The 72,089-nt window shown below is 49.8% G+C and overlaps 1 pseudogene across 1 annotated transcript; it reads left to right on the top strand.

Annotated features, from left to right (window-relative positions):
• The first annotated feature begins 42,904 nt into the window (after positions 1-42,904).
• LOC123069545 (receptor-like protein kinase FERONIA) lies at positions 42,905-60,718 on the top strand (annotated as a pseudogene). Its single transcript, XR_006432623.1, has 9 exons — positions 42,905-43,254; positions 44,136-44,603; positions 44,998-45,372; positions 46,662-46,874; positions 55,426-55,797; positions 55,951-56,194; positions 56,280-56,427; positions 57,032-57,397; positions 58,016-60,718. The product of XR_006432623.1 is annotated as a receptor-like protein kinase FERONIA (transcript).
• Positions 60,719-72,089: the final 11,371 nt, after the last annotated feature.

Below are 72,089 nucleotides of genomic sequence, written 5' to 3'. Positions count from 1 at the left end.
AAAAGTCATCAGTAAATTAGATCGCCGGGGAGATCCGGCCCGACTACTCAGCAGTCGGCCCGAATCTCGGGGACTACAGCCCGAGGGCGCGCCAGCGCGCCCCCGCGGAGGAAAAAGAAATTAGATCGCCGGAGAGATCCGGCCCGACTGCTCAGCAGTCGGCCCGAATCACGGGGACTACAGCCCGCGGGTGCGCCAGCGCGCCCCCGCGAAGAAGGAAGAAAGAGCTCACCCCGGCTTTCCGTCAGGTCGGCGGTCCGCTTGTTCAGCTCCTCGACATTGCGGTTGAAGGCAGTGGCGCGGAGCTTATGATATTCCTGCAAAAAGCCGGCAAAGGCAAAAGTTAGTACTCGGAGCTCACCAGAGGGAGTTCCGAACCGCCTGCTCAGCAGCCGGCCCGGAACTCGGGGACTACACCCAGTGGGTGCGCTGGCGCGCCCCCACAGAGAAAGACAGAAATTAAAAAAGAGAAAGGAAACATACCCGGACGGATGTCCGCATGGCCAGATGCGCTCTGGTGCAGAGTTGGAGGGTGTCGCTCTCCGCGTGCAGCTTTGACTGGACGTCCAGGAGGGCCTGATTCAGCGGGCCGGTGCCGCCTCCGCGTAACCAGCCGGTGGGCGCGGCACTGGAGGCCTCAACGTCCAGATTCGCCGAGCTGGCGGCGCCAGTCTCCCGAGCTCGCGGCGCCGAGCTCGTCCTCTCAAGCTGACAGCGTGCTGGCACGGCGACTTGAAGAAGCAGCCGCGCCTCGGCATCGTCCGTGGCCGGAGGATCCTGCAGGTCCACCGGCTGCTTGCCATGCGGCCACCTAGACGGTGGCGGAGGCGGCGGAGGCGGCGTGTGGGTGTCCGAGCCTGAAGCCTCGCCGCCCTCCTCCACGAGAGGGTTCTCAGTGCCGACCTCTCCGGTCTGCCCCGTGAACTCCAGAGCTGGCGGTGCCGACGACAACGGAGGGACGAGCATTGCCGATCGGCGATGCGCGACCTCCTCAGCGCGCCGTTTCGTCGCAACGGCAGCCTCGGCCTCCTCTAGCTTCTTCTGGGCGTTGGCGGCCGCCTTCTCAGCCTCCGCCTTCTCCAGGCGGTCGGCCTCCTCTTCGTCGCGCTTCTCCCGCGCATTTCGTTCCGTCGCCTCCCGAAGGTCGGCGGCGGGATCGACCCGCCGAGTGTTGGCGGATGTCTCTACCGACCCCATGACAGAGGGGACGGCGGCTCTCTCAAGGGAGAGGGGAGCTCTGGAGAAGAGCGGAGGGAAAATCAAAGAAGACTCGGATAAGATCCAACAAAGAAAATGAAAGAGTGAAAAAGTCTTACGCGGAAACTAGCGGCGGCCTTCTCACTTCCCTTCGGAAGCGGTTGGCCTTCGCGGCCGCCTCCTCCCACTTGGTTGCGGCAGCCGCCCCCTTGAACTTCTTCTGCTTGCCGCCGGGCGCGCTCGGCCCGGCGTGACGCCTCTTTGCACCGACTTGGCCAGAGGGGCCGGCCCTCGGCTGGCAGCGTGGGACGACTTCCACGTCGGCGTCGTCCTCGGGCCAGTCGGCGAAGGTGGCCGATGGCCTGAGGCCGCCGTCCGCCCCCTCTCCGCCGCCTTCGGCGTCGGCCTCCAGCGCCGCCGCCCCCAAGTCGGGGTCGTCGACATCGCTGTCCTCGCGATCTGGGACGTAGTCGCGGGGCTCTCTCATGGCGCCGGCTGCGGGCGCCGTGAGGGGATTCTGCCTAGAAGGAACCAATGATGATTAGAGGACGGAGTCGGCTGCAAAGAAGATCAAGCTACAGAAAGATGCGACTTACCACTGGAGGGGGGTTGTCGCGCGAGTACGGCTCCTTGCCGAACTGCCAGTCCTCTGTGAACTCGCAGTGCGCGATGTGGTTCACCAAGTTCGCCACCTCCCTGCGGGGCATTTCCTTGGTGCACAGCCGGCTCGGATCATGGCGGCCGCTCATCTGACAGATGAGGTGAGGCCGGCCCTGGAGTGGGAGGACTCGGCACGCCACGAAGGCGGCCAGAAGGTCGGATCCAACGAGGCCTTCCGACTGCAGCAGAACTCGGAGTCGCGCCACGGAGGCGGCTCCGGATGGAGACAGCGACTTGGACCGATGGGACCAACTGGCAAGCCTGCCAGTCAGAGGCTCGGGGTCGAAGGGCGGCATGTTGACCCAGTCGCCGTCGGTGGAGAGGTTCTTCACGTAGAAGTAAGATCGCTGCCACATCTTCACCGACTTCACCAGCGAGATGGGAGGGAAAGGGTTGTCGGCCGTCGAGCGCCGCACCGTGATGTAGGTGCCGCACTGAGCCGGCGTGCCGGCGGCCTGAGTGCCAAGCTTCGAAGAGAAAAATTCTCCCCACAACTCGAGGGTGGGGAGAACGCCGAGGTAGCCTTCGCACAGAGTGGCGAAGGCGGAGAGCAGCACCACCGCGTTTGGGGTGAGGTGGTGCGGCTGAAGATTATGGAACTCCAGGAACGAGCGGAAGAACCCGCTCGCCGGCAGCCCCAGCCCGCGCATTAGGTGCGAGCGGAAGACGACCCGCTCGCCCTCCTCCGGCGCGGGCCGGATCTCTCCCGCCGGCGCGGGACGGGCGTGCACCAGGTCCGCGCTCGGGAGACGGCAGGTCCTGCGGAGAAACTTGATGTGATCCGCCTCCACGTCCGAGCCGTCCCACACGCCGGAGCGCGGGGCGGGGGCGCGGCGGAGGAAGAGCTCATCATCGACGAAAGAAGATGCTTTGGCTTGCGACGGAGGAAGAAGAGAAGGCAGGAGAGCGGGGGAGAGGGTGTGCGTGCAGTGCAGCCCCGCTCCTCCCCGCCTATTTATAGCCCTACAGGCTGAGGAGCCGAGGGGGCGGGCGTGGGATTAACTGCGCCCGAAGCCCCACGCCGCCCACGATTTACCCCACGAAGTTACTGCGCGCAGTAACAACGTGGGGATGCCAACCGTCCACAGCCGCAGCGGATCCGCTCGGAAGCCGAGGCGCGGTAGTGGCGGGCCCCACCTAGCGGCCCGTCCCGTCGCGCGCGTGGGTGGGCAGACTATCCTCCCCACGTGGCGCCGCGCGATAGGACCGTCTCGATGGCGGCAGGGAAGCGTATCCGATACGCCGCCTGTTTTCCCGCCGCGACTCACGAATAATGGCCCCTCGCTGAACAAGTCCGACTTCGGCGAGTCGGCCGAAGAGGACAGCGGCCGAGTCTCAGAGTCGGCGCTGGGAAGATTGAAACTGTTGAAGCCCCATGAGGCAGCGTCCGCGGGGCTTCACCAGCTTCGGGGACTACTGTCGGAGTAATGGGCCACGGGTAGGCTGACCCGGGACCCAGGATCTTTCAAGACATCGGGGCAGGCCACGCCCCTCTGGCCGAGTCCCAACAGGCGACCTCCAGAGAGGCCGAGTCCCAGCTGGCGACTTTCCAAGAGGCCGAGTCCCAGACGACGACTTTAAAGCAAGCCGACTCCTGGCTCGCGACCTCCAGGAGTGCCGACTATGGGAGTCGGCCCACGACATTTCACGAAGACCAATGCAGGGCACGGCCCCGACGTGGCCGTCCGTTCCTGCCTACGAGGGGTTGGCGTGGCTACAGTGAGCCATATCGCTGGGAGATCTCCGGCGAGGCGCGGCACTGTTGCCATGCCTCCCCTGACCTCAGCCATAGTGCGTGATGCACTGTGCCCACGACGCCGGCCTGTACGGCCCAGAGATCGCAGGGCCACTTGTCAGTGGATGAATCAAAGACGGCCAGAGCGCCAGAAGACGGCCCTGTGGGAGTCGGCCTCCACGGAGTCGGCCGTCTCCCCGCCAGGGCCCCACAAGCCATAAACCAGATTGGATGGGGAGTGGCGACAGTGATCGCCTGACAGACGGCGGCACTGTTGCCACGACCCCATGACCAAGCCTGCGTCATCAGGAGCGCCGCACAGTGTTCGGCCTGTCCGCGGGACCCACCAGTCGGCGGGCCCCAGAAGCCGGCGGGAAGGACGGTGGCATGAGAGACAGACGGCTGGGGGCCACTCCCAGTCAGATTACTATTGTACCCCCGGGGGGTAGGCCTATATAAACCCCCCAGGGTACCCATGCAAAGGGTTCGGCTTTTGATAGAGTTAGACACATAGACCAGGAAGGAGAGAGCCAGCTTAGCTCCCTCCTGCCTCCCGATACAGCTCTAGGAGCACCCTTGTAGCCATTTCGCCATAGTGACCATGCGGAGACCCCGCAGAGCAGCAGTAGGGGTGTTATCTCCCCGGAGAGCCCCGAAGCTGGGTAAGATTCACCGGCGTGCATGTCTGCGCCTCATCCCGTTTCCAGGCACCGGCGACGTTCTACTCGCCCCCACCATGATAAGCCATCCTTTGGCATATGTCGCACCCAACCCCCGACACCCTAGTTCATCTCTTGTATCCGATCTTTGTCCCAAAACCTCAGATTGGTACCCGTGGGATGCTAGTAGTGTTGATTACTCCTTGTAGTTGATGCTAGTTGGTTTATTCGGTGGAAGATCATATGTTCAGATCCTATATGCATATTAATACCCCTCTGATTATGAACATGAATATGATTTGTGAGTAGTTACATTTGTTCCTGAGGACATGGGAGAAGTCTTGCTATAAGTAGTCATGTGAATTTGGTATTCGTTCGATATTTTGATGAGATGTATGTTGTCTTTCCTCTAGTGGTGTTACGTGAACGTCGACTACATGACACTTCACCATTGTTTGGGCCTAGAGGAAGGCATTGGGAAGTAATAAGTAGATGATGGATTGTTAGAGTGACAGAAGCTTAAACCTTAGTTTATGAGTTGCTTCGTAAGGGGCTGATTTGGATCCATATGTTTCATGCTATGGTTAGGTTTACCTTAATACTTCTTTTGTAATTGTGAATGCTTGCAATAGGGGTTAATCATAAGTGGGATGCTTGTTCAAGAAAGGGCAGTACCCAAGCACTGGTCCACCCACATACCAAATTATCAAAGTAACGAATGCGAATCATATGAGCGTGATGAAAACTAGCTTGACGATAATTCCCATGTGTCCTCGGGAGCGTTTTCCTTCATATAAGAGTTTGTCTAGGCTTGCCCTTTGCTACAAAAAGGATTGGGCCACCTTGCTGCACCTTATTTACTTTTGTTACTTGTTACCCGTTACAAATTACCTTATCACAAAACTATCTGTTACCGATAATTTCAATGCTTGCAGAGAAATACCTTACTGAAAACCGCTTGTCATTTCCTTCTGCTCCTCGTTGGGTTCGATACTCTTACTTATCGAAAGGACTACAATAGATCCCCCATACTTGTGGGTCATCAGTTCACTGCTTGGGATGGATGGAGTCCACGGTTGGCATCTGATCTGGCTCGCGGTGGAAGGGCCCGGCTGTCTTCAGGGAGGCAGAGTGGCGTCGTCCTCAGGCCCGGAGGTGAAGGATCTTGGGGAGCACGACCGACATGGTGGTTGCCTCCAGCTAATGGAAAATATTAGGATCAAATCCAGTTCTTTGCATCTGGTGTCTACTGTGGCTCACCAACGCCAATGTGCAAGGGGTTCCTTCAACTCTATGTGAGCCGCTCCTTTGTGTTATTTCCGACCTCCAGCGGTGGTGGTTGAATTCGACACGACGGAGCGGCATCGGCGGAGAAGACCAAGGATGGGGTTGCAAATTTTCTTTGTTTGGGGTCTTCTGTGTTGTATGGCTGGGCCAGCTCTACGGCTTGTATCCTTCATGTATTTTCGTATTTGTATGTTTGGTATCTATGTTGTATGTACTATTTTCCGACTCGTATAAAGACAAATAACGTATGCCTGCAGGTGTACAGTTCCAAAAAAAGTATTGTCATCTTTCTTCTTAATTTCCATAGATGTGTGTTTAGTAGGAGGTTTCTCAAATATAACTTGAAACACATTATCCATAGAAATTTTAGCACTATCAAGTTGCTCATTTGAAAATCCCCTTTGATTACTAACTACGATCCAAGAATATTGTTGATTAACATCATTGAAAACTTGTTGGATCATATCTAAAACTAGAACTACCTTTTTAAGATTATCATCAAAGATTTGATTATTGCCAAGCTAATGTCTTAAAACATAATCACTATTGTAAAGAATCTCATCTATCACCGGTTTTTCACGGTTCATACCATAAAAAACAAAGATCTCCATAGCTTCCCGCACTATGTGATCAAATCCATTCATTAAGAGAAGGGTGGCTATCTTTTTAGCTGTAGGATCTTTTATAACAGGTAATTCATAAAACAGTCTTCGCAAGGTAGGATGAGTATGGATAAATCTATTCTCAAGGTTAGTGCTGAGGTAGCTTCTGCATAAGTTTTAGTTCTTTTAAGTATAGGAGCATCATCACAAGTCAAAGTTACAACACAATTAAAGAATTCTTGGATGGCTTCTTTCCCTGTAACATTCCCTTGTCCCAAGAAAAAAGTTTTTGCATCCGGATTTTTTGGGGAACGTTGCATGGAAAACAAATGATTTCTACGCACATGCAAGATCTATCCATGTAGATGCATAGCTATGAGAGGGGGAGAGCATATACATACCCTTGTAGATCGCTAAGCGGAAGTATTTATCAATGCGGTTGATGTAGTTGTACACTTTCACGACCCGTCCCGATCAAGTACCAAACGTACGGCACCTCTGTGTTCAACACACGTTCAGCTCAGTGATGTCCTCGCCTTCTCGATCCAGCAAGAGAGGCACAGTAGTAGATGAGTTCCGGCAGCACGGCAGCATGGTGACGGTGGTGGTGAAGAACAATCTCCATAGGGCTTCACCAAGCACAACGGAAAACTATTACGGAGGATAAACTAGAGGGGGCGGGGTTGCCGGCACATGGCTTGGTGAATCTTGATGTGTTCTGGGTGCTAGCCCTGCCCCTCTATTTATATGTTGAGCCCTAGGGTCGTTTCTTGGAGAAAGAGCCACCTCAAAGTCAGTTTGGCACGCAAGGCAAGAGTCCTCTCAGACTCCAGGACCAGATGCCAGGGTCCTTGGCGTCTGGCCCCAGACGCCAGAGTCCCTAGCGTTTGGCCCCTAGCCTCCGCAAAACTTCCTTTTGCACCTTCCTTAAACCTCGTGGGCTTTACCCCTTGGCCCAAATAAAGTGATCTCGCACCAGAACATTTCAAGAAACATCCAAAACCCCTTCCGAAAACCAAACACTATTATCCCATTCCAAAGCTCCTCGTCATGTCCATGATCCCATTCAGGACTCCGAACAACATTCGGTCACCAACATACATAACATATATAATACTATATCGTCAATGAATGTTAAGTGTGTGGGCCCTACGGGTTCAAGAATGATGTAGACATGACCGAGACGCTTCTCCGATCAATAACCAATAGCGAGACCTGGATGCCCATATTGGTTCCTACATATTCTACGAAGATCTTTATCGGTCAAACATTTATGACAGCATACGTAGTTCCCTTTGTCCATCGGTATGTTACTTGCCCGAGATTCGATTGTTGGTATCTCCATACCTAGTTCAATATTGTTACCGACAAGTCTCTTTACTCGTTTCTTAATACATCATCTTGTAACTAACTCCTTAGTCACTTTGCTTGCAAGATTCTTGTGAAGTTGTATTATCGAGAGGGCCCAAACACACCTCTCCATCATACGGAGTGACAAATCCCAATCTCGATTCACACCAACTCAACAGACACGTTCAGAGATACATGTAGAGCATCTTTATGATCACCCAGTTACGTTGTGACATTTGATAGCACACAAGGTATTCCTCTTGCATCCATCAGTTGCATGATCTCGTGGTCGAAGGAATATGTATTTGACATTAAGAAAGCAGTAGCAATAAACTGAATGATCATATGCTAAGCTAAAAGATGGGTCGTGTCCATCAAATCATTCTCCTAATGATGTGATCCCGTTATCAAGCGACAACACATGTCTATGGTTAGGAAACCTTAACCATCTTTTGATCAACGAGCTAGTCTAGTAGAGGCTTACTAGGGACACGGTATTTGTTTATGCATCCACACATGTATTTAAGTTTGTGGTCAATACAATTATAGCATGAATAATAAACCTTTATCATGATTAAGGAAATATAATAATAACCACTTTATTATTGCCTCTAGGGAATATTTCCAAGAAGATTACTAGAACGTCCAATTTTAGGAGTTCTGCCATCATCTGTTTCTGCCATACCAAAATCACTCATGATGACAGATTCGAAGGGCTTAGCAAGCAAACGAAAGTCAAACACGAGAAAGGTAAACGGAAAAGAAGGCAAATAAAAAGGCAAATATTTTTATGCTTTTCGCAAAAAGCATTTTAGAAGTGGAGGAGATGAAAATGAGAGGCAAATGGCAAATAAAGTAAATTGCAAGGAGATGAGATTTGTGATTGTGTACCTGATAGATCTGGATTTGATCCTCCCGGCAATGGCACCAAAAATTCTTTCTCATTGCTTGTATATGTGTTGGTTTTTCCCCAAAGAGGAGAGGATGATGTAGCATAACAACAGTAAGTATGCCCTAGAGGCAATAATAAAATGTTTATTATTATATTTCCTTGTTCATGATAATTTTCTATTATTCATGCTATAATTGTATTAACCGGAAACCGTAATGCATGTGTGAATACATAGACCACAATATGTCCCTAGTGAGCCTCTAGTTGACTAGCTCGTTGATCAATAGATGGTTGTGGTTTCCTGACCATGGACATTGGATGTCATTGATAACAGGATCACATCATTAGGAGAATGATGTGATGGACAAAACCCAATCCTAAGGATAGCAGAAGATCGTGTAGTTCGTTTGCTAGAGATTTTCTAATGTCAAGTATCATTTCCTTAGACCATGAGATTGTGCAACTCCCGGATACCGTAGGAATGCTTTGGGTGTATCAAACATCACAACGTAACTGGGTGACTGTAAAGGTGCACTACAGGTATCTCCGAAAGTGTCTGTTGGGTTGGCACGAATCGAGACTGGGATTTGTCACTCCGTATGACGAAGAGGTATCTTTGGGCCCACTCAGTAATGCATCATCATAATGAGCTCAATGTGACTAAAGAGTTAGCCACGGGATCATGTGTTATGGAACAAGTAAAGAGACTTGCCGGTAATGAGATTGAACGAGGTACGGGGATACCGACGATTGAATCTCGAGCAAGTAACGTACCTATGGACAAAGGGAATTGTATACGGCATTGATTGAATCCCCGACATCGTGGTTCATCCGATGAGATTGTCATGGAACATGTGGGAGCCAATATGGGTATCCATATCCCGCTATTGGTTATTCGCCGGAGAGGTATCTCGGTCATGTTTGCATGGTTCTCGAACCCGTAGGGTCTACACACTTAAGGTTCGGTGATGCTAGAGTTGTAATGGGAATAGTATGTGGTTATCGAAGGTTGCTCGGAGTCCCGGATGAGATCCCGGACGCGATGAGGAACTCCGGAATGGTCCGGAGGTGAAGATCGATATATTGGACAAAGGGTATTGGAGTCCGACAGTTTTTCGGGGGTACCGGGCTATGGCCAGCATGACCGAAAGGTGTTTTGGGGGCCCCGGCAAGTGTTGCAGGGCCTCATGGGCCAAGGGGAGGGGGAAACCAGCCCACTAAGGGGTTTTGGGCCCCCACACCCTTTACCAAAGTTGCTTGGGGAGGTGGGGCGCCTCCACCAGGCTTGGGAGGCAAGCCTCCACCTGCTTGGCTTGGGGGAAAGTCTCCCTAGGGTTTCCCTAGGGAGATCCAATCTGCCTTAGCCGCCGCCCCCTAGGGGAAACCCTAGGGCGCCTCCTCCTCCCCCTTCCCCCTATATATAGTGAGGGAGAGAGAGGGCAGCTGCACCCTGACATACCATGGCGTTGCCCTTCCTCCCTTTCCTACGCCTCCTCCTCCTCCGTAGTGCTTAGCGAAGCTCTGCCCGAAAACCACGAGCTCCACCACCACGCCATCATGTTGTTGGAGTTCTCCCTCAACTTCTCCTCTCCCCTTGATGGATCAAGAAGGAGGAGATGTCCCCGGGTTGTACGTGTGTTGAACGCGGAGGCACCATCCGTTCGGCGCTTGGATCGGATCTTTCGCGATTTGAATCGCCGCGAGTATGACTCAATCAACCACGTTCTTGTAATGCTTCCGCTTTGAGATCTTCAAGGGTATGAAGATGCACTCCCTCTCGCTCGTTGCTAGCATCTCCTAGATTGATCTTGGTGACACGTAGGAAAATTTTGAATTCTTACTACATTCCTCAATAGTGGTATTAGAGCTAGGTCTATGCGTAGATTCTATGCACGAGTAGAACACAAGTAGTTGTGGGCGATGATTTGGTCAATTTTCTTATTGTTACTAGTCTTATCTTGATTTGGAGACATTGTGGGATGAAGCGGCCCAGACCGACCTTACACGTATGCCTACGTGAGACAGGTTCCACCGACTAACATGCACTTGTTGCATAAGGTGGCTAGCGGGCGTCTGTCTCTCCCACTTTACTCGGATCGGATTCGTTGAAGAGGGTCCTTAGGAAGGGTAAATAGCAATTGGCATATCACCGTTGTGGCTTTTGCATAGGTAAGAGATGTTCTTGCTAGAAATCCTTAGTAGCCACGTAAAACATGCAACAACAATTAGAGGACGTCTAACTTATTTTTGCAGGGTATGCTATGTGATGTGATATGGCCAAAAGGATGTGATGAATTATATATGTGATGTATGAGATTGATCATGTTCTTGTAATAGGAATCACGACTTGCATGTCAATGAGTATGACAATCGACAGGAGCCATAGGAGTTGTCTTAATTTATTGTATGACCTACGAATCAATATAAGCGCCATGTAATTACTTTACTTTATTGCTAAGCGTTAGCCATAGTAGTAGAAGTAATAGCTGGCGATGCAACTTCATGAAGACACGATGATGGAGATCAAGATGATGGAGATCATGGTGTCATGCCGGTGACGATGGTGATCATGCCGCGCCTTGAAGATGGATATCAAGAGCGCAAGATGATATTGGCCATATCATGTCACTTTATGATTTGCATGTGATGTTTGTCATGTTTACATCTTATTTGCTTAGACCGGCGGTAGCATAAATAAAATGATCCCTCACTAAAATTTCAAGAAATGTGTTCCCCCTAACTGTGAACTATTGCGAAGGTTTGTTGTTTCGAAGCACCACATGATGATCGGGTGTGATAGATTCTAAAGTTCGCATACAACGGGTGTAAGCCAGATTTACACATGCGAAACACTTAGGTTGACTTGACGAGCCTAGCATGTATAGACATGGCCTCGGAACACGAGAGACCAAAAGGTCGAACATGAGTTGTATGGTAGATGCAATCAACATGGAGATGTTGACCATTGATGACTAGTCCGTCTCACGTGATGATCGGACACAACCTAGTCGATTCGGATCATGTATCACTTAGATGACTAGAGGGATGTCTATCTGAGTGGGAGTTCATTAAATAATTTGATTAGTTAAACTCATTATCATGAACATAGTCTAAATTGTCTTTGCAAATTATGTTGTAGATCAATAGCTCGCGCCTCAGCTCCCTGTTTTCATACGTTCCTAGAGAAAGTCTAAGTTGAAAGATATTGTGAGCAATTGTGCGGACTAAGGCCGTAGTCTGAGGATTGTCCTCACTGCTACACAGAAGGCTTCTGTCCTTGATGCACCGCTCCATGAGCCAACCCCTCTAGCATCGTCTATGGTGTGAATATCTGGCAGACACGTTTTAATGACTACTTGATAGTTTAGTGCGCCAGACTTTACGGCTTAGAATCGGGGCTCCAAAGGCGTTTTTTGAATGCCATGGAACATATGAGATATTCCAAGAGCTGAAATTGGTATTTCAGGCTCATGCCCAAGTTGAAAGGTTTGAGACCTCTGACAAGATCTTTGCCTACAAGATGAAGGAGAATAGCTCAGCCAGTGAGCATGTGCTCAGAATGTCTGGGTACTTCAATCGCTTCAATCAAGTGGGAGTTAATTTTCCAGATAAGAGAGTGATTGACAGAGTTCTCCAATCACTATCACCAAGCTACTAGAGCTTCGTGATGAACTATAACATGCAAGGGAAGATAATCCCGGAGCTGTTCGTCGTGCTTAAGACCGTGAAGGTAGAAATTAAGAAGGAGCATCAAGTGTTGATGGTTAATATGACCACTGGTTTCAAGAAGGGCAAGGGCAAGAAGGGAAACTTCATGAATGACAAACCAGTTGCTGCTCCAATGAGGAAACCCAAGAACCCAAACCCGAGACGAAGTGCTTCTATTAGGGGAACGGTCACTGGTAACGGAACTGCCTCAAATACTTGGTAGATAAGAAGGCTGGCAACTTCAACAAAAGTATATTTGATATATGTGTTATTGATGTGTACCTTACTAGTACTCCTAGTAGCACCTGGGTATTAGATACCGGTTCAGTTGCTAATATTGGTAACTCAAAACAAAAGCTACAGAATAAACAGAGACTAGCTAAGGGCGAGGTAACGATGTGTGAGGGAGTCCTGGACTAGGGGGTGTCCGGACAGCCGGACTATCATCGTCAGCCGGACTCCAAGACTATGAAGATACAAGATTGAAGACTTCGTCCCGTGTCCGGATGGGACTTTCCTTGGCGTGGAAGGCAAGCTTGGCGATACGGATATGTAGATCTCCTACCATTGTAACCGACTCTGTGTAACCCTAGCCCTCTCCGTTGTCTATATAAACCGGAGGGTTTTAGTCCATAGGACAACAACCATTACAACAATCATACCATAGGCTAGCTTCTAGGGTTTAGCCTCCTTGATCTCGTGGTAGATCCACTCTTGTACTACCCATATCATCAATATCAATCAAGCAGGAGTAGGGTTTTACCTCCATCGAGAGGGCCCGAACCTGGGTAAAAACATCGTGTCCCTTGTCTCCTGTTACCATCCGCCTAGACGCACAGTTTGGGACCCCCTACCCGAGATCCGCCGGTTTTGACACCGACATCGGTGCTTTCATTGAGAGTTCCTCTATGCCGTCACCGATAGGAAGGATGCCTCTTCCCGTCTTCAAAGACGGTATCTTCACCAAAGGAGCCTTGGCCACTGGCCAAACTATCCGGCTAGGTGGTTTTCTCATGACCGCCTGTTCGGTCACCGCTTCGACGATGACCTCTCGGGTCATCCAAAGCAATCTTCACGCCAACTCAGAATTCGCCGAGCAGCTGGATCCAACAGAGCTCTTGTCTGTAAACGAACTCTTGGATCGCATCGCCGCCCTGGGAGTCGCTACAGACTACAATCAGATTGGGCTTAAAACCGATCTGAGAGAGATTAACTCTCCCCAGGTTACCCACCATGTTGCGGTGGTAGAGGAACAACGCGGTGACTCTCCTCCTATATTGAAAACTAGTCATGTCTGGGCTTCCGAACCCTCCATGCCGGATTCCCGCGGGGGGGCGGACTTCGATCAAGCACTGAGCCTAAAGTCAGGCATCGGACCGGACTCGTTGGACAACGTCCAACGATCCAAGCTTCCAAATTCGGAAACTTCTCGGCCCTTGAGCCTCGAGATGGGTAGGATTCCGGACTTAATTCCACCCACCCACCCAGACATATGCGATCTATCCCAAATCCGGCAAGAGCCCGCTGAAACAGTACATCATTACTGGGCCAGATTCCTCCTGGTTATGGACAGGATAAAGGACAGCCGTGAGGAAAACGCAATTTCAATTTTCTGCAATAATTGCACGGACAAGGGAATTTTGAACGCCATCAGTCGTCGCGAAATTACATGCTTCGCCGATCTGGCGTCCATAGTATGAAAGTACTGTGCGATGAAGAGTTTCCAGAAAACCGAAACTAAATTTTGGGACAATCCGGCCCCGAATACAACCCTAGTCTGAAGTAAAAGGGTGCATCACACTCAGGCAATAGGCACAAAAGCCAAAAAGCCAAAACCCCATAAAGGGCACGGAACTGTGCTGGAAGGATGGCTCAACGGACCCTGTAAAATTCACAATACAGAAGGCGCCACTCCAACACATAGCCTTCGAGCATGTTGGATATTGCGGCAGGTGGCCAAAAGTGGCGAAGAGCTTCTAGCCCCGGAGAGCCACTCCAATAACACCAGTACGGTGTCAACAGTCTTCGAGACTTTCGCATCGAATAATATGCGGAAACGAACAATCCGCAGCCTCGCCGAAGTCTACCAAGTAGCAACAACAAATCCATGGAGCAACACGGCCATCACCTTCAACGCCAGCGACGAACCTAAGTTCAGAACAGCCCGAGCACCAGCCGCACTGGTCCTCAGTCCAATAGTGGATGGCTTTCATCTTACAAAGGTACTCATGGATGGCGGCAGCGGATTAAACCTCATCTACGAGGAAACTCTTCAAAAAATGGAAATAGAGTGGAGCCGCATTGAGCGAAGCAGCACAACCTTTAGAGGAATAATCCCTAGTCGGGAAGCGCGCTGCACAGGAAAAATCACACTTGATGTGGTGTTCGGCTCGCCGGACAATTATAGGTCCGAAGAGGTAACATTCCAAGTGGCCCCGTTCAGCAGCGGATATCACGCTATATTAGGACGAGAGGCATTCACAATTTTTCAAGCAATACCCCACTACGGGTACATGAAGCTTAAGATGCCTGGGCCCGGCGGAATAATCACTCTCATTAGTGATCCGGACACAGCACTCCGCGCCGAAAACAAGACAGCCGCATTAGCCCTAGAGGCACTATCTGAAGCCCTAGCGGCGGAGGAACTTACTGCGCTGCACTCTACGGTGAATAGGGACGATGTGATACTCGATAAGAGACCCAAGTCCACCTCTTTTAAACCAGCGGATGAAATAGTCAAATTCCAGGTCCATCCAACGGACCCAACAAAGACGGCCTCCATCGGGGCACAGTTGAACCCTGATGTAGATGCCGCACTGCGAGAATTCCTTCGGAAAAATTGGGACATCTTTGCCTGGCACCCTTCAGATACGCCAGGAATCCCACGCAGATTGGTAGAACACAGCCTAAACATCCTAAAAGGATTCGAGCCAGTCAAACAGGCTCTTCGGCGATTTTCCGAACCCAAAAGACAGGCAATGGGAGAAGAGCTAGCCAAATTACTGGAAGCCGGATTCATCAGAGACATCAAACATCCGGACTGGCTAGCAAACCTGGTAATGGTACCAAAGAAGGACAAATCCTGACACCTATGTGTCGATTTTAAAGACCTCAACAAGGCCTGCCCAAATGATCCCTTCCCCCTTCCCCGCATCGACCAAATAATCGATGCTACTGCAGGGCACGACTCATTGTGCTTCCTCGACGCATACTCCGACTACCATCAAATCAAGATGGCGGAGGCGGACCAAGCCGCAACGGCATTCATTACTCCATATGGGCCATTCTGCTTCAACACGATGCCCTTCGGACTCAAAAACGCCGGCGCAACATATCAGCGCATGATTCAGACATGTCTGGCTACCTAGATCGGCAAAACAGTAGAGGCATACGTAGACGACGTAGTCGTCAAAACCAGACACGTCGAAACTCTACTAGACGATTTAAGGCTCACATTCGACAGCCTCCGAGCATATGATATCAAGCTGAATCCGGGAAAATGCATTTTCGGCGTGCCAGCAGGAAAGCTCATGGGCTTCATTGCATCCGGTAGAGGAATTGAAGCAAACCCAGCCAAGATCCGAGCTCTGTCACAGCTGGATATTCCAAAAGACCTCAAACAAATACAAAAATTGACTGGATGCGTGGCGGCTCTAAGCCGCTTTATCTCCCGTCTGGGAGAAAAGGCATTGCCCCTCTATCGCCTCCTCAGGCGCACCAAACACTTCGAGTGGACGGATGCTGTCACCGCCGGACTCGAAGAAATAAAAGCCATATTGGCAACAAATCCGGTCCTGGCCGCGCCTAACCTAGGCGAACCAATGTTGTTATACATCGCGGCAACACATCAAGTTGTAAGCGCGGTGCTCGTTGTCGAACGAGAAACAGAAGGGCATAAATTCCGTCTTCAAAAACCAGTGTACTACGTATCCACTATCTTAACCCCCTGCAAGTCCCGTTACCCGCACTATCAGAAGATAGCATACGCAGTGTTCATGGCATCCCGGAAGCTCCGACACTACTTTCAAGAGTGTTCGATAACAGTGGCCTCCGAAGTGCCCCTCAACGACATCATAAACAATCGCGACGCAACGGGCAAGATTGCAAAATGGGCCATTGAGCTCTTAACATTCGATATAACTTACAAACCTTGGCGAGCCATAAAGTCACAAGTCTTGGCTGACTTTGTCGCCGAATGGACTGAAGTCGAACTCCCTAAAGAGTGCGGCGCATACTCCAATTGGACTATGCATTTCGACGGCTCCAAAATGTTGGCCGGCTTGGGGGCTGGCGTCGTATTGACGTCCCCAACCAGGGATACAGTCCAATACTTACTTCAGATAATGTACACGGACTCCAACAATGCAGCCGAATATGAGGCCCTCCTACATGGCCTCCGGATGGCAATCTCCATGGGCATTCAATGCCTAGAGGTGCGCGGGGACTCAAACCTCGCAATATCCCAAGTAAATGGAGACTTTGACGCCAAAGATCCGAAGATGGCGGCCTATCGTAACGCTGTCCTAAAAATGTCAGCCCGGTTCGAAGGACTTGAATTCCACCACGTAGCCCGGGATAATAACCAAGCAGCCGACGTATTGGCACGCATCGGTGCGAAACGCGACGCGGTCCCTCCAAACATCTTCCTGGAACGGCTCTTTAAGCCATCCGTACTATGGGAAGAGGAGTCCGGAAATAACAACCCGGAAGCAGCCGCACCACCCAACACAGAACAACCTGACATAATCGGCAACCCAGCCGATGAAATAACGCCTTCAGCCCACGAAATAATGGCAGTAATTGCCCCGTGGACAGAACCATTCCTAGCCTACCTAATTAGGCAGGAGCTTCCCGAAGACCAAAATGAGGCCCGCTGCATAGTTCGGCGATCTAAAGCCTACAAGGTACACGAGGGAGAACTGTATAAGAAAAGCACAACCGGAGTCCTTCAAAGGTGTATCTCCGAAGAGGAAGGGCGAAACCTTCTGGCTGAAATTCATGCCGGACTAGGCGGACACCACGCCGCAGCTCGGGCCCTTGTAGGCAAGGCCTTCCGTACAGGATTTTATTGGCCGACGGCCCGGGCAGATGCTCAGGACTTAGTCCAAAGATGCGTCGGTTGTCAGCTCTTTGCTAATCAGAGCCATATGCCACCCACCGCCCTCAAAACTATACCCATTACCTGGCCGTTCGCGGTCTGGGGGCTTGACATGGTCAAACCCCTTAAAGGGCGAACCCACAAGCAAAGGTACCTATTGGTCATGGTGGACAAATTCACCAAATGGATAGAGGCCAAGCCAGTTAAAACGGCAGAGTCCGGACCAGTGATAAGACTTTATATCCGGGGTAGTACACCGTTATGGTGTCCCCCATAGCATCATTACTGATAACAGCAGGAACTTCACGGTCGATGAGGTTAAATCATAGTGCAAAAATATGGGCATTAAGCTCGATTACGCTTCAGTCTATCATCCTCAAACCAACGGTCAAGTGGAACGAGCAAATGGTCTAATAATGAGCGGCATCAAACCCAGACTAGTGCGGTCCCTTACGAAATCTGACACGCACTGGGTAGAGGAGCTCGACTCCGTACTCTGGGGCTACGGACAACACCCAACTGTACTATCGGATTCACACCATTCTTTATGGTATACGGCGCAGAGGCAGTTTTGCCCTGCGACATCATTCATGACTCACCTCGAGTGCGCATGTACGAAGAAAGAGAAGCCGAGCTGGATCGGCAGGACAGCTTGGACGCATTGGAGGAAGAACGCGACGTCGCCAAGGCTCGTTCCGCATTCTATCAGCAGCAGGCTCGAAGATATCAAAGCAGAGAAGTACGGGCTAAGACTTACAATGTTGGCAAACTAGTTCTACGCCTGCCGGACAAGAAAAAGGACAAGCTCAAGCCCAAATGGGAAGGTCCCTTCATTATCGATCAAGTCCTGACCGGCGGAGCGTACCGTCTGCAAAATGCGTCGGACAACCGACTCGAGCCGAACCCATGGAACGCAGCCCGCCTCCGAAGATTCTATGCCTAGCGCCGGACTAAGAGTTCGTCTCCTTCCCCCGTCCAAATTTTTTACATTTCAGCTGTCTTTTGTTTCTCTTTTTTCTCTCACCCTTTTCATAAAAGCCCTTAAAGGCCTACTTGCGCATCGTTCGCACACACTCGATGTGCTATGCACACTCATTATACCTGGGGGCTTCTTTACCAGAAGCTTACTTATAAGGGCTTCATGCCCAGAACATGTGTCAAACTTCCACATGTACCTTTTATTCACCATTATATGCATCGATATGACTTAAGTTTTGGCCAAGCTGGGTTGCCTGGCTCCTGTGCTTACCCCTACGTTCCTGATTGTTCGGCTAGGAGGTAAAGGGAGCACCTCTACGATTGTTACTGTTGGGTCAACCGGATGTGTACCTCAGACTGGGTGAAGCCGAAAGCTAGCGTTCTTAAGGGAATATTCGGTCGGTGACTTGAAAGATGATTTTTTACCTATTTATTTATCTGCCCCCAGATGTTTTACTGCTCTTTTCGCAGTCCGGACATGCACTTTAGGGCATGCATCCCAGTGAAAGGAACCCTTAACGGAACTATTCTCCCTGGAAGATGTTTCTTACTAACCATGTAATATAACATAACTAGTTGGGCACTTGTCTGATAAAGCACTAATGACCCCTACGCCTGGTCTCCATGCATGCCCCGGTTGTTTCTTAACCGAGAAGGTATTCGGACACACTCCGGACTCTAGGGTCCCGAGGTTGAAGCGAAAAGGTCGGCAAAGACAAACGATCTACAATCCGGCTAGAAGGCATTTTACATGTCATTTTAAATACATTGTCAAATCGACTGACTGTATTCCTCCTCAATCCCGTCTAACAGACTGTCTAATTTACAGTCCCGTTGGGAATATTTAGCAGCCAACTCTACTTGGCCGTACACTAAACTCACAGGGATCTCCTTCCCGTCGGGCCCCACAGGTCCGACCTCGGCCATGTGGTTGGGATCCGCCTTCTTGTACCGCGTCTTCACCATGGCCCAGGCCTCCCTGGCACCTTGGCGGCAGGCCGAAACCTTCCATAAACGGAAGTGCTGCCGCGCTCCCTGAAGCTTCTCCGCAAGCTCTCCAAGGCCCTCGGGTAGGGAGAGGGATGGCCGTAAAGCCTGGACGACGCCGCTCATCGCCCGCCGAACTCGTTCGAGCAGTTGCACCAGATCGGGAAGTTGATCACCCGTTGATACGGGCATATCCTCTGCAGGGCGACCTGTGAGCACACCTACAGACATATTTCTATCAATTGACTTCCTCGCCGAACTCTTCTTTTCAAAGGAGTTCGCTCAAGCACTTACTATAGATGCCGCGACGAAGCCGCTGATTCTCCTTTACGGAGCCAGATAGCTTGGCCCGAACACCTTTCAGCTCCTCTCCAAGCTGGGCGTGGGCATCCTGGAGCTTGTTCCTCTCCTGCTGCACCTTCGTTAGCACCCTCTCGCCGGCCTTCAGCTGGCGCAGTAGTTGTTGCTTGTCCGGATCCAGTCCGGCAACATCTGCAATATCATTGTCAGACTCACAAGCACGCCGCACACCGCTTATCTTTTTAAAATAATGTGTTACCAGGAGGGGTCTCTATGTTTCCTCCTGCGGCAGTAAGTGCGGCCTCAAGTTGGGCCTTGCACTCTTCTAGCTCCTGGGACAATTGGGTATTCTTCCCCATAAGATCCTGCATATAAAATGATCCTTAAATCAGTTACTCTAACTAGTTTAAGTCTCGGGGGCTACTGGCATATACAACTATTAAAATCTCTTACCCGTATGTCCTTTACATACTGCTCTGCGGCTCTGGTCAAACTATCTTGAGCAGCACGGAGGTGCGTGTCCCCCGCGTTAAAGGCATTCAACGCCTCGGGGAGAAGCACGCGTCACGAAAAACTGTCCAACAACGCCTATGGCTCATGGCGCTCTCCACCTCAGACCTGGTGGCGGACAGTCTGTCGGCATCCTCCGTTGGAGGAGTATCCAGCTCGCGCCTTGCGCTCGCCTCCCCCTCCAGACCAGGCGTTGGAGCCTGGCTGGCAGAAGCTGGGTTGGCAACTCCTACGCCCACAGTCCGGCGGGCGCTCTTTCTCCTGCAAAGGTCATGAGCATTCAAACACTTCCTAGGAACTTTGTCCTAAAATACAACCGCGAGCTATACCGTTGCGGTGACGTTTCGCTCCGCGCCGCACTCCTCTTCCGCCTGCTGGGCCGGACTGACCCTTGTTAGCCGGCCGCCGCGGGTTCGGCTTCCTGCCTTGAAGGTACCTCCTGCGAGACACCGTTGTATACGGTGGTCAGAAACACGCAAGGACGGAAATAATGGTGTCGGGACTTCGGTCACAATCACCTGGGGAGCCGGAGATAGGCCGGGGTAGTCAGCCGTAATGGCGACTAGAGCATTATCCATGCTGAGCTGGTGAAACACCCCGTCAATTAGCTCCACCTTTATATCCGGATCCTCTTCAGAGGACGGATCAAGGGATCTTTCCGGATCCTCGGGCTGTGGAGCCGGGCTATGTATGCTCTCCACAGTTCGGCGCAGGTCCTGCGTAAAAACTGTAAAGTAAGGTACTTAACTTTGAAAGCGTGGGCCGGATAAATGAACGTCCGCTTACCCAGCTTCGGGGGTTGTTCATGGAGAACCCATTCAATGGACTCGTCTGGAGGAAGTCCTCCTTCTCCCCTTTGTACAGGCCGGACAGGATCTTCACCAGGTCTTCGGCCGATCCCGGCCCTTGGCGGCCGTGATGAGAGGCATCATTCTCCCCGTTGAAATCCCACATGGGGTGGCCCCTGTATTGCAGCGGCTGCACCCCCCGCATAATGCACGTGGCCATGACTCCAATCATGGTCAGTCCGGAATGGGCCAGTAACCTTATCCGGCCCATCAAATAATGAACGCTCTTGTCTTCCTCCAACTGGGGGCTCCGCGGACGCCAACTCGAGCGTTTCTTCAGAGGAGCATTGCTGAACTCCGGGAGGCCGATCCGAATAGGGTCCGGCAGCGAAGCATCTTCTATGTAAAACCATTCGGAAGGCCAGTCTTCGGACGCCTTCTTAGGGGTTCCGGATGGATATCCGGTCCCGGCGATGCGCCATATTTCGGCACCGCCCACTTGATATATGGACCCCTCATGAGAGCAGGGTACGAGGCAAAATAACCTCTTCCACAGCGCAAAATGGGGCTCGATGCCCAGAAATAGCTCGCAAAGAGCTACGAAGCCCGCTATATGCAAAATTGAGGCGGGCGTGAGGTGATGGAGCTGAAGCCCATAGAACTCCAGAAGCCTGCGGAGGAACGGATGTACAGGAAATCCGAGCCCCCTTATCAAATAGGGGACGAAGCATACCCGCTCCCCTTTGTTGGGACTTGGGGTAGCCTCCGCTTGCTTCCCACCTTTGTAGGTGGCCAGCCCGGCTCGAACCGGAACCATAAAGGCCGGGGGAAGGTATCCCTCCGCTTGGAGAGTCACTAGCTCGTTGTGAGGGACAGAACATCTCTTCCAATCTCCTGGCAGAGGGCTGGGAGCGCGAGAGGAGGAGCCGCGTCGACGGTCCATGGTGGAATGGATTTTTGGTCAGAGGCTGTAACACCCCGGATGTAACTTTCCATATTTGTAACTCCAACTCTTGCCATTTTCGGCATTGTGATATGATATTCCCTCCGTGGTTGGGTTTTTCTTCTTTTTTCTTTCTGTCCATGTCATGCATTTCATATCATGTCATCATGTGCATCGCATTTGCATACGTGTTCGTCTCATGCATCCGAGCATTTTCCCCATTGTCCGTTTTGCATTCCGACACTCCCACATGCACGGGCGCACCCCTCTTGTTCTTTTTCGTGTGTGGGTGTTGAACGTTCTCGGAATGGACCGAGCCTTGCCAAGTGGCCCTGGTATAGCACCGGTAGACCACCTGTCAAGTTTCGGGTCATCTGGAGCTCGTTTGGTACTCCAACGGTTAACCGGGTAACCTCAAAGGCCTCTTTTGAGTTGCAGCCCAACACCCCTCCAAAGTGGCCCAAAACCCAGAAAACTCCCCTCCATGCTCTCGGTCGTTCGATCACGATCGTGTGGGTGAAAATTGCACCCCATTTGGAGTCTCCTAGCTCCCTCTACCTACAAATATGCATCTCCCCCTCCAAATCCGCGCAAACCCTAGCGAAATTCCCCCTCCGCGCCGCCGGACACATCCGGATCGGACCGGACGCGTCCGCCCGCCGCCGCCCGGCCACTCGCGAGCTGCCACGTGGGCTTCGCCGCGCCCCCGCGCCGCCGGCCCGCCGGGCCCAGGCGGGGCCCGCCCAGCCCGCGCGCGCCGCCGCCGCGCGCCCGCGCCTCCCGCGCCTCCGCCGCCGTCGCCGGACTCCGCCGCCGTCGCGGGTTTCCTCCGGCCGCGTCGCCAGCCCGCCGCCGGCCATCTCCCCCGCCGCCGCTGTCGTCCTCCGCCGCCATCGCCGCCCGCCTCGTGCGCCATGCGCCCGCGCCCCGCGAGCCCCGGCCGGAGCCGCGCGCTCCGCCGCCCGGCTGCCCGCTCCGGCGCCGTCGCCGGCCGGACCTCCTCGTCCCCTCCTACTCCGGCCGCCTACTCCGCCCTCGGCTCCCGCTCCAGCCGACGAACCTCGAACAGCGCGCCAGATTCGATCGGGAAGACAGCGGTTGACTTTCGTCCCCCCCCCCCCGAAATCGTGTAAGTCCTTAATCTGTGATTATTTGTTGCATCTTCATCGCATCACATCTTCGCACCCATAGCTCCGTTTCGTGCGTGTAATATGTCAAATTGTTCGTCTCGAAGAGTACATCATTTCATTCCATTGCATCATTTACATTTGAGCTCATCTTGATGCCCGAAATGCTGTTGGAAGAAGGCTATGTGATGTTAGTTTCTGTTTCTTAACAGAACATGCACTTTTGTCATTTTTGCCATGATTAATGTGTGCACCTTATGAACTCGAACCCTACATATGTTTTGATCTATGCCATGCTATCTTTCCAGGGGTGTATGCCATGTATTTTTGTGATCTATGTGGTGACTAGCACAAGCATGCAAACTAGGGATGTTAATGTTGCTGATTTCAGGAACTTAGTGTTTTCACTAAGTCATGTCCTGCTGTTATTTTTATGACATGTGTTCATGTTGTTACAGAGAGATCTATGCCCTTTTTGAGCATGATCAGTAAGGGTGTTTTGAACATATGGATGTGCTCTATCCATCCATGCCTTTGTTGGCATTTATGGAGTAGTCTAGCATGTCATTTTCATGCTCTACTTTTGCTTCAAAATGTTTCCTGGCAGATTGTTTACATGATATTCAATTTTCACAAGGTTGTTGTAGTTGATCCGTGTATGCTATGATGTTGTTCTTGCCATGTATAGCTTCTATGCCATGTCTTCTTGATGGGTGTATGCTTAGTTTATCATGAGATGCTCTGTAGTGAGTGCATCGAGCTCACGAACATGCCTACTTGATATCTGTTTTTGCCATGTCCAGTTTTTCTGCTAAGTCTGAGATCTGTAATGAAACTTGCAATGTTTACATGGGTGCAATCATTTCTTATGGTCCTTTTTGGCTTATGGTCAGTAAGGGACTTTTGATCTATGCTTTGAGTAGATTCATGCCATGCCTTGTTTTGCTAATATAAATTCCTGTAGCTTGTTGTTTGCTTGCTCTAAACATGCCTTCCTGATGTTAATTTCTGGCAGACTAGTATTTTCACTAAGTCTGTGAACCTGATTTTTTTTGCACTTTCACCATGCTTGATTGAGCCTGTTATGATGTGATTTAGCCGTAGCTCAGTGTTCCTCTTTTGTTAAGCATCTCCTGTAGATCACTGCCATATGCTTTGTTTGTATGTTGGGGTGCTGTAGCATAGTTTCTTGTTGCATGCTAAGTAGCATCATGCTGTTAAACGCAGATTCGCGTCATTATTGTTTTGCTTGCCATTTGCAAACCGTGCATCCGTTTCCGGTGATCTTCATATCGATTTCAACCGAAATCATCTCATCTTTCCAGCGGTATACTTGGTTTGCCAAGTTGATGCCTTGTTCATCATTTTCCTTCCGGAGCACACATATGCATTGCATATCACATCTCGCATAGCATGTCATGTATTGCATCATATTGCTTGTGCATTGCTCCTTGTTTGATTGTGGTTCCGTTGCTTGTGTTCTTGCTTTGGGTAGAGCCGGGAGACGAGTACATGAATGAGGAACCTATTGAGAACGCCTACGAGGATCAAGCCTTCGACAACTCTGAGAACCTTGCAGGCAAGATGACCATACCTTCGAAATCACTTCTATCTTTGCTTGCTAGATGCTCGCTCTTTTGCTATGCCTATGCTGCGATACCTACCACTTGCTATATCATGCCACCCATATTGCCATGTCAAACCTCTAACCATCCATGTCCTAGCAAACCGTTGATTGGCTATGTTACCGCTTTGCTCAGCCCCTCTTATAGCGTTGCTAGTTGCAGGTGAAGATGAAGTTTGTTCCTTGTTGGAACACGGATATTTTGGGATATCACAATATCTATTGTTTTAATTAATGCATCTATATACTTGGTAAAGGGTGGAAGACTCGGCCTTATGCCTGGTGTTTTGTTCCACTCTTGCCGCCCTAGTTTCCGTCATACCGGTGTTATGTTCCTTGATTTTGCGTTCCTTACGCGGTTGGGTGATTTATGGGACCCCCTTGACAGTTCGCTTTGAATAAAACTCCTCCAGCAAGGCCCAACCTTGGTTTTACCATTTGACTACCTACCACCTACCCTTTTTCCCTTGGGTTTTCGCGAGCCCGAGGGTCATCTTTATTTTAGCCCCCCCCCCCCCGGGCCAGTGCTCCTTCGAGTGTTGGTCCGAACTGAGCTGCCTGCGGGGCCACCTCGGGGAAACTCGAAGTCTGGTTTTACTCGTAGCTAGTCTCATCCGGTGTTGCCCTGAGAACGAGATATGTGCAGCTCCTATCAGGATTTGTCAGCACATCGGGCGGCTTTGCTGGTCTTGTTTTACCATTGTCGAAATGTCATGCGAACCGGGATTCCGAGACTGATCGGGTCTTCCCGGGAGAAGGTTTATCCTTCGTTGACCGTGAGAGCTTGTGATGGGCTAAGTTGGGACACCCCTGCAGGGTATTATCTTTCGAAAGCCGTGCCCGCGGTTATGAGGCAGATGGGAATTTGTTAATGTCCGGTTGTAGAAAACCCGAAGTGACCTTAATTAAAATACATCAATCGCGTGTGTAACCGTGATGGTCCCTTCTCGGCGGAGTCCGGGAAGTGAACACGGTGTTGGAGTTATGTTTGACGCGGGTTGCTCTAGGATCACTTCTTGATCGCTACTAGCTTCACGAGCGTGCCTTGCTTCTCTTCTCGCTCTCTTTTGCGATTGTAGCCACCATATATGCTAGTCGATTGCTGCAGCTCCACCTCATTACACCACCCTTCCCTTAAGCTTAAATAGTCTTGATCTCGCGGGTGTGAGATTGCTGAGTCCCCGTGACTCACAGATTCTACCAAAATAGATGCAGGTACCGATGATACCAGCGCAGATGGCGCAACTGAGCTGAAGTGGGAATTTGATGAGGCCCTTGGTCGTTACTATGTTTCATTTCCAGACGATCAGTAGTGGAGCCCAGTTGGGGCGATCGGGGATCTGTGTTGCAATTGGGGTAGTCTTCTTTTATTTTGGTTCCGTAGCCGGACCTTGGGTGTAAACTGAATGATGGATGTTTATTTATGTATTGTGTGAAGTGGCGATTGTAAGCCAACTATGTATCTCTTTCCCTTATGTACTACATGGGTTGTGTGAAGATTACCTCACTTGCGACATTGCTTTCAATGCGGTTATGCCTCTAAGTCATGCTTCGACACGTGGGAGATATAGCCGCATCGAGGGCGTTACAGAGGCGCTCCGATGAGTAATCGCGGAAGGAAGATGGTGTGATTTGGATCTGGATTCTTGCCTCTCTTATAGGCAGATTATTTGCGCGGCTAGGGGGTAAAACATAAAAGATACCTTGGCTTTTCGCATTTGTGCGACGCGTGGAGGAAGGCCATTATTGGGCGTGGAAGCCAAGGAGCGCAACATTTACAAAAGAGCCGGACACTGTTCGGCAGGTACGTGGAACTTAAAGGAGAACCCGCCTTGCAACGCCGAAGACTACATACGTGCTGGACTTATCGTCATTGAAGCCTGGTTCGGGGGCTACTGAGGGAGTCCTGGACTAGGGGGTGTCCGGACAGCCGGACTCCAAGACTATGAAGATACAAGATTGAAGACTTCGACCCGTGTCCTGATGGGACTTTCCTTGGCGTGGAAGGCAAGCTTGGCGATACGGATATGTAGATCTCCTACCATTGTAACCGACTCTGTGTAACCCTAGCCCTCTCCGGTGTCTATATAAACCGGAGGGTTTTAGTCCGTAGGACAACAACCATTACAACAATCATACCATAGGCTAGCTTCTAGGGTTTAGCCTCCTTGATCTCATGGTAGATCCACTCTTGTACTACCCATATCATCAATGTCAATCAAGCAGGAGTAGGGTTTTACCTCCATCGAGAGGGCCCGAACCTGGGTAAAAACATTGTGTCCCTCGTCTCCTATTACCATCCGCCTAGACGCACAGTTCGGGACCCCCTACCCGAGATCCGCCGGTTTTGACACCGACAATGTGTGTTGGAAGTGTTTCCAAGGTTGATGCATCACCATCACACGCTCCCTCTACCTTTGGGATTAGTGTTGAACCTAGATAAATGTTGTTTGCATTGGTGTCTGCGTTGAGCATGAACATGATTAGATCAAGTTTATTGCAATACAATTATTCATTTAAGTCAGAAAATACTGGTTATTCTATTTACATGAATAACACCTTATATGGTCATGCACCCAATGTGAATGGTTTATTGAATCTCGGTCGTAGTGATACACATGTTCATAACATTGATGCCAAAAGATGTAGAGTTGATGATGATAGTACCACTTTCTTATGGTACTGCCGCTTAGGTCATATTGGTGTAAAGCGCATGAAGAACCTCCATGCCGATGGACTTTTGGAGTCACTTGATTTTGAATCACTTGACACATGCGAACCATGCCTCATTGGCAAGATGACTAAAACCCCGTTTTTGGAACAATGGAACGGGCAAGTGACTTCTTGGGAATCATACACGCTGATGTGTGCGGTCCGATGAGTGTTAATGCGTGCAGTGGATATAGTTATTTTCTCACCTTCACCAATGAATTGAGTAGATACAAACATGTTTACTTAATGAAGCATAAGTCTGAAGCCTTTGAAAAGTTCAAGCAATTTCAGAGTGAAGTTGAGAATCATCATAACAAGAAGATCAAGTTCCTATGATATGATCAAGGCGAGAGTATTTGAGTTATGAGTTTGGCAATCACTTAATACAAGGTGGAATCGTTTCACAATTGACGCCACCTAGAACACCATAGTGTAATGGTGTGTCCAAACATCGTAATCGCACTCTATTGTATATGGTGCGATCTATGATGTCTCTTACCGACCTACCGCTATCGTTTTGGGGTTATGCATTAGAGACAACTACATTCACTTCAAATAGGGCACCATCTAAGTCTGTGGAGACGCCGCCGTATGAACTATAGTTTGGCAAGAAACCTAAGTTGTTGTTTCTTAAGGTTTGGGGCTGCATGCTTATGTCGATAGACTTCAGCCAAAAAAGCTCGAACCCAAAGCGGACAATTGTGTCTTCATAGAATACCCAAAGAAGACGATTGGGTATACCTTCTAGCTCAGATTTGAGGGCAAAGTGTTTGTCGCTAAGAACAGGTCCTTTCTCGAGAAAGAGTTTCTCTCGAAAGAATTGAGTGGGAGGAAGATAGAACTTGGTGCGGTTGCTGAACCTTTACTTCAACCAGAGAGTAGCGCATCACAGAAAGATGTTTTTGTGGCACCTACGTCAGTTGAAGAGAAAGCTAATGATGATGATCATGAAGCTTCAAATCAAGTTACTATCGAACCTAGTAGGTTGACAAGGGTGCGTACAACTTCTGAGTGATAACCCTGTCTTAAAAGTCATGTTGTTGGACAATGGTGAACCTACGAGCTATGGAGAAGCGATGGTGGGCCCGGATTCCAACAAATGTCTAGGAGCCATGAAATCCAAGATAGGATCCATGTATGAGAACAAAGTATGGACTTTGGTTGACTTTCCTGATGATCGGCAAGCCATTGCGAATAAATGGATCTTTAAGAAGTAGACAGACGTTGATGGTAATGTCACCATTTATGAAGCTCGGCTTGTCTCAAAGAAGTTTCCGACAAGTTCAAGGAGTTGACTATGATGAGACTCTCTCAATCATAGCGAAGCTAAAGTCTGTTAGAGTTATGTTAGCAGTTGCTCCATTTTCATTTACAAAATCTGGCAGATGGATGTCAAAACAAAGTTTCCTTGATGGCTTCCGTGAGGAAAGGCTGTATGTGATACAACCAGAAGGTTTTGTCAATCCTAAGGATGCTAAAAGGTATGATAGCTCCAACGATCCTTCTATGGACTGTAGCAAGCATCTCGGAGTTGGAACATATGCTTTGGTGAGGTGATCAAAGCTTTTGGGTTTATACAAAGTTTGCAAGAAACTTGTATTTACAAGAAAGTGAGTGAGAGCACTACAACATTTCTGATAAGTATATGTGGATGACATATTGTTGATCTGAAATGATGTAGAATTTCTGGAAAGCATAAAGGGTTGTTTGAATGGAGTATTTCAAAGGAAGACCTGAGTAAAACTGCTTACATATTGTGTATCAAGATCTATAGAGATAGATCAAGACGCCTGATAAGACTTTCACAGAGCACATACCTTGACATGATTTTGAAGGAGTTCAAAATGGATCAGTCAAAGAAGGAGTTCTTGCTTGAGTTGTAAGGTGTGAAGTTAAGACTTAAAGCTCGACCACAACAAAAGAAAGAGAAAGGATGAAGGTCGTACCCTATGCCTTATCCATAGGCTCTATATGATATGCCATGCTGTGTACCGCACCTGATATGCGCCTTGCCACGTGTCTGGAAAGGGGGTACAAGAGTGATCCAAGAGTGGATCATTAGACATCGGTCAAAATTGTCCTTAGAGTAATAAGGAAATGTTTCTCGGTTATGGAGGTGATAAAGAGTTCGGCATAAAGGGTTACATTAATGCAAGCTTTAGCACCTATCCGGATGACTCTGAGTAGAAAACCGGATACATATAGTGGAGCAACCATTTGGGATAGCTCCAAGTGGAGCGTGGAAGTAGCATCTACAATATGACCTAGAGATTTGCGAAGTACATACGGATCTGAATATTGCAGACCCGTTGACTAAACCTCTTGCACGAGCAAAACATGACCAGCACCAGAACACTATGGGTGTTTGATTCATCACAATGTAACTAGATTATTGACTCTAGTGCAAGTGGGAGACTGTTGGAAATATGCCCTAAAGGCAATAATAAAATGTTTATTATTATATTTCCTTGTTCATGATAATTGTCTATTATTCATGCTATAATTGTATTAACCGGAAACTGTAATACATGTGTGGATACATGGACCACAATATGTCCCTAGTGAGCCTCTAGTTGACTAGCTCATTGATCAATAGATGGTTGTGGTTTCCTGACCATGGACATTGATGTCATTGATAACGGGATCACATAATTAAGAGAATGATGTGATGGACAAGACCCAATCCTAAGCATAGCAAGAGATCGTGTAGTTCGTTTGCTAGAGCTTTTCTAATGTCGAGTATCATTTCCTTAGACCATGAGATTGTGCAACTCCCAGATACTGTAGGAATGCTTTGGGTGTATCAAACGTCACAACGTAACCGGGTGATTATAAAGGTGCACTACAGGTATCTCCGAAAGTGTTTGTTGGGTTGGTACGAATCGAGACTGGGATTTGTCACTCAGTATGACCGAGAGGTATCTCTTGTTGGGGAACGTAGTAATTTTAAAAAAATTCCTACGCACACGCAAGATCATGGTGATGATATAGCAACGAGAGGGGAGAGTGTTCGTCCACGTACCCTCGTAGACCATAAGCGGAAGCGTTAGCACAACGCGGTTGATGTAGTCGTACGTCTTCACGATCTGACCGATCCAAGCACCGAACGTACGGAGCCTCCGAGTTCAGCACACGTTCAGCTCGATGACGATCTCCGGCCTCCGATCCAGCCAAGCTCCGGAGATGAGTTCCGTCAGCACGACGGCGTGGTGACGATGATGATGTTCTACCGACGCAGGGCTTCGCCTAAACTCCGCGACGATATGACCGAGGTGGAATATGGTGGAAGGGGGCACCGCACACGGCTAAGGAACGATCCGTAGATCAACTTGTGTCCATGGGGTGCCCCCTACCCCCGTATATAAAGGAGTGGAGGAGGGGAGGGCCAGCCCTCTTCTATGGCGCGCCCTAGGGGAGTCCTACTCCCACCGGGAGTAGGATTCCCCCTTTCCTAGTCCAACTAGGAGTCCTTCCATGTATTAGGAGTAGGAGACAAGGAAGGGGAAGAGAGAAGGGAAGGAAGGAGGGGGTGTGGCCCCTCCCCCTAGTCCAATTCGGACTAGGCCATGGGGGGGGGGGCGCGGCCTGCCCTAGGCAGCCCCTCTCTCTTTCCCGCAGGGCCCAATAAGGCCCAATACTTCTCCCCGGCGAATTCCCGTAACTCTCCGGTACTCCAAAAAATACCCGAATCACTCGGAAACATTCCAAACTCCGAATATAGTCGTCCAATATATCGATCTTTACGTCTCGACCATTTCGAGACTCCTCGTCATGTCCCCGATCTCATCCGGGACTCCGAACTGCTTCGGTACATTAAAACTCATAAACTCATAATATAACTGTCATCGAAACCTTAAGCGTGCGGACCCTACGGGTTCGAGAACTATGTAGACATGACCTAGAACTATTCTCGGTCAATAACCAATAGCGGGACCTGGATGCCCATATTGGCTCCTACATATTCTATGAAGATCTTTATCGGTCAAACCGCATAACAACATATGTTGTTCCCTTTGTCATCGGTATGTTACTTGCCCGAGATTCGATCGTCGGTATCCAATACCTAGTTCAATCTCGTCACCGGCAAGTCTCTTTACTCGTTCTGTAATGCATCATCCCGTAACCAACTCATTGGTCACATTGCTTGCAAGGCTTATAATGATGTGCATTACCGAGAGGGCCCAGAGATACCTCTCCGACAATCGGAGTGACAAAACCTAATCTCGAAATACGCCAACTCAACATGTACCTTCGGAGACACCTGTAGTACTCCTTTATAATCACCCAGTTACGTTGTGACGTTTGGTAGTACCCAAAGTGTTCCTCCGGTAAACGGGAGTTGCATAATCTCATAGTTACAGGAACATGTATAAGTCATGAAGAAAGCAATAGCAACATACTAAACGATCAAGTGCTAAGCTAACGGAATGGGTCAAGTCAATCACATCATTCTCCTAATGATGTGATCCCGTTAATCAAATGACAACTCTTTTGTCCATGGCTAGGAAACATAACCATCTCTGATAAACGAGCTAGTCAAGTAGAGGCATACTAGTGACACTATGTTTGTCTATGTATTCACACATGTATTATGTTTCCGGTTAATACAATTCTAGCATGAATAATAAACATTTATCATGAAATAAGGAAATAAATAATAACTTTATTATTGCCTCTAGGGCATATTTCCTTCAGTCTCCCACTTGCACTAGAGTCAATAATCTAGTTCACATCGCCATGTGATTTAACACCAATATTCATATCTGTATATGATTAACACCCATAGTTCACATCATCATGTGACCAACACCCAAAGGGTTTACTAGAGTCAATAATCTAGTTCACATCGCTATGTGATTAACACCCAAAGAGTACTAAGGTGTGATCATGTTTTGCTCGTGAGAGAAGCTTAGTCAACGGGTCTGTCACATTCAGAGCCGTATGTATTTTGCAAATATTCTATGTCTACAATGCCCTGCATGGAGCTACTCTAGCTAATCGCTCCCACTTTCAATATGTATCCAGATTGAGACTTAGAGTCATCTGGATCGGTGTGAAAACTTGCACCGAGGTAACTTTTACGACGGGCTCTTTTATCACCTCCATAATCGAGAAATATTTCCTTAGTCCTCACTAAGGATATTCTTGACCAATGTCCAGTGATCTACTCCTAGATCACTATTGTACTCCCTTGTCAAATACAGAGCAAGGTATACAATAGGTCTGGTACATAGCATAACATACTTTATAGAACCTATGACTGAGGCATAGGGAATGACTTTTCATTCTCTTTCTATTTTCTGCTGTGGTCGGGATTTGAGTCTTACTCAATTTCATACCTTTGCAACACCGGCAAGAACTCTTTCTTTGACTGTTCCATTTTGAACTACTTCAAAATCTTGTCAAGGTATGTACTCATTGAAAATCTTATCAAGCATCTTGATCTATCTCAATAGATCTTGATGCTCAATATGTAAGCAGCTTCACCGAGGTCTTGCTTTGAAAAACTCTTTTCAAAACACTCCTTTAAGCTTTGCAGAATAATTCTACATTATTTCCGATCAACAATATGTCATTCACATATACTTATCAGAAATGTTGTAGTGCTCCCACTCACTTTCTTGTAAATACAGGCTTCTCCAAAAGTCTGTATAAAATCATATGCTTTGATCAACTCATCAAAGCGTATATTCCAACACCGAGATGCTTGCACCAGTCCATAGATGGATCGCTGGAGCTTGCACACTTTGTTAACATCTTTAGGATTGACAAAACCTTCTGGTTGCATCATATACAACTCTTCTTTAATAAATTCATTAAGGAATGCAGTTTTGACATCCATTTGCCAGATTTCATAAAATGTGGCAATTGCTAACATGATTCAGACAGACTTAAGCATCGATACGAGTGAGAAAATCTCATCGTATTCAACCCCTTGAACTTGTTGAAAACCTTTTGCAACAAGTCGAGCTTAGTGGATAGTAACACTACTATCAGTGTCCGTCTTCCTCTTGAAGATCCATTTATTTAACTTGGCTTGCTGATCATCGAGAAAGTCAATCAAAATCCATACTTTGTTCTCATACATGGATCATATCTCAGATTTTATGGCCTCAAGCCATTTCGCGGAATCTGGGCTCATCATCGCTTCCTCATAGTTCGTAGGTTCATCATGGTCTAGTAACATGACTTCCAGAACAGTATTACCGTACCACTCTGGTGCGGACCGTACTCTGGAAGACCTACGAGGTTCTATAGTAACTTGATCTGAAGTTTCATGATCATCATCATTAGCTTCCTCACTAATTGGTGTAGGAATCACTGGAACTGATTTCAGTGATGAACTATTTTCCAATTCGGGAGAAGGTACAAATTACCTTATCAAGCTCTACTTTCCTCCCACTCACTTCTTTCGAGAGAAACTCCTTCTCTAGAAAGGATCCATTTTAGCAACGAATATCTTGCCTTCGGATCTGTGATAGAAGGTGTACCCAACAGTTTCATTTGGGTATTCTATGAAGACGCACTTCTCCAATTTGGGTTTGAGCTTATCAGGATGAAACTTTTTCACATAAGCATCGCAGCCCCAAACTTTAAGAAACGACAACTTGGGTTTCTTGCTAAACCACAGTTCATATGGTGTCGTCTCAACGGATTTAGATGGTGCCCTTTTAACGTGAATGCAGCTGTCTCTAATGCATAACCCCAAAACGACAATGGTAAATCAATAAGAGACATCATAGATCGCACCATATCCAATAAAGTGCGGTTACGATGTTCGGACACACCATAACGTTGTGGTGTTCCAGGTGGCGTGAGCTGTGAAACTATTCCACATTGTTTTAATTGAAGACCAAAGTCGTAACTCAAATATTCGTCTCCGCGATCAGATCGCAGAAACTTTATTTTCTTGTTACGATGATTTTTCCACTTCATTCTGAAATTCTTTGAACCTTTCAACTATTTCAGGCTTATGTTTCATCAAGTAGATATACCCATATCTGCTCAAATCATCTTGTGAAGGTCAAAAAATAACGATACTTGCCACGAGCATCAACACTCATTGGATTGCATACATCGGTATGTATTATTTTCAATAAGTCAGTAGCTTGTTCCATTGTTCCGGAGAACGGAGTTTTAGTCATCTTGCCCAAAAGGCACGGTTCGCAAGCATCAAATGATTCATAACCAAGTGATTCCGAAAATCCATCTTTATGGAGTTTCTTCATGCGCTTTACACCGATATGACCCAAACGGCAGTGCCACAAATAAGTTGCACTATCATTATTAACTTTGCATCTTTTGGCATCAATATTATGAATATGTGTATCACTACGATCGAGATCCAACAAACTATTTTCATTGGGTGTATGACCATTGAAGGTTTTATTCATGTAAACAGAACAACAATTATTCTCTGACTTTAAATGAATAACCGTATTGCAATAAACATGATCAAATCATATTCATGCTCAACGCAAACGCCAAATAACATTTATTTAGGTTTAACACTAATCCCGAAAGTATAGGGAGTGTGCGATGATGATCATATCAATCTTGGAACTACTTCCAACACTCATCGTCACTTCCCCTTCAACTAGTCTCTGTTTATTCTGTAACTCCTGTTTCGAGTTACTAATCTTAGCAACCGAACAAGTATCAAATACTCAGGGGCTACTATAAACACTAGTAAGGCACACATCAATAACCTGTATATCAAATATACCCTTGTTCACTTTGCCATCCTTCTTATCCACCAAATATTCAGGGCATTTCCGCTTCCAGTGACCATTTCCTTTGCAGTGTAAGCACTCAGTTTCAGGCTTTGGTCCAGCTTTGGGCTTCTTCGCGGGAGTGACAACTTGCTTGTCTTTCCACTTGAAGTTCCCTTTCTTTCCCTTTGCCCTTCTCTTGAAACTAGTGGTCTTGTCAATCATCAACACTTGATGCTCTTTCTTGATTTCTACCTTCGTCGATTTCAACATCACGAAGAGCTCAGGAATCGTTTTCGTCATCCCTTGCATACTATAGTTCATCACGAAGTTCTAGTAACTTAGTGATGGTGACTAGAGAATTCTGTCAATCACTATCTTATCTGGAAGATTAACTCCCACTTGATTCAAGAGATTGAAGTACCCAGACAATCTGAGCACATGCTCACTAGTTGAGCGATTCTCCTCCATCTTTTAGCTATAGAACTTGTTGGAGACTTCATATCTCTCAACTCGGGTATTTGCTTGAAATATTAACTTCAATTCCTGGAACATCTCATATGGTCCATGACGTTCAAAACGTCTTTGAAGTCCCGATTCTAAGCCGTTAAGCATGGTGCACTAAACTATCAAGTAGTCATCATATTGAGCTAGCCAAACGTTCATAACGTCTGCATCTGCTCCTGCAATAGGTTTGTCACCCAGCGGTGCATCAAGGACATAATTCTTCTGTGCAGCAATGAGGATAAACCTCAGATCACGGATCCAATCCGCATCATTGCTACTAACATTTTTCAACACAATTTTCTCTAGGAACATATCAAAATAAACATATGAAAGCAACAACGCGAGCTATTGATCTACAACATAATTTGCAAAATACTACCAGGACTAAGTTCATGATAAATTTAAGTTCAATTAATCATATTACTTAAGAACTCCCACTTAGACAGACATCTCTCTAGTCATCTAAGTGATCACGTGATCCAAATCAACTAAACCATGTCCGATCATCACGTGAGATGGAGTAGTTTTCAATGGTGAACATCACTATGTTGATCATATCTACTATATGATTCACGCTCGACCTTTCGGTCTCCGTGTTCCGAGGCCATATCTGTATATGCTAGGCTCGTCAAGTTTAACCTGAGTATTCCGCGTGTGCAACTGTTTTGCACCCGTTGTATTTGAACGTAGAGCCTATCACACCCGATCATCACGTGTTGTCTCAGCACGAAGAACTTTCGCAACGGTGCATACTCAGGGAGAACACTTCTTGATAATTAGTGAGAGATCATCTTAAAATGCTACCGTAAAACAAAGCAAGATAAGATGCATAAAGGATAAACATCACATGCAATCAAAATATGTGACATGATATGGCCATGATCATCTTGCGCCTTTGATCTCCATCTCCAAAGTACTGTCATGATCTCTATCGTCACCGGCATGACACCATGATCTTCATCATCTTGATCTATATCAATGTGTCGTCACATGGTCGTCTCACCAACTATTGCTCTTGCAACTATTGCTATCGCATAGCGATAAAGTAAAGCAATTATTTGGCACTTGCATCTTATGCAACAAAGAGACAACCATAGGGCTTCTGCCAGTTGCCGATAACTTCAACAAAACATGATCATCTCATACAACAACTTATATCTCATCACGTCTTGACCATATCACATCACAACATGCCCTGCAAAAACAAGTTAGACGTCCTCTACTTTGTTGTTGCAAATTTTACGTGGCTGCTACGGGCTGAGCAAGAACCGTTCTCATCTACGCATCAAAACCACAACGATAGTTTGTCAAATAGACTCCGTTTTAACCTTCGCAAGGACCGGGCGTAGCCACACTCAGTTCAACTAAAGTTGGAGAAACTGACACCCGCCAGCCACCTGTGTGCAAAGCACGGCGGTAGAACCAGTCTCGCGTAAGCGTACGCGTAATGTCGGTCCGGGCCGCTTCATCCAACAATACCGCCGAACCAAAGTATGACATGCTGGTAGGCAGTATGACTTATATCGTCCACAACTCACTTGTGTTCTACTCGTGCATATAACATCAATGCATAAAACCTAGGCTCGGATGCCACTGTTGGGGAACGTAGTAATTTCAAAAAAATTCCTACGCACACGCAAGATCATGGTGATGATATAGCAATGAGAGGGGAGAGTGTTCGTCCACGTAACCTCGTAGACCGTAAGCGGAAGCGTTAGCACAACGCGGTTGATGTAGTCGTATGTCTTCACGATCCGACCAATCCAAGCACCGAACGTACGGAGCCTCCGAGTTCAGCACACGTTCAGCTCGATGACGATCTCCGGCCTCCGATCCAGCCGAGCTCCGGAGATGAGTTCCGTCAGCACGACGGCGTGGTGAAGATGATGATGTTCTACCGACGCAGGGCTTCGCCTAAACTCCGCGACGATATGACCGAGGTGGAATATGGTGGAAGGGGGCACCGCACACGGCTAAGGAACGATCGTAGATCAACTTGTGTCCATGGGGTGCCCCCTACCCCCGTATATAAAGGAGTGGAGGAGGGGAGGGCCAGCCCTCTTCTATGGCGCGCCCTAGGGGAGTCCTACTCCCACCGGGAGTAGGATTCCCCCTTTCCTAGTCCAACTAGGAGTCCTTCCATGTATTAGGAGTAGGAGACAAGGAAGGGGAAGAGAGAAGGGAAGGAAGGAGGGGGTGCGGCCCCTCCCCCTAGTCCAATTCGGACTAGGCCATGGGGGGGCGCGCGGCCTGCCCTAGGCAGCCCCTCTCTCTTTCCCGCAGGGCCCAATAAGGCCCAATACTTCTCCCCGGCGAATTCCCGTAACTCTCCGGTACTCCGAAAAATACCCGAATCACTCGGAACCTTTCCGAACTCCGAATATAGTCGTCCAATATATCGATCTTTACGTCTCGACCATTTCGAGACTCCTCGTCATGTCCCCGATCTCATCCGGGACTCCGAACTCCTTCGGTACATCAAAACTCATAAACTCATAATATAACTGTCATCGAAACCTTAAGCGTGCGGACCCTACGGGTTCGAGAACTATGTAGACATGACCTAGAACTATTCTCGGTCAATAACCAATAGCGGGACCTGGATGCCCATATTGGCTCCTACATATTCTACGAAGATCTTTATCGGTCAAACCGCATAACAACATACGTTGTTCCCTTTGTCATCGGTATGTTACTTGCCCGAGATTCGATCGTCGGTATCCAATACCTAGTTCAATCTCGTCACCGGCAAGTCTCTTTACTCGTTCTGTAATGCATCATCCCGTAACCAACTCATTGGTCACATTGCTTGCAAGGCTTATAATGATGTGCATTACCGAGAGGGCCCAGAGATACCTCTCCGACAATCGGAGTGACAAAACCTAATCTCGAAATACGCCAACTCAACATGTACCTTCGGAGACACCTGTAGTACTCCTTTATAATCACCCAGTTACGTTGTGACGTTTGGTAGTACCCAAAGTGTTCCTCCGGTAAACGGGAGTTGCATAATCTCATAGTTACAGGAACATGTATAAGTCATGAAGAAAGCAATAGCAACATACTAAACGATCAAGTGCTAAGCTAACGGAATGGGTCAAGTCAATCACATCATTCTCCTAATGATGTGATCCCGTTAATCAAATGACAACTCTTTTGTCCATGGCTAGAAAACATAACCATCTCTGATAAACGAGCTAGTCAAGTAGAGGCATACTAGTGACACTATGTTTGTCTATGTATTCACACATGTATTATGTTTCCGGTTAATACAATTCTAGCATGAATAATAAACATTTATCATGAAATAAGGAAATAAATAATAACTTTATTATTGCCTCTAGGGCATATTTCCTTCATCTTTGGGCCCACTCGGTAATAAATCATAATAATGAGATCAGTGTGACTAAGGAGTTAGTCACGGGATCATGTGTTACAGAACGAGTAAAGAAACTTGCCGGTAACAAGATTGAACGAGGTACGGGGATATCGACGATCAAATCTCGGGCAAGTAACATACCAATGGATAAAGGGAATTGTATACGGGATTGATTGAATCCCCGACATCGTGGCTCATCCGATAAGATCATCGTGGAACATGTGTGAGCCGATATGCGTATCCAGATCCCGCTATTGGTTATTGGCCGGAGAGGTATCTCAGTCATGTCTGCATGGTTCCCAAACCCGTAGGGTCTACACACTTAAGGTTCAGTGATGCTAGAGTTGTAATGGGAATAGTATGTGGTTACCGAAGGTTTTTAGGAGTCTCGGATGAGATCGCGGATGTGACGTGGAACTCCGGAATGGTCCGGAGGTGAAGATCGATATATTGGACGAAGGGTATTGGAGTCCAGAAGTGTTCCAGGGGTACCAGGCTATGGCCAGCATGACCGAAAAGGTGTTTCGGGGGCCCCGACAAGTGTTGCAGGGCCTCATGGGCCAAGGGGAGGGGGCAAACCAGCCCACTAAGGGGTTGTGCGCCCCCACACCCTTTCCCACATTGCTTGGGGAGGTGGGGCACCTCCACCAGGCTTGGGAGGCAATCCTCCACCTGCTTGGCTTGGGGGGCAAGTCTCCCTAGGATTTCCCTAGGGAGATCCAATCTGCCTTAGCCCCCCCCCCCTCGAGGGGAAACCTTAGGGCGCCTCCTCCTCCCCCTTCCCCCTATATATAGTGAGGGAGAGAGAGGGCAGCCGCACCCTGACACGCCTTGGCGCTGCCCTTCCTCCCTTTCCTACACCTCCTCCGTAGTGCTTAGCGAAGCTCTGCCAGAAAACCACGAGCTCCACCACCACGCCGTCGTGCTACCAGAGTTCTCCCTCAACTTATACTCTCTCCTTGCTGGATCAAGAAGGAGGAGACATCCCCGGGCTGTATGTGTGTTGAACGCGGAGGCGCCATCCGTTCGGCGCTTGGATCGGATCTTCCGCTATTTGAATCACCGCAAGTACGACTCCATCAATCGCGTTCTTGTAACACTTCCGCTTTGCGATCTTCAAGGGTATGAAGATGCACTCCCTCTCTTTCGTTACTAGCATCTCCTATATTGATCTTGGTGACACGTACGAAAATTTTGAATTATTACTACGTTCCCCAACAATATTTCCCTCCGTTATGAAACCAAGGTATCAATCAAGTACGAGGATCCGCCAAACTATGTAAGCATTACCTTCACAGAAATAACTAAAACTTGCAACCCAACGCGTAAGAGGGGTTGCCAATCCTTCCTCGGTATTGATATGGATTAAATAGTATAAGATTGGATAAATAGATCCGATGAAAACACAAGATAAAATAAATAAAGAAAAAGTACAACAAGGTATTTTTGGCTTTTTGGATAAATAAATCTGAAGCAATATGATAGAAAATATACCCGGTGTCCGTAGATTTCACTAGAGGCTTCTCTCGAGAAAATAGCATACGGTAGGTAAACAAATTACTATTGGGCAACTGATAGAAGAGCAAATAATTATGACGATATCCAAGGCAATGATCATGTATAAAGGCATCACGTCCAAGATTAGTAGACCGAAACGATTCTACATCTACTACTATTACTCCACACATCGACCGCTATCCAGCATGAATCTCGTGTATTAAGTTCATGAAGAAACAGAGTAATGCAATAAGAACGATGACATGGTGTAGACAAGATCTATTCATATAGGTATACACCCCATCTTTTTATCCTTAATGGCAACGATACATGCGTGTCATGTCTCTTTCTGCCACTGAGATTGAGCACCACAAGATCGAACCCGTCACAAAGCACCTCTTTCCATGGCAAGAAAAGTCAATCTAGTTGGTCAAACCAAACCAAAGTTTCGGAGAAGAAATACAAGGCTATAACAATCATGCATTAAGATTTCAACAAAGACTCAAATAATACTCATAGATAGATCTGATCATAAACTCACAATTCATCGGATCCCAACAAACACACCGCAAAAAAGGTTACATCAAATAGATCTCCGAGGAGAACACTGTATTGAAGATAAAAAAGAGAGAAGAAACCGTCTAGGTACTGCCTGCGGACCCATAGGTCCGTGGTAAACTACTCACGCATCATCGGAGGAGCACCAATGAGGATGATGGACCCCTCCGTGATCATTTCCCCCTCCGGCAAGGTGCCGGAAAAGGGCTCAAAAAGTTTTCAACGCTACGATGGAAGAAAAATTTAGTAAACTTGATGATATGTCTAGGAGTATGGATAGAATCGTTCATGATATGGAAAATCTTAAATCTAATTTTTTGCCACCCAAGCTTGATATTAAATGAATCAATTAAAGCTCTCTATGTCTCAAATCGAAGCAATGTTGTGTAGATCATCCAGTCAGCACAGACTCAACCGTGACTTCACCACGAGAACCACCCACGTGTGCTTTATTGCATAGTGGAGACTGAATCGCTGGAAACGGTCGAATCGAGTGTTCCTAGCGATGCAGAATCAAAGGTGCTTTAAGTTCCGTACGGGTTAACTTTTTGATGTGACCCGAACAAACAAACATGCCAAAAACATCCTGTGCGGGCGTGGCTAGGCCTAATGCAGGCTACCAAGCGCGTCCGAGATGACCCAAGAGATGTTGTGCTCTTGGTTCTGGAGATGAACAAAGACAAACTTTTCATCCTGCAAGACACCGAAAGGGTGTTAGAATCGATTTTTTTAATGAAGACATAGTATTGAGATTTTGTAGAAAAAGAATAATATTTTATTGTTTCCCCGATGCAGGGTTCATGGGCTGTTTTATATACAGATACAAAACCAGAGATACAGACTGTGCAAATCTGGTCACATCAGAGGCAGGCCCGTCATAAGTTAGCTATCCTGCCAACTTTGCGTGGGTTAGTTTCAAAGATCCCCACCATTTAGCATTCACATATAAAGAAATTTGACTATTGAACGTGCGCAGGGTCAAACATTGAGCCAAGGACAAGGACCGGGCGACCGCCATGAAAGGAGACGCGGGTCGTGCGTGCTTCAAAAGGGGAGATGCCAATGGCTAATGCCATGCCATTCTCATTCTCGTCACCATCAAACACGATCCGAAATTTCTTCTTCCAGCAGGCAAGAAACATTAGAATACCATGGTCAAATAATGGCGCTACGGTCCAGGATTAGCCAGGAACTTGTCTATCCTTTCAACTGCTGTATCTCATGGCTGTCGCCGTCGATCATAGAAATATGGGGTGGAGCGTCGCCGTCAATTTGGTACGGAAGGAGGCTACATGGATACGTACATGCATACATACACGAGGGGAAAAGAAAAGAAAAGAAATATATGTCATCCATTATCTGCCGCGTCTGCGTCTACCCGGATTTGATGCGCATCCAAGGCTCACAACTGTAGCCTACCGGGCATCGTCCTTTCTGGCCTTGTGGGGTTAAAGTAGACGGCTGGTAGTGTATGGGTACCCTAACCTAGTGATTAGTTTAGCGTGTCCTAGCTTGGTTTTCCTCCACCTACGCTAGGAAGCCTAACCGGGGCACCTTTTCCCTCCAAATACTCGTCGTCTTTTCTGAATTCTCCAATATGATAAGTTGATAGTTATTAAGCTGGTCATAGTGGGAGTAACATAGGTAGTAACATAGGTAGTAACATAGATGCCATATAAGCAAAAATGTTGATGTGGCAAGTAGTTAATGAGGAGAGAGGCAAAGAGTAACCTAATATGTTACCATCACATAGCACTTTTCAATGCAAAATGAGTCTACAAGACAATAAATAAACATGTGTATGTTACTACATATATGACACTTCCCACTATAAGGGTAGTAACATAGAGTAGTAACGTATGAATGTTACTACTCTAAGTTACTCCCCACTATGACCAGCCTTAGGGAGCGAGAAGTTGATAGTACTTAGGGGGGGCTGTTAATAAATAAACTAAGCAGCAACTTGTCTATCCTAGAGCTCCTGCTAAGCGCTGTCAAACTCACGCACGGAACGTTCTTAAATCTGGCATCTGGCAGTGAGCGCTTGGACTTGGAGGGAGCGTTTGACCGCGTTCACTGCTCCAGTCTAGTCCCCCTCCCCCGCCTTCGAGCGCACGCTGCCAACGGAAAGAAAAGTCACTCGCGTCGCGCAGGCGGAAAAAGCAGCCAGCAGCAGCGGAGGCGCAAAAAGCGAAAACCACCCTCACCGCAGCAGCTCGGCTAGCCTCCAGGTCCAGGCCACCACGGCGAAAGGTGGAGGGAGGAGAGGGAAAACAAAGGGGACACAACCAAATTCGCAGCGCCGGCTCCCCCAAAACCTAGCCCCCTCCCCTCTCCCCGGCGTCGTCCCATGTGCCCCGTGTCGCCGGCGCCCCGGCGCCAGCAGTAGATCGCCGCGCCGGGGATGGCGCGGCCCGGGCACGCCATGCGCCGCTCCGGCCGAGGTCAGTCTGCCAGCCTCCCTCGATCTGAGCCCACTCCAAGGTTGCGTCGGAGCACCGGAACCTCGATGCCTTGTTTGCTTTGCTTTGCTTGGGGTAGGGAATTCGGGCCGTGGCGCGATTATTTAGGGGGAGCGCCTTGAGGTTTAGCGCCGGAGGACTCTGTCTCCGTGCTTTGTTGAGGTGACGGCGAGGTTTTTGGGCGGAGGGGGCGGGTGCGTGGGACGCCCAATTCAGTGCTCCTGGCGGCGGCTGTTCTGGGATCTTAGTTTCCGCGCTTGTTTGGTAGCTCAATCTGCAGCTCCATTGGGAGTCGTGGGAATGGCGGACTCAGAGCTCACTTCGGCATCATGTGTAGGTCACTGGAGTGGAGTCAATCGAATTCAGGAATGCTTCCAGAGCTTAGATTGGCTGATGCCATGAACCCGTGCCTTGGATGGAACATTTGCCGGTTCTCTCTACTTGGAGACCCGCTACACTGCCTTTTCTGCCCCTTCTGTGTCAAAGGCTCTGCTTCTGTAGATAGATTCATTGGTACAGAGAAGAACTATTTACTATTTTAAGGAATGCTTTGTAGGAAACCATCGATTTGGTATATACACAAGTGTGTCTGTTCTGTATTTTTGATTTTTTTAAATGAATTTGTTGTATCCTCATTTCTCATCGATCTAGCTAATTTGTGTTACCAATAGATGGGTTTATGATCTTGAATAACATTTGGACCTGTCTAGTTTGATCTCTGCGCCTTGTTTCTACTGGGATGTTCGCACTAAATTCTGTAGATATGAGTGGATATCAGTTAGTTGCATCTGTTTCTGTGCAATTTGCAACATGCCCTTGTCTTAAGATGATGCTGACTGGTTGACTGTACTGTTTCTTGGCAGGACTGTTTGAAGATGCTCCAAGGAAGCTTTCATTTAATTTGTTGGTTGTTATATTGGCTCTGGAATTTATCAGTGAGACCAATTTGATTGCCAAAACATTGGCCCTAAAGGCTGACACTCCTGCTATGCCTCCTTCACAAGGATGGAGTCCAGTTCGGACCACGTTGTCCCGAACCAAAGTTGGCACAAGTGTTGCAATGCATCAGCATAGGCAAAAGAAGCTACATTCATCGCCATCTGCTCTGTCATCTGTGCACCCTCCTATTTCCGCACCGAGTTATAGCTCCATCTCTGGTGCTTCTGACCTCTCCTTGTATTCCTCGGACCTGTTCGATCCTTCGCTGCAGCATAACAGGCGCTTACCGGAAGATGTTACTGCTCATGAAAATGCTGCACCCCCTGATACAGCTTTGAATACTAGTGCAGCTCCTTCTGGATTAGTACAGCCTCCAATATCTCCACACGATGGTAAGTTCTCCTAGAGCCTGAAATAATTTAATTCCAAATGATTTCATTACGTCAAACATGACTCCAAATTATATAAAAGAAATGCTTGTGTATTTTAATCTAATCCTCGTGTGGGGAAATAGCACCTCATGACTGATCATAGTACCAGTTGTTTTAAAATTATATAAGTTTGTTGGCTTTTGCTAATTCAAGCATTATGGTTTGGTCCATCAATTTGGAATGGTACTGATGAAATGAACTTTAGGATTGCTAGCAGTTTCATAGATAATGAACAGTGATGGATTAACATTGACATCAATCATAGATACTTATGGTTTGTAGTACATCTTGATATTTGCTCTAGATACACTGTCAAACAGTCGATTCTGTTTTAATTCACTCTCTGTTTTACTAGGCTGCTGTGCTCCAAACATGGTACAAAGACGAGGGAGCCAGGACTGCCATTGTGTTTACCCAGTTAGAGTTGAGCTCTTCCTTCACAATGTTTCCTTGAATTCAAATTGGAGCAACGAATTTCTCGAGGAGCTCGCGTCGCAGCTCAGCTTGCGGGTTACGCAGTTTGAGATTGTAAATTTTTATGTTGTTGGAACTTCTGGGCTAAATATGACAATGGACATAGCTCCCCACACTGGAAATAGCTTCTCATCTGATCAAGTTACTGCAATGAATTATTCTCTTAGCTCGCATACAGTTCGGATCAATCCGGTGCTGGTCGGGGACTACAATCTTATTAATTTAACGTGGTTCAGGCCATTGGGTCCAGCTCCTGGTAATCCTTTGTCATCTTGACCTTCTTTTACATGTTACAGTGATGGTACATCTTTAGTGTCCACGGTAGAGAAAACTAGAATGCACTTCATTTTTAATTATTTTTGTCTGTATTGTGTAGTTTGGTTGGGAGTTTGAAGAATATTTGCAGCTCATGATTTTGATGATAGTAGTTATGTCCAATTACCTATGGTGTGAACTGTGAACTACTCCCTCCGTTCCAGATAATTGAAGTTCTAGGATTTTCCTAAGTTAAACTTTTTAAAATTTGACCAAATATATATAAAAATCCATAAAGATGCATGATATCAAATATATATAATATGAAAATTCATATCATAATGAAACTAATGAAGTTGATTTGGTTTTGTAGATGCTGATATGTTTTTGTATAGACTTTTTAAAACTCAATGAAGTTTGACTTATGACAATTCTAGAACTTCAATTATTTTGAAACGGAGGGAGTACCAACTTGTTAAAGTAGGAACCTTTTTGACTGATGTGTCAAAGTACTACCTATGTTTCCGGAAACAAGCCAATTTGATCAAAATTGTTGTACCATTTGCTTTACAAATCTGCAATGCCCAATCTACTGTCTTCCAAATTACCATGGTTAACTCTAGCCATTTCTCCCACCCTCCCACCTTGTTATTTCTGTTTGCAATATTAACAAAGGGTTTTGGTTATTTCTGTTTGCAATATTAACAAAGGTTTTTGGTTATTTCTGTTTGCAATATTAATGAAGGGTTTTGGTTACTTGTATCTATAGTACTCCCTCTGTCCCATAATATAAAAACGTTTTTGACACTACACTAGTGTCAAAAACGCTCTTATATTATGGGACGGAGGAAGTACAATTCTAGGTGTGCATTATTTGGTAAAAAGTGCCAAGTCTGTATAAAAGGATGGATTATTTAAATATAAAAAGATAGTGTAGATAGGTGCTAGATATTCAACTTCTACCATGCCACTGAATTTTAATGCCCAACTCATTCGGTCCAGAAAGGAGAGAAAGGGAAAGCAAACATGCCGCCTGTATATAACCTGGGGAGCCGCATTACACAATTAGCCACAGAGGGCACATGTAGATTACATATTGCTTTGCCTTTTAAAGAACTGGTTTAAAATCTTTACATATTTTTCTGTGTCTGCTTAAAATCTTCAGATTACGGGTATTCCATCTGCAGAACGTGCCCTTTCTTTTGGTGTCTGTGTCTTATTTACTATTAGTCCCTCTTTAAAATTAAATTTCTCTCCTAACAGTGTTCTGTCTTCTCTTTCATCTTTTAGCTCCAGCATTCATGATATCACCTAAGGCATCTCCATCTACATCATCTGCCTTACCAAAAACGAGTGAGCACACCAGCAGTAGCAAGCACTTGAGCCTGGTCACTGTCATTTGCATATGTATTGGTGCTCTAATTGGTGTCCTGGTGATTGTTCTATTTATTTGCTTCTGCACATTTAGGAAAGGAAAGAAGAAGGCGCCTCCTGTTGAAACATGTATGTGTCGAGTTATCTAGTCCTTCCTTTATTCTTTGCATTTAAAAAAAGTTTTATCTATTTTATTTTACGTGATGTGATTAGATTATTTAAACTATGCTTTATGCAACAACTCCCCAATTTTTGCATTATTGTCCATGCTCATCGTTTTGACTTGTGTGCGTAGTTTTCCCCTTATTGAGATATGTATATGAAGTTATCATGTCTAATACTAGAGGCTATTGCTTGAATGCTACACTGATCTTTAGTTGAAGCATCAGTATTGTCGATGGTAGAGATATTTTGTCTCTGGTTTGCTGGTGGACAACAACCATGATATTGGAACCCAAGCTATATGTAGGCTGGTACAAGAAAACCAGCTATGGTAGTTGATTGGCTGTCACTGATTAGTAGGCTGGAACAAGAAAACCAGCTATGGTAGTTGATTGGCTGTCACTGACTAGTAGGTACAGCCTTCAAATAACGGTTGTATGATACATGGAACTCACTCTTGGCCCAAAACTCACCCCTGTCCATCCTATTTTGCATTAACAGGAAGTGAACAGATGCTACTCTAGGTCCCTATACTTGTTTCGAGGGGTCAAATAATCTCCTAGTCTCTCGACCTGTATATCTAAGTCCCTGAACATGTTTAAGTCGATGTAGAGCAATTAGGTCCCAGATATACCAATGTGGTGGCACTTCCCTCTCTATGGAAGGGGGGACAAACATTATCGTGGATCTCAAGATCTAAGCTACCTTCACTGCTAATTTCATTCAGGCACAGGCAAGGGCTGCTGTCACTATCACTCCTCCTGATCGCCCTTGTCATAAGATCTTAGAAGAGTTTGGTGTGTCGGTGAATAATAATCAATCTACCATATCAGCACTCTAGTTCTGCATGGTACGTTTGGGGCCTAACCAACCAACTTAAACACGTTCAAGAACTTAGAGATGCAATTTGGGAGTTTAGAGACATATGATGCATTTAGTCTGTCTAGAGAAATTCCCGACTTGTGTCAAGATATGCCTAGGCGACCAGACTAAGTCATTTGTAAATTGTTACTATTACTGGATCAAATCACAGCATATTGGATCACGGCAGTGAAAGCATTGCAGAGTAGCATTGGGAGGATACTTTGAGATTCGGTTTCACTTGTGCAAGTGCAATACATTTGAACTAAGGTCTTCATGGCTTGTCATGTTAAGAGAAATGCATCTTCCTTACTTTCTTTTAGGGTGTCTTACATTTTTGTGTACTGTGAAAGGTGATAATGTATTTCTGTTTGTAGTTGTGTGAAAATTATTACTCCCTCCGTCCCATAATATAAGACCGTTTTTGACACAACAACAGCAACAAAGCCTTTAGTCCCAAACAAGTTGGGGTAGGCTAGAGGTGAAACCGATAAGATCTCGCGACCAACTCATGGCTATGGCACATGGATAGCAAGCTTCCACGCACCCCTGTCCATAGCTAGTTCTTTGCCTCTTTGGTGATACTCCAATCCTATGTTTTTAAGGCGTCCGTAAGGTGACGCCTAGGCGTCGAGGCGCCCCCCAGCGCTTTGCGCTTTAGGCGCCTAGGCGTCGAAGCGCCCCCCCAGCGCCTTAAAGCAAAGCGTCGCCTTAAAAACATAGCTCCAATCCTTCAGATCTCTCTTAATATGCCCAAACCATCTTAGACGATGTTGGACAAACTTCTCTTCAATTGGTGCTACCCCAACTCTATCTCGTATATCATCATTCCGGACTCGATCCTTCCTCGTGTTGCCACATATCCATCTCAACATACGCATCTCCGCCACACCTAACTGTTGAACATGTCACCTCGTAGTCGGCCAACACTCAGCGCCATACAACATTGCGGGTTGAACCGCCGTCCTGTAGAACTTGCGTTTTAGCTTTTGTGGCACTCTCTTGTCGCAGAGAATGCGAGAAGCTTGGCGCCACTTCATCCATTCGGCTTTGATTTGATGGTTCACATCTTCATCAATATCCCCATCCTCCTGCAACACTGACCCCAAATATCGAAAGGTTTCCTTCCGAGGCACCACCTGCCCATCAAGGCTAACCTCCTCCTCGTACCTAGTAGTACTGAAACCGCACATCATGTACTTGGTTTTAGTTCTACTAAGCCTAAAACCTTTCGATTCCAAGGTTTGTCTCCATAACTAACATCCTATTTACCCCCAACCGAATATCGTCAACTAGCACCACATCATCCGCAAAGAGCATACACCATGGGATATCTCCTTGTATGTCCCTTGTGACCTCTGTTAAGCTTCATGCACTAGCCAATGCAACCAAAAGTCCGAACTGATGGAAAGGGCTAGTGCAATCCACATATACTGTAACACCCCCTCTCACGTGTGACGGGGAAGATGTTATGACCGGCCTGACTTACGACCGTAGAAGGCCCATCGGGTAATCTTAGCCCACAAGTTATCTTAGGTTAATTCGTATGCAAGTTATCTAGGTTATAAATATATGTTGTAAGACTCTGTTTCGGATTAAGCAATAAGAATATTATTATTCTTGTTGCCCGGCTCCCAGAGGAGCCGGAACCCCTAGCCGCCTCCAACCCTAGCCGCCGCCGCCATCTCCCTCCGACGCGACGGCGCCCAGCCGCCGGCGCGCCCGCTCATCGCCGTGCCCTGTTCCTTCCTTCCCCTACAACCTTCGGAGCAGGTCCGGTAGGACCCCTGGTCCTACCAATTTGGTATCCAGAGACTCGGGTTCGACCATGTCTTCTCCATCACCCACGCCGCCGCTGCCCTCCAGCACCACTGCCTCGCTGTTCGTCCCCCCCCCCCCGATGACCACCAACGGAGCTCCGACGCTGCCGGGGCCGAGCGCCACAGCTGGGGCCCCAACGCCGCCGGCCCCAATACTGTCGGCCCCAACGCCGCCGGCTCCCGTCTCCCCCGCGCCACCGCCGACCGCCGTCTTCACGCCGGAGCAGATGACCACCGCGCTGCAGCATCTTCTGACGGTAGTCCAGGGCCTCCAGCTGCACATGGCAGGGCCCTACGCTCCACCGCCGGCTGTGCCGATCGCCGCCTACAGCCACCCCACGCTGCCATGGCCGTCCCAGGCCGCCGCCGCGGGCAGCGGTTTTCCGCTGCTGCAGCTTCCGGCGGGCCACCCCAGCGGGCCGCCATCGCCGCTGCTGCCTCCTCCCCAACCGGCCGCGGGCCCTCTCTGGCCGTCGTGGCCAACCACGACAACAGCAGCACTTGTCGCGCCCCCACCGCCGCCGATGCAGCCTCCCGCGCCACCCCTGCCCAGCTCGGGGGCGCCTTCGCCGGCCGGCCTGCCCATCAACCAGGTTCGGTTCCCGCCCTCTCCGTCGCCAATACCAGCGTGGGCGGCTGGATCTTCACCACCGCCGGTCTACACCGTGACGTCCGATCAGCCGACCCCGTTCCCGCAGTTTGGCGGGCCATCCGGCTCCACAGGTCGGTACCCGGAGTACCCCGACCAGGCACCACCTGCCGCCCTGCTCTGCTCCTCCGAGCCAGTTCGACATGGCGCTCCGGCACAGACACCGCCGCGGTTCGCCAAAATCGACTTCGCCACCTATGATGGCACGGAGGACCCCCTCAACTGGCTCAACCAGTGCGACCAGTTCTTTCGCGGGCAGCGAACCCTTGCATCTGAGCGTACCTGGCTCGCCTCCTACCACCTCCGCGGCGCGGCACAGACGTGGTATTACGCCCTCGAGCAGGACGAGGGTGGCATGCCCCCTTGGGAGCGCTTCCGTGAGCTCTGCCTCCTTCGCTTTGGGCCTCCGGTTCGCGGGAGCCGCTTGGCGGAGCTCGGTCGCCTTCCCTTCACCTCCACGGTGCAGGACTTCGCTGACCGCTTCCAGGCCCTGGCATGCCACGCCTCGGGCGTGACGGCGCAGTAGCGGGCCGACCTCTTCATCGGTGGCCTTCCGGATCACATCCGCGTGGACGTGGAGCTTCGCGGACCTCAGGATCTCCAGACGGCCATGTACTATGCCCGAGCCTTCGAGTGTCGTGCCCAGGCTATGCAGGTCGACAGGCCACCCGGCAGGCCTCGGCGCCGGGCCGGCCACCTCCAGCCGCTCCGACGACTACCACCCCGGTCGTGACGCGGCCCTTCCGTCAGCTCTCTCTGGCGGAGCAGATGGAGCGACGGCGCCAGGGCCTCTGCTTTAACTGCGACGAGCCCTATACGCCGAGCCATGTCTGCCCTCGCCTCTTCTACTTGGAGACGGCCAACTACATCGAGGAGGACACCCTGCCCGATGGGGCCGACGCACTGCCTCCCCCAGCGGCTGCGGAGGCCGCATCCGCCGCCGTCCCGGCGACGGCACTCGTGGTCTCTCTCCATGCGCTCGCTGGCATCCGCGATGAGCGGACCATGCTTTTGTCGGTTATGATCCACGGCGAGCGCTTGGTGGCCTTGGTGGATACAGGCTCCACCCATAACTTCCTGCCTGAGGCGACCATGCGTCGTTTAGCGCTTCAGACGACGGGCGGGGAGCAGCTTCGGGTCACAGTGGCCAACGGCGATCGTCTCCGGTACCATGGGCTCGCCCAGAACGTGCCCATCACCATCGGCGACGAACACTTCTCCATCACATGTGCGGGCATTGACTTGGGCTGTTTCGACTTCATCCTTGGCGTCTACTTTCTGCGGACCCTCCATCCTTTGGGACTTCGACGCTTTGCGATGACATTCTGGCGGCTGGGCCGCAGCATCCGGTGGGACGGCGTTGGGGGCACCCCCCAGGTGGCGCCGCAGCTCCAGTTGGCCGCGGCTACCTCCGAGGCCGAGCATCCACTATTGGATCACCTTCTGCAGCAGCACGGCGACCTCTTCACCGAGCCGCAGGGCCTTCCACCAGCCCGGGCATACGATCATTGTATTCACCTTCTACCGGGCTCGGCACCGGTGGCCGTTCGTCCCTATCGCTACCTGCAGCTGCAAAAGGACGAGTTGGAGCGGCAGTGCGCACTGATGCTCGCTGCGGGCATCATCCGGATCTCCACCTCGCCGTTCACCGCACCAGTCCTCCTCGTCCCCAAGTCGGACGGCACGTGGCGCTTCTGCATCGACTACCGCGCCCTTAATGCTCTCACACTTAAGGACAAGTTCCCGATTCCGGTGGTTGATGAGCTCTTGGACGAGCTACATGGGGCGCGTTTCTTCACCAAGCTCGATCTCCGGTTCGGGTACCACCAGGTGCGCATGCACCCGGACGACATTGCCAAGACGGTGTTTCGGACGCACCACGGCCACTTCGAGTTCTTGGTGATGCCCTTCGGCCTCTCCAACGCCCCGGCGACCTTTCAGGCTCTGATGAACGACGTCCTCCGGCCCTACCTACGTCGGTTTGTGCTCGTTTTCTTTGATGACATTCTTATCTACAACGCATCTTGGGCGGAGCACCTTCAGCACGTCGCCATCGTCTTCAACGAGCTTCGGGCGCACCATCTTCATCTTAAGCGCTCGAAGTGCTCGTTCGGGACGCCGTCAGTCACCTACCTCGGCCACGTCATCTCGGCCGACAGGGTTGCCATGGATGCCGACAAGGTGGCGGCCGTCGCCGCCTGGCCGACGCCGCCTGGCCGACGCCGCGGGCTCTTCGCGGTTTTCTGGGTCTTGCGGGCTACTATCGAAAGTTTATCCGGGAGTTCGGCCTCATCGCGTCGCCCCTCACGCGTTTGCTGCGCTGTGACGCTTTCGCTTGGGACGACGAGGCGACGACGGCATTCGAGGCCCTCAAGGGGGCCCTCACGACGGGGCCCGTTCTTCAGATTCCCGATTTTGACCGCCCGTTCGTGGTGGAGTACGACGCCTCCGGCGCGGGGTTCGGCGCCGTGCTTCATCAGGGCGGCCCCTCTCGCTTTCTTTAGCCGGCCTTTTGCTCCGCGCCATCTTAAGCTCGCGGCGTATGAGCGCGAGCTCATTGGATTGGTGCAGGTGGTGCGCCACTGGCCGCCCTATCTTTGGGGTCGGTCTTTCCGGATTCGCACGGACCACTACAGCCTCAAGTTCTTGCTGGACCAGAGGCTATCGACCGTGCCGCAGCACCAGTGGATCAGCAAGCTCTTCGGCTTCGACTTCTCTGTCGAGTATCGCCCCGGTCCTCTTAACATCGTGGCCGACGCCTTGTCTCGCCGCGACGCCCCTGTCGCCGCCGCTGAGGGGGCGGTGCTATGCATCCGCTCCGGGCCCACCTTCCGCCTCTTCACCGACATTTGCCGGGCGACAGCGACCGCGGTCGACGCCCTTCTCCTTCAGCAGCAGCTGGTTGCGGGCGACTTGGAGGAGCCCTGGCGCTTCATCGATGACCTGCTCCTCCACGGGCGCTGGGTCTTTGTGCCGGCGCATGACGATCTCCGTCACCGGGTGCTACCGCTGGCCCACTCGGCGGGCCATGAGGGTGTGCAGAAAGCTCTCCATCGTCTCCGCGCTGACTTCTACATCCCTGGTGATCGGGCCCTGGTCTGTGACTGGGTTCGGTCTTGTGTGACGTGCCAGCGCAACAAGACGGAGACGCTACGGCCAGCGGGTCTACTCCAGCCCTTGGAGGTGTCGTCTCAGGTCTGGGCGGATATCTCCATGGACTTCATCGAGGGCCTCCCTAAGGTGGGCGGCAAATCGGTCATTCTCACGGTGGTCGACCGCTTCTCCAAGTATGCTCACTTCATCGCGCTCGGTCACCCTTACACAGCGGTGTCCGTGGCCCGGGCCTTCTTCGACGGGATCGTCCGCCTCCACGGGTTTCCCACTTCGATCGCCAGTGATCGGGACCCCGTGTTTACGGGACATGTGTGGCGCGACCTCTTCAGGATGGCGAGCGTGCAACTCCGCTTGAGCACGGCCTTCCACCCTCAGACGGATGGCCAGTCCGAGGTCGTCAACAAGGTGATTGCCATGTATTTGCGTTGTGTCACAGGTCATCGTCCTCGTGCGTGGGTGGACTGGCTCTCATGGGCGGAGTACTGCTACAACACCTCCTATCACTCCGCCCTCCGCGCCACGCCTTTTGAGGTGGTCTATGGCCGCCCGCCTCCGTCGATTCTTCCGGTTGATTCGTCCACAGCTCGGACCGAGGCAGCCGGGGACCTCCTGCGAAGCCGCGACGAGATGCTCGCGGAGGTCCAGCAACGCCTCCTTCAGGCCCAGCAGTTGGCCAAACACTACTACGACGGTCATCATCGCGAGGCGGAGTTCGCGGTGGGTGATTGGGTGTGGCTGCGTCTTCTTCACCGCTCTACGCAGTCACTAGACCCCCGCGCAAAGAAGAAGCTGGGTCCTCGCTATGCCGGGCCCTTTGCTGTCCTGGAGCGCATCGGGAAGGTGGCTTACCGCCTTCAGCTTCCGGCGGGCGCTCGCATCCACGACGTCTTCCATGTGGGGCTGCTCAAGCCCTTTCGTGGAGAGCTGCCCGCGGGCCCTCCCGCGCTTCCCCCGACTGTCGACGGACGTCTTCTTCCTGGACCGGAGGTCTTGCAGGCCCAGCTCCGTCGCGGGGTGTGGTACGTGCTGATTCAGTGGGCTGGACTTCCGGAGGACGAGGCCACTTGGGAGCAGCGTGATGAGTTCCGCCAACATTATCCAGACTTTCAGCTCGAGGACGAGTTGTTTGCGCAGGCGGGGAGAGATGTTATGACCGGCCTGACTTACGGCCGTAGAAGGCCCACCGGGCAATCTTAGCCCACAAGTTATCTTAGGTTAATTCGTATGCAAGTTATCTAGGTTATAAATATATGCTGTAAGACTTTGTTTCAGATTAAGCAATAAGAATATATATTATTCCTGTTGCCCGGCTCCCAGAGGAGCCGGAACCCTAGCCGCCTCCAACCCTAGCCGCCGCCGCCATCTCCCTCCGACGCGACGGCGCCCAGCCGCCGGCGTGCCCGCTCATCGCCGCGCCCCGTTCCTTCCTTCCCCTACAACCTCCGGAGCAGGTCCGGTAGGACCCCTGGTTCTATCAGAAGACAAGTCAGCACTTGCAACCTGAAGAGAGCGACGGCGCACGAAACTCACGTATAACTCAAGAGGCCACTACGTGGACACAAAGAGGGGCTACCAGCAATTTTTAATAAACTACGAAAGCCAGGACTTGAACTCAAGACCTTAGCTCTGATACCATGTTAAGCTTCATGCACTAGCCAACGCAACCAAAAGTCTAGCCAACACGAAAGCGACTTGAACTCAAGACCTTAGCTCTGATACCATGTTAAGCTTCATGCACTAGCCAACGCAACCAAAAGTCCGAACTGATGGAAAGGGCTAGTGCAATCCACTTGTACTGTAACAACCTCATCCATCACCATGGCAAAAAGATAAGGGCTCAAAGCTGACCCCTGATGCAGTCCTATCTTAATACTAGTGTAAAAAACGCTCTTATATTATGGAACGGAGGGAGTAGATAACATAGAACCAGATACTTTACCCGTAGCTCCATATGATTCATTCAGGTTCTTAGTCAATTTCAAATAATCCAGTTTTTGGTTTCTTTCCCAGTGTTTATTACGTTTGTTTTCATAATCATTTTAATGTGTATTAATTCATCTGTTGTTCTGTACAGCCAAGCAAAGGACACCAGATGCAGTATCTGCAGTTGAATCACTCCCTCGCCCCACAAGTACAAGGTTCCTTGCATATGAAGAACTTAAAGAAGCAACAAACAACTTTGAGGCTTCATGTGTGCTTGGGGAAGGTGGTTTTGGCCGTGTCTTTAAGGGGATACTAAGTGACGGCACTGCTGTTGCTATTAAGAAGCTTACTACTGGGGGGCACCAAGGAGATAAGGAGTTTCTAGTTGAAGTGGAGATGCTGAGCAGATTGCACCACCGCAATCTTGTGAAACTCATTGGATACTATAGCAACCGTGAATTGTCACAAAGCCTTCTTTGTTATGAGCTTGTTCCAAATGGAAGTCTAGAAGCTTGGCTTCATGGTATGGATTGGCAACTTTTTCTTTCTGAACCATTTCTGCATAGTCCCAATTTAGTTGCAACTGAAACTAATCTTTCATTAGATTAAATTTGGTAGTTTATTGTAATTTCCTGATGTCCAAAACATGACTCTGACAGCATCTTTCATTTTACAGGCTCATTAGGCGCTGACTGCCCCTTGGATTGGGACACCAGAATGAAGATAGCACTTGATGCTGCAAGGGGATTAGCATACCTTCACGAGGATTCACAGCCTTGTGTAATCCACAGGGATTTCAAAGCTTCAAATATATTGCTCGAGAATGACTTTCATGCTAAAGTGTCTGATTTTGGTTTGGCCAAACAGGCACCAGAAGGGCGCTTAAATTATCTTTCAACTCGTGTTATGGGAACTTTTGGGTAAGCTGAATGTGTTCTACCCTGAGCTACATCCAGCTATTTCTGTTCTTCTGCTTTTGCTTTATATGTCTGACGTGTTTTTCAGGTACGTAGCACCAGAGTATGCAATGACAGGACACTTAATTGTAAAAAGTGATGTATATAGCTATGGAGTTGTTCTACTTGAACTACTTACTGGGAGGAGGCCTGTGGACATGTCACAATCTTCGGGGCAGGAGAATCTAGTCACATGGGTTAGATTTCCTTCTATTCCATACCATCTTCAGTTATTTTTGCATTAATCTCTTTTACTTACATCGGAGTACGAATCTGTCTGTATTATTTTAGTAACTATTGAGCAGCCAACTAGTTGTGAGTGTCCTAGGCATGAACAGTAGTGGTTTATTAATGCCAAAGGCAGCTGGGACAAAACAAGGCGGGTAGACAGTAAATCACTGCTGGGTGGAAAGCAAAACATTACGCGTAACGAGTTGAGTGTTCTTTGTACTACATATATGCCTCCCGCTCCCAAACGCCGAGACATGGGTAGAAAGACTAAAACAGACTGTTGTTATGTTCCATATCTAGCTTGAGTGACTAGGCTTTGGGTATGCTTATTAATGAAGTGACTAGGCTTCGGGTATGGTTATTAATGAAATTTCAATGTAATCCTTGTCCACAACACTGACAATTAGTCATATGTTTCTTAGTTGCCTTCTGTGGCTAGTTACGCAGGAGGCTAGTTCATTAAACCTCAACATTTTGCGTATCTATAGAACTGATTATCGATAAGTATAAAGAGCATATGATGTTACGCTTGTGTAATAATGATGTTATTTTTTGCTCGACTAACCACAGACACGGCCAGTCCTTCGGGATAAAGATAGGCTACAGGAACTAGCTGACCCCAAGCTTGGTGGACAGTATCCGAAAGATGATTTTGTGAGGGTGTGCACAATCGCAGCAGCCTGTGTTTCCCCGGAGGCGAACCAAAGGCCAACGATGGGCGAGGTGGTGCAGTCACTTAAGATGGTGCAACGCTCCACGGAGTTCCAAGAATCTGTACCGACACCGCCCGCTCGTCCTAATGCCCGGCATACTGCAACGACATATGAATCTGATGGCACTTCATCCATGTTCTCATCCGGACCCTTCTCGGGCCTCAGCCCCTTTGAGACTGAAAACATGTCAAGAACGGCGGTTTTCTCGGAAGATCTTCATGAAGGTCGATGATCTTGGGGGTGGTTGGTGAGTAGATGTTTAAGGTAGAGCCTCTAACCGCCCATTCGAAGGCTGGTGGTGTTAGTGACCTGGCGGGTCATCGGGAAGCAGTACCTGTAAATTCCATTTTTCATCACCACCTGCAAAAGACTAGTAGATCGTCACAACATTTGATGGCTTTGTACCAAAGAAATGATTTTGCTCGAGGTTTCTGTCCCTAGGTCCTGGCTCATTTTTTGTCAACTTTGAGTTGCAACAGGAATCAAGTGGTAGCTATCTGCAGCAGATTTCTGTTGCCTGTGTGGGGAAGCCTCTGCGCGCGTCCGGTGTACCGGCCTGCCTGCACACGGTCGACGTGGGGGATTTTTGTTTTGTGAAAGCAAAAGGATTTCCTGAACAAGCGGGTGTCCTCCAGCCATAGATGCATGCCATGGCTCCCGGCAAATGCTCCCACTCCCCACACACTCGTCTTCAGCGCCCCTTCTCCCGCGGTCAAACACTCCCTCTCTTCCCTTTCACCACTAACCTCTCGATCGCCTCTCTATCGCCCCACCTCACTGCTCCCTCCCTCTCTAGATCGAGATGGACATGGCTGGGCTGCTCGCGCTTCTCGTTGCGGCCGGGGCCGCGGTTGCGGCGGACGCCAAGCCGTACAGCCCGGCGGACTCCATCCTGCTCAACTGCGGCTCCACGGCGGACGGGCTGGACGCGGACGGGCGCAAGTGGCTGGCGGACACCAACAACAACATGTGGCTGGGCGACTCCGGCAAGTCGTCCCTGATGGCGGCGGCGGACGAGCTGGACTCGTCGCTGCCGTCGACGATCCCCTACATGACGGCGCGCGTCTTCACGGTGGACACGGTGTACAACTTCACGGTGAACCCCAAGGACCGGCACTGGCTCCGCCTCCACTTCTACCCGTCCTCCTACAACGGGATCGCGCCCGAGGACTTCCGCTTCTCCGTCTCCACCTCCACGGGCCTCACCCTCCTCCACAACTTCAGCGTCTGGGTCACCACCAAGGCGCTCACCCAGGCCTACATCGTCCGGGAGTTCTCGCTCCCGCGGACGCCCGCGGGATTCATCGCCGTCACCTTCACCCCGACGCCCATGACCAACGTCACCTACGCCTACATCAACGGCCTGGAGCTCATCTCCATGCCAGACATCTTCGAGGACCCCGCCATCATGGTGGGCTTCGCCGACCAGACCGTCGACATCGCCACCTCCTCCTTCCAGACCATGTACCGCTTCAACATCGGCGGGGGTTACATCCCGCCCTCCAACGACTCCGGCCTCGCCCGCTCCTGGTTCGACGACACGCCCTACGTCTTCGGCGTCATGCAGGGGGTCAGCTACACGGCCGGCCCCCGGTTCCACGTCAAGTACCCCACCGAGGCATCTGAGTACGCCGCCCCCGTCGAGGTCTACCTCGGCACCCGCTCCATGGGCTCCGACCCGCGCGTCAACCAGAACTACAACCTCACCTGGACCATGGAGGTGGACGGCAACTTCACCTACGTCGTCCGCCTCCACTTCTGCGAGCTCCTGCTCAACCGTCCCAACCAGCGCGCCTTCGACATCTACATCAACAACAAGACGGCGCAGTCGGACGCCGACGTCATCGAGATGACGTCCGAGCGTGGCGTGCCGGTCTACAAGGACTTCGCCGTGCATATGGCCGACGACCCCGGGGATGAGGTCATGTGGGTGGCCATGCACCCGTCCGTGGCGCTCAGGCCCCAGTTCTACGACGCCATCCTCAACGGCCTCGAGGTCTTCAAGCTCAACGACACCGCCGGCAACCTGGCCGCGCCGGACCCCGTGCCGTCCAAGATGCTCGCGGAGGCGGAGCTGGGCGACAGCGAGAAGGACCGGTCCAAGAAATCCAAGGACCAGGCAAACATGGCGACGGTGATAGGTGGCACGGCGGGCGGCGCCGCTGCGGTGGGGATCGTCGCGGCCATCTGCGTGGTAGTCTACCACAACAAGAAGAACAGGGAGCTCACCGGCAGCGACTCGCATAACTCCGGCTGGCTGCCGATGTACCACTCTACAACCAGCGGCAAGTCGTCCGGCCACCTAGCGGCGAACCTGGCGGGCATGTGCCGGCACTTCTCCATCGCGGAGATAAAGACGGCGACCAAGAACTTCAGCGAGTCGCTGGTGATCGGCGTGGGCGGGTTCGGGAAGGTGTACCGCGGCGTGGTGGACGGCGACACCAAGGTGGCCATCAAGCGGTCGAACCCGTCGTCGGAGCAGGGCGCGTTGGAGTTCCAGACGGAGATCGAGATGCTGTCCAAGCTGCGGCACCGGCACCTCGTCTCCCTCATCGGCTTCTGCGAGGAGAGCAACGAGATGGTCCTCGTCTACGACTACATGGAGCACGGCACGCTGCGGGAGCACCTCTACAACAAGGGCAGCAACCCGCCGCTGTCGTGGCGGCACCGCCTCGACATCTGCATCGGCGCCGCGCGGGGTTTGCACTACCTCCACACCGGCGCCAAGTACACCATCATCCACCGCGACGTCAAGACCACCAACATCCTGGTGGACGAGAACTGGGTCGCCAAGGTCTCCGACTTCGGCCTCTCCAAGTCCGGCTCGTCCACAGTGAACCAGGCGCACGTCAGCACCATGGTCAAGGGGAGCTTCGGATACCTCGACCCGGAGTACTTCCGGCGGCAGCAGCTCACCGACAAGTCGGACGTCTACTCCTTCGGCGTCGTGCTGTTCGAGGTGCTCATGGCGCGGCCGGCGCGGAGCCCGCAGCTGCCGCGGGAGCAGGTCAGCCTCGCCGACTATGCGCTCAGCTGCCAGCGGAAGGGCACCCTGCGGGACGTCGTCGACCCCACCATCAAGGACCAGATCGCGCCAGAGTGCCTCGTCAAGTTCGCCGAGACGGCCGAGAAGTGCCTAGCCGACCAAGGCTTGGAGCGGCCGTCCATGGGCGACGTGCTGTGGAACCTCGAGTTCGCGATGCAGCTGCAGGACGCGTTCGACGGCGCCAGCGGGCGACGGCAGGCCCAAGACGACGGGAGCGGCAGTGGGCGCCCGGTGCTCGAGCCCAGCAACAGCTATGGGAGCACCGCCAGCGTAACGACGATCGGGACGTCGTCCACGTCCAGGGCGCACGACGCTTGCGTCGTAATTGAGGAGGAGGACGACGACATAACCAACCGCGCGGTCTTCTCGCAGCTCGTGCAACCCACCGGGCGGTGACACGAGCCCAGCGGCTCCCTGTTTCCACGGGAGCGCCAAGCGTCAAGAGTGAAGAGAGTGTGCTATGTGTTGTGTTGTTGGTGCTAAATTTTGAGATTCTCTTTAGTACGTAGATCAATGTAAGTTCCAAGGACATGGAGATTTTGATAACTAGAAGCAGACATAGTGTTTCACTAAATGTTCATGTAGCTAAGGTACTAGCGAATACACATGGTTTCACTGGAATTTAATCAAGGGTCTTTCTAGGACACATGACATAATTATGTCACATCTAAGATGACGTCACCATGTTTGTGACCCTCCTGATCGCTCTGTTTATTTCTCTCGTTCGCTTGTTTGTCACCCGGGCCTTCCCTCCCTTCGGCACTCATCCTTTTTGTTTGTTGCTTCTAGGGCTGGGCCGCACCCCTCCCCCTCCCCAACACCCCCACCCCGGCAATGCTACACGTACAAACGATTTACAGGCTTTTACAGGATGGTTAATCTTGATTGGTCAATAGGTGAGCGGGGCGGCCCACCCCCCTGTAAATCAGGAGAGGAGAGGTTTGTGATTGGTTGTTAGACGGAAGGAGCGTGTAAAAGCGTGTAAGTCTTTGTATGTCTAGCATTTTTGCCCCCACCCCCAGGAACTTTCCCAGGCCCCGGCCTTGTGTTTGTGGGCTTAAGAGCAACTCCAACGCGGCGACCCATTTCGTCCGCGCGCGTCCGTTTGGGTCGGCGCAGACAGAAAAGTCGGCCCAAGGCGCCGACCCAAACGGACACACGTCCGCTTTTCGTTCGCCCACCAACCCATTTCCGGCCCATTTTTTAGCCAGATTTGCATCGGCGCGGACATGAGACGTAAGCGCGCGTGCCCGCTGGTCGGTGGCACATTGGCCATCCTCTCCCATTCCAAAAACAAACCCTCGCCCGCCTCCTTCGACGTCGCCGCCGCCCATTTTGCCAGTGCCTCTGCCAGCTGCCGGTGCCGCAACATCCACCCTCGCAACGCCGCCACCTCCCACGTCGCTGCCACTGCCGTCTTGCCGTCGGGGATCCGAAAGCTTCCCACCCCCACTCCCCGGCACAGCCGCGACCAAGAAGTGCAAAGAGGATGCTACCACTATTGTGAAAACAATCCTCAACCCTGTCAGAGAGAAGAGGAAAAGATTTGCCCAAGAGTAAGAGAGTGCTAGGAAGGACGTCGAGCGTGCCTTTGGTGTTCTGCAATCTCGATGGGGGCATCGTTCGGTATCCTACTAAGACTTGGAGCATGAAGAAACTGTGGGAGGTGATGACTGCTTGTGTGACCATGCATAATATGATCGTAGAAGATGAGCGTCCGGAACGTCTCTACGATTAAGGGTTTCAGTTTCAGGGTGAGAATGTTGTGCCTGAGCATGAAGGCGCGGCAACGTTTGAACAGTTCACCCAATTTCATCATGACATGCGTGTTGGGAAACTCACATGCAACTGCAAAATGATTTGGTTGAGTATATGTGGGCTCATGTTGGCAACCAATAGATGTATCTTTTTTATTTGGCTTGCAAAACTATGCGAGACAATTTTACTTTCATCCGGCTTGTAAAACTATGTTATTTATTTGGTTGAAACTATGCTATTTATTTGATTGTGGACTATATGTTTGCTTGTGAAATAACGCAAAATTTGTGTGTGAAATAATGATGTGCTATTTGTTGAAAAAAGGGCGGCCAGCCAGCCACGCCGGCATATATGGGTCGGTGCGTTGGGCGCACTGCTGACCCAAATCTCAAACAAGGCGGACGCCGAGCGGGCGGCCGACCCAAAGGACAGTAAGCGGACAAAAGCGCCGTCCGTTTGGGTCGGCGCGTTGGAGTTGCTCTAATTGTTTGTTTGTTCTAAAACAAAGGATTGGAAACAAATTGGAAACAAATGTAGGCCATGTGCGAGTCTAGGTCTGGGCACTTTGCTTCTCAAACAAGCTTACAGAAAAGACGAGGGAAAAGTGGGCGTTCTTTTTCCCTTTTGTCAGCTGATGATCACAACCATATTGCCACCCCACCCCCGATAACCGTTGCCTCTAGTCCCTCGTCTCCATCCATTCTATCCCCTTCTCACCCAACACTCCTCTACCACATCTGCCATGGTTGGATGAAGGTAAAGCAGAAAACAGAGACAACAAAAATTGGAGATCTGAAGAAAGAAAGGGAGAAGTTGCAGGAGGGAAATATGTCGGGCAGTGGTACCTCTTACCACGGGATTGTCGGTGTCAAAACCGGCAGACCTCAGATAGGGGGTCCGAGCTATGAGATCGGATCGATGGGTAACAGGAGACAAGGGACACGGTGCTTTATTCAGGTTCGGACCCTCTTGAGGAGGTAAAATCCTACGTCCTGCTCTTGCTTATATTGTAGGTGTATCAAAGTACATAGTTGATCTACCTCGAGATCATAAGTTGTGGACTAAACCCCAAGGCTAATGATGATGATAACCGATGGCCCACTACGGGCTAAACCCTCCGGTTTATATAGGCACCAGGGGTATCTAGGGTTATATATAGTCGGTTGCGATCTTAAACCACATCCTTGGAGCACACATCAAGTCCTCGGGAGAGTCCGATATGATTATGCCTTAGGTTCGAGGCCTCCGTAGTCCTTCCTCATTAATGGGCTCCCAGTCTGGCCCACGGGCTAGACTAGCTAGGCCGGGACCCCCAGTACAGGACACCATCAGTAGCCCCTAAAATTGTCTTCAAAGCCGAGGATGTCAATCTTCTTCGGATAAACGTCTTCGGCTTGAGAGTCTTCGACTTAGAAGGCAAGTTCCTCTCAACACCTCGGGCCAAGCTCCCATCGAAGGCTTGTAATCCCCAAGTGGCTGGTACAGCCTTCTCATTAGGAGGTAAACCATCCGACCATGAGTCCCTGAAAATGCATCTTCCCTTGTCCGAAGTGCATAGCTTGCTTAATCCCGAAGACCAGAAGCGCAAGCATGTTCGATGGTCAATTACTACCAACTTTTTTCGAAGTGTCACTGCCTATGGCATCATATGCACTAGTTATTAAGTAACCGAATCGTGGTTTGAGGTAACCCTCTCATTGGCGCATCTTATGCAAGTAGAGATCATGCCCCGCATTTTGGGGGATATCATCAATCAATTGATTCATCCAATGCGGTTACAATGGCATGATAAGCCAAAGCATGGCGATTTTTATGGCGCAACGGAGGGAGGGGCGCCTCCTCTTTTTACTGACTTATAAAGAGCAGAGGATAACAAATCTTCCTCCCTACGCTCCCATTCCTCTCCAGCGTCCAAATCTCGAAAGCTCCAGCGCCTCAATCCCATTCCCATGCCCAAAGCCATCTTCAAGGTCCCGCATCTTGCAACCATGGTCGAGGCGGATCTAAAAGGGAGGTGGGTGGCCTCCAAGGTAACTGAAGCCACCATCAGCGAGCTCCGGGCGGCGGGATACCTTCCCGCCGACGCCGCATGCAGGGCTCCAGAGCCCAACCATCGCATCCCCACTCCCAAGCCCGGGGAGCGGGTTGTGTTCATCCCCCACCTCGTCCAAGGTCTGGGGTCCCCCCTGCACCCTTTCGTGCGGGGGATTCTCTTCTTCTACGGGCTAGATTTCCACTATCTAGCCCCGAATTCCATCATGCACCTCACCACCACCTTCATCAACGTCTGCAAGGCTTTCCTGCGCGTGGAACTGCACTTCAGCCTGTGGCTAAAGACGTTCTGTGTCAAGCTGAAGAGTGGTGGCACCGACTTCACCGAGTGCGGGGGCACAATGATCAGCAAGCTCCAAAAGATGGATTGGCTGGGCACCTTCATCAAGACCATGAAGATTTAGCAGCGCAAGTGGTTCTGTATCATCGAGCCACTCGCTGCGGGACAAGCCGTGGCTCCCACCTTCACAGGCACTCCTCCAAGGAAGCTCGTGTCCTGGCAGAGGCAGGGCCTGGAGTGGAGCAATCTGGATGAGGTCACCTACCTTCAGGAGAGGATTCGAGCCTTCAAAAAGAAAATCAAGTTGGTGTATGTGGTGGACATGATGTTGCATCGCCGCATCCTTCCACTTCAGCTTCGCGCTAGCCCCCTGTGGTGTCACAAGCCCGAAGATATGCCAACACTGCAGAACTTCTTCCGCACCAACATAGACGGTATGTGGACGGCTCTATTCAAGCCGTCCCAGAATGAGTTCCTCACAGACGGGCCGGATTGTGGGTATATCGCCGAGCGCGGCCCATCCGAGGCAACAATCGTCGTACATGTTAATTAACGATTCCACATTTTGTACTTGTCTAAACCCACCCCTTGTTTCTAGAAATAGGTGTCCAAGGCAACGCTCATCAAGTGCTCGACACCGTTGCCTGAAGACAACAGGAACCCCAAACTCCAACCCCTCTTGTCCGTGGTGTCCCCAAAAGCCCCGGCCAAGGAAAAGAAAGGGCCAAAGAAGAAAAGGGAAGGTCTTCAGACCCAAGATCCCTCGGACGCTAAGTTTGAGGACATTCAAACTCTTTCCTCTAACGAGGAGGAAGGAGACGGAGAAGGAGAAGAGGAGGAGGAAAGTGCATCTTCCTCGAAGAGGAAAAGGGCGGTGTCCGAAGATGTCGCGGGTGCCAATGCCCCCGGACCCGAAGGCGCCTCGTGAAGGCCTAGACCGCAAGGCCCCTACCACGACCAAGGCCGTCGTCTCTGACTCACAGGACGACCTCACCAAGCCGTGTAGTGAGAGACCACTGCCAAGGAGGTATGTCATTTGCATGTTTTATTTTCAAACACGTTCCATGCGCACTAGCTTCCTTTTCCCCCAAAAATTAATTTGGTCATTTGTCTTTCACAGCCCGTAGCGCTCCCATATTGGCGACGAGGATTCGTTGGACGGGCTTCCTCTGCCTAGCGGATCGGGGGAGCGTCTGCCCACTTCTACTACCCGCGACGGGTTGGGGGAGGCGACTTCTCAGCAGGCCCCGCCCGTGCTCACCGCGGGGGATGGTGCTAGCGTCCCTATGGCCGAGGTTGAAACCTCGGCCTCCAAAGACCCGCTGGAGAAGGACCCCTTCACCAAGGAAGGGGAAATGCTGGAGTAGCCGACGACCTCGACCCCCGACAACCCGACGTCAGCTCGACAGCCAATGACGGTGGCAGTTCCTCCTACCACGAACAGGGGCGGATCCACTTTGGGGCATGGGTGTACAGATGTACACCCAAATACTTTTGCAAAACATTTGTATATAGGTGTGTTGCATGTAGGCATGCATGTATCTAGGTCATTTGGCACCTGTAACAGCCTTGCCCTGGTCTGTAGAATGCTCTCCCACATATCCTTTCTCTGATCTACTGGCTAGATAATATGAGTTAGATGAGCACCGAGAGATGCCCTTCTGTGTATATGTAGTTATGTACAGACCACGGGCACAATTTTGGAATCAAATGTGTAGTATTCCAAACTGCACTTGCTTCTCTACATGGTACCAATGGGCTATTCTAGTAGGGTGCAAAAAAAATTGAACACCGAATGTTGAATTCCTGGATCCGCCACTTGGGAGGGGGGGGGGGGGTTGAATAGGCGCTTTAAAATAATTACGGTTTAGGCTTGAACAAATGCGGAATGAAACTAGCATTTAATTTGTCAAGCACAAAACCTAAAACAACTAGCTCACCTATGTGCACCAACAACTTATGCTAAGCAAGATAAACAACTAGGTGATAGCAAGAAATATATCATAAGACACTATGGCTATCACAAAGTAAAGTGCATAAGTAATGGGCTCAGGTAAGAGATAACCGAGGCACGTGGATAGGATGATGTATCCCGAAGTTCACACCCTTGCGGATGCTAATATCCGTTTGGAGCAGTGTGGAGGCACAATGCTCCCCAAGAAGCCACTAGGGCCACCATAATCTCCTCACGCCCTCGCACAATGCAAGATGTCATGATTCTACTAAGGGACCCTTGAGGGCGGTCACTGAACCCGTACAATGGCAACCCTTGAGGGGGGTCACTGAACCCGTACAATTGGCAACCCTTGAGGGCAGTCACCAAACCCGTACACTTTGGCAACCCTTGGGGGCGGTCACCGAAACCCGTACAAATTTCTCGGGGCAATCTCCACAACCTAATTGAAGACCCCGATGGTTGCCCGGAGCTTTACACCACAATGATTGAGCTCCAAAGCACCACCAATCGTCTAGGGCGCCCAAGCACCCTAGAGGAACAAGCTCTAGGGTAGCAAGAACCCAAGAGTAATAAGCTTCTCAACTTTTCACTTCCACGTATCACCGTGGAGAACTCAACCCGATGCAACTAATGCAATGGCAAGAACACACAAAGTGGTCAAGTCCCTCACTCCCAAATCCCACCAAAGCAACAAAAGCTATGGAGGAATATGAGAGGAAGAACAAGGAGATCACCAAGAACTCCGAGATCAAGATCCAAGGGGTTCCCCTCACATAGAGGAGAAGTGATTGGTGGAAACGTAGATCTTGATCTCCTCTCTCTTTTCCCTCAAGAACTAGCAAGAATCATTGGAGGGATTGAGAGTTAGCAAGCATGAAGAATGTCAATGATAACCCACAAGTATAGGGGATAAATCGTAGTCCTTTCGATAAGTAAGAGTGTTGAACCCAACGAGGAGCAGAACAAAATGACAAGCGGCTTTCAGCAAGGTATTTTCTGTAGGCACTGAAATTATCGATAACAGATAGTTTTGTGATAAGATAATTCGTAATGGGTTACAAGTAACAAGTGTAGCAAAGGTGCAGCAAGGTGGCCCAATACTTTTTGTAGCAAAGGATAAGCCTGGACGAACTCTTATATGAAGCAAAGCGCTCCCAAGGACACATGGGAATTATTGTCAAGTTAGTTTTCATCATGCTCGTATGATTCACGTTCGTTACTTTGATAATTTCATATGTGGATGGACCGGTGCTTGGGTGATGTCCTTACTTGGACAAGCCTCCCACTTATGATTAAACCCTCTCGTAAGCATCCGCAACTACGAAAGAAGAATTAGGATAAATCTAACCATAGCCTGAAACATGTGGATCCAAATCAAACCCTTATGAAGCAACACATAAACTAGGGTTTAAGCTTCTATCACTCTAGCAACCCATCATCTACTTATTACTTCCCAATGCCTTACCCTAGGCCCAAATTACGGTGAAGTGCCATGTAGTCGACGTTCACATAACACCACTAGGAGAAAGACAACATACATCACCAAAATATCGAACGAATACCAAATTCACATGATTACTTATAACAAGTCTTCTCAGATGTCCTTAGGAACAAACGTAACTACTCACAAAGCATGTTCATGTTCAAGATTAGAAGGCTAATGTCGGTGCAACAACCTTCACGTATGTTGCCCGGACTGTACACAGGCACGATGGCAAGGAAGCAAATTTCACCGAATATCCAAGTCGAAACCAAGACAGATAAAAAGCTCTTTGAGGGATCAAAGGGGGGATCAAGAAGACCAAGACAAGCCAAAGCAGTAAGATATCACTAAGGGAAAGCCTCCCTTACCGGGCAGGTGAGCCTGGTCAGGTCGAAGCCGACATGAGGACAAATCCAATGTTTCCCCGATAGGCTTGCCGAGGCCGCTGATGGCAAACCTCCCCGCAAGACTCCACCGCTCCACCGCATCACAAAGCAAGTCATCTATCAGTGTGGTGTCGAGCCCCCAGATGATTAAGTGGTTGTAATTTGGCATGTGGCTAAAGGAAATATGCCCTATAGGCAATAATAAAGTTGTTATTTATTTCCTCATATCATGATAAATGTTTATTATTCATGCTAGAATTGTATTAACCGGAAACATGATACATGTGTGAATACATAGACAAACTTAATGTCACTAGTATGCCTCTACTTGACTAGCTCATTAATCAAAGATGGTTATGTTTCCTAACCATAGACATGTGTTGTCATTTGATTAACGAGATCACAGAGAATGATGTGATTGACTTGACCCATTCCGTTAGCTTAGCACTTGATCGTTTAGTATGTTGCTATTGCTTTCTTCATGACTTATACAAGTTCCTACAACTATGAGATTATGCAACTCCCGTTTACCAGAGGAACACTTTGTGTGCTACCAAACGTCACAACCTAACTGGGTGATTATAAAGGAGCTCTACAGGTGTCTCCAAAGGTACATGTTGAGTTGGCGTATTTCAAGATTAGGTTTTGTCACTCCGATTGTCGGAGAGGTATCTCTGAGCCCTCTCGGTAATGCACATCACTATAAGCCTTGCAAGCAATGTAGCTAATGAGTTAGTTACGGAATGATGCATTACGTTACGAGTAAAGAGACTTGCCGGTAACAAGATTGAACTAGGTATTGAGATACCGACGATCGAATCTCGGGCAAGTAACATACCGATGACAAAGGGAACAATGTATGTTGTTATGCGGTTTGACCGATAAAGATCTTCGTAGAATGTGTAGGAGCCAATATGAGCATCCAGGTTCCGCTATTGGTTATTGACCGGAAACAGTTCTAGGTCATGTCTACATAGTTCTAGAACCCGTAGGGTCCGCACGCTTAAGGTTTCGTTGACAGTTTTATTATGAGTTTATGAGTTTTGATGTATCGAAGGTTGTTCGGAGTCCCAGATTTGATCACGGACATGACGAGGAGTCTCGAAATGGTCAAGACATAAAGATCGATATATTGGACGACTATATTTGGACACCGGAAAGGTTCCGGGTGAGATTGGGACAATACCGGATCTCCGGGAGGTTATCGGAACCCCCCGGGAGGTATATGGGCCTTATTGGGCCTTAGTGGAAAGGAGGGAGAAGGAGCAAAGGAGGGGTGTCGATGACAAAGGGGGTCCCGAACTGTGCGTCTAGGAGGATGGTAACAGGAGACAAGGAACACGATATTTTTACCCAGGTTCGGGCCCTCTCGATGGAGGTAAAACCCTACTCCTGCTTGATTGATATTGATGATATGGGTAGTACAAGAGTGGATCTACCACGAGATCAAGGAGGCTAAACCCTAGAAGCTAGCCTATGGTATGATTGTTGTAATGGTTGTTCGTCCTACGGACTAAAACCCTTCGGTTTATATAGACACCGGAGAGGGCTAGGGTTACACAGAGTCGGTTACAATGGTAGGAGATCTACATATCCGTATTGCCAAGCTTGCCTTCCACGCCAAAGAAAGTCCCATCCGGACACGGGATGAAGTCTTCAATCTTGTATCTTCATAGTCTTGGAGTCCGGCTGACGATGATAGTCCGGCTGTCCGGACACCCCCTAGTCCAGGACTCCCTCAGTAGCCCCCGAACCAGGCTTCAATGACGATAAGTCCAGCGCGTTTATAGTCTTCGGCGTTGCAAGGCAAGTTCTCCCTTAAGTTCCATGTACCTGCCGAACAGTGTCCGGCTTCCTTATCAATGTTGCGCTTCTTGGCTTCCACGCCCAATAATGGCCATCTTCCACGCGTCGCACGAATGCGAAAAGCCAGGGTATCTTTTATGTTTTACCCCCTAGCTGTGCAAATAATCTGCCTATAAGAGAGGCAAGAATCCAGATCCAAATCACACCATCTTCCTTCCGTGAGTACTCATCGGAGCGCTTCTGACCAAGAATCCATTCCATCATGGACCGTCGACGCGGCTCCTCTTCTCGCGCTCCCAGCCCTCTGCCAGGAGATTGGAGGAGATGTTCTGTCCCGCACAACAAGCTGGTGACGCTCCAGGCGAAGGGATATCTCCCTCCGGCCTTCATGGTTCCGGTTCAAGCTGGGTTGGCCACCTACCAAGGTGGGAAGCAAGCGGAGGCTACCCTAAATCCCAACAAAGGGGAGCGGGTATGCTTCGTCCCCTATCTGATAAGGGGGCTCGGATTTCCTATACATCCGTTCCCCCGCGGGCTCCTGGAGTTCTACGGACTCTAGCTCCATCACCTTACGCTCGCCTCTATCCTGCATATCACGGGTTACGTAGCTCTTTGCGAGCTATTCCTGGGTGTTGAGCCCCATTTTGCACTATGGAAGAGGTTGTTCTGCCTTGTGCCCCGCTCTCACGAGGGGTCCATATATCAAGTGGGTGGTGCCGAAATATGGCGCATCGCCGGGACCGGATACCTATCCGGAACCCCTAAGAAGGCGTCCAAAGACTGGCCTTCAGAATGGTTTTACGTAGAAGACGCTCCGCTGCCGGACCCTGTTCGGATCGGCCTCCCGGAGTTCAGTAACGCTCCTTTGAAGAAACGTCTTAGTTGGCGCCCACGGAGCCCCCAACTGGAGGAAGACAAGAGCGTCCATTATTTGATGGGCCGGATAAGGTTACTGGCCCATTCCGGGTTGACCATGATTGGAGTCATGGCAACATGCATTATGCGGGGGGTGCAGCCGCTGCAATACAGGGGCCACCCTATGTGGGATTTCAACGGGGAGGACGATGCCACCCGTCATGGCCGCAAAGGGCCGGGATCGGCCGAAGACCTGGCGGAGATCCTGTCCGGCCTGTACAAGTGGGAGAAGGAGGACTTCCTCCAGACGAACCCGTTGAATGGGTTCTCCATGAATAACCCTCGGCGTTGGGTAAGCGAACACTTTGTGTGCCCGACCCATGCTTTCGAAGTTTAAGTTTCTTATATTATGTTTTCGACGCAGGAGCTGCGTCGGGTTGTGGAGGGCATGCTTAGTCCAGCTCCGCAACCCGAGGATCTAGAGAGATCCCAGGATCCGGCCTCCGAAGAGGATCCGGACATAAAGGTGGAGCTAATCGACGGGGTGTTCCACCAGCTCAACATGGATAATGCTTTAGTCGCCATCACGGCTGACTACCCCGGACTATATCCGGCTTCCTAGGTGATTGCGACCGAAGTCCTGACACCATTATTTCCTCCTTGCTCATTTCTGACCACCGTATACGATGGCGCTTCGCAGGAGGCGCCTTCAAGGCGGGAAGCCGAACCCGCGGCGGCTGACCAACAGGGGTCAGTCCGGCCCAGTAGGCGGAAGAGGAGCGCGGCGTGGATTGAAACGTCGTCGCAAAGGTATAGCTCACAGTTCGTTATTTAGAGCAACGTTCCTAGGAAGCGTTTGAATGCTCATGAGTTTTGTAGGAGAAAAAGCGCCCGCCGAACTGCGGGCGTAGAGGTTGCCAATCCAACCTCTACCAGCCAGGCTCCAGCACCTGGTCTGGAGGGGGAGGCGAGCGCAAGGCGCGAGCTAGATACTCCTCGAACGGAGGATGCCGACAGACTGTCCGCCACCAAGTCTGAGGTGGAGAGCGCCATGAACCACAGGCGCCGCCGGACAGTTTTTCGTGACGCGTGCTTCTCCCCTGAGGCGTTGAATGCCTTTAACGCGGGGGACACGCACCTCCGTGCTGCTCAAGATGGTTTGACCAGAGCCACGGAGCAGTATGTAAAAGACATACGGGTAAAAGAATTTAATAGTTGTATATGCCCGTAGCCCCTGAGACTTAAAGTAGTTATATTAACTGATTTAAGGATCATTTGAAATGCAGGATCTT

This window comes from Triticum aestivum, chromosome 3B (assembly GCF_018294505.1).
Source record: "Triticum aestivum cultivar Chinese Spring chromosome 3B, IWGSC CS RefSeq v2.1, whole genome shotgun sequence".
NCBI classification, from domain to species: Eukaryota; Viridiplantae; Streptophyta; class Magnoliopsida; order Poales; family Poaceae; genus Triticum; species Triticum aestivum.
Note: the sequence above shows the minus strand (reverse complement) of the source record. Positions and strands in the feature narration are given on the sequence as shown.